The sequence below is a fragment of the Miniopterus natalensis genome, chromosome 2 (genome assembly GCF_054644295.1).
Source record: "Miniopterus natalensis isolate mMinNat1 chromosome 2, mMinNat1.hap1, whole genome shotgun sequence".
NCBI classification, from domain to species: domain Eukaryota; kingdom Metazoa; phylum Chordata; class Mammalia; order Chiroptera; family Miniopteridae; genus Miniopterus; species Miniopterus natalensis.
Genome location: NC_142082.1, coordinates 23001953 through 23062900, shown reverse-complemented (window position 1 = coordinate 23062900; position 60948 = coordinate 23001953). Strand labels below are relative to the sequence as shown.

At 45.3% G+C, this 60948-nt stretch overlaps 2 protein-coding genes and 1 pseudogene across 4 annotated transcripts; 2 read left to right on the top strand and 1 right to left on the bottom strand.

Annotated features, from left to right (window-relative positions):
* Window positions 1-1889: 1889 nt before the first annotated feature.
* Window positions 1890-5938, top strand: NKX6-3 (NK6 homeobox 3). Of its 2 annotated transcripts, XM_087813820.1 has the most exons (5): window positions 1890-2271; window positions 2646-2647; window positions 3498-3549; window positions 4140-4309; window positions 5693-5938. In XM_087813820.1, the coding sequence occupies exons 1-5, from the start codon at window positions 1890-1892 to the stop codon at window positions 5936-5938; spliced, it is 852 nt and encodes a 283-aa protein (XP_087669946.1). The 2 variants fall into 2 exon arrangements, with proteins under 2 accessions (XP_087669946.1, XP_016051120.2); XM_016195634.2 differs by lacking the exons at window positions 2646-2647; window positions 3498-3549.
* A 13472-nt stretch (window positions 5939-19410) lies between these two features.
* GPAT4 (glycerol-3-phosphate acyltransferase 4) lies at window positions 19411-46207 on the bottom strand. 2 transcript variants are annotated; one of them, XM_087814188.1, is made up of 14 exons: window positions 46083-46207; window positions 44346-44473; window positions 39829-40838; window positions 31669-31738; window positions 31203-31503; window positions 30346-30420; window positions 29462-29551; window positions 29206-29299; window positions 28488-28603; window positions 27586-27641; window positions 26960-27045; window positions 23004-23132; window positions 22844-22923; window positions 19411-21362 (listed from the first exon to the last, which is right to left on the bottom strand). In XM_087814188.1, the coding sequence occupies exons 3-14, from the start codon at window positions 40015-40017 to the stop codon at window positions 21254-21256; spliced, it is 1395 nt and encodes a 464-aa protein (XP_087670314.1). In that variant the 5' UTR covers window positions 40018-40838; window positions 44346-44473; window positions 46083-46207; the 3' UTR covers window positions 19411-21253. The 2 variants fall into 2 exon arrangements, with proteins under 2 accessions (XP_087670314.1, XP_016051110.1); XM_016195624.2 differs by lacking the exon at window positions 44346-44473 and having other exon boundaries at window positions 46083-46203.
* A 1735-nt stretch (window positions 46208-47942) lies between these two features.
* On the top strand, window positions 47943-48291 carry LOC148093652 (small ribosomal subunit protein eS27 pseudogene; annotated as a pseudogene).
* The last annotated feature ends 12657 nt before the right edge of the window (window positions 48292-60948 follow it).

Genomic DNA, 60948 nt, shown 5'->3' with positions numbered 1-60948 from the left:
AACCACATGGCCCAGAGGGTTTGCAAAAGCACAGGTTCAGTAGCCTGGGGGAGGGGGCCGATGCACTGGAATTCAGAATTAAGTTTCCCAAAATAGCAGCCAACTCGGATGGATAAGAACCTTTTTTCTAGCTTTTAATCCAAACTTCTAGAAAAACAATCTCCACACGCAGCCTTTGTGAGGTCTTTCTTGCATTAAACTAAATTTACACTACAGAGAGCATGGCTCGGAGACCAATTTCACCACGAGCAGACAGCCGTGGGGGGAGTCGGCTCCGAGTGAGAGGGAGCTAGCCCTGAGTCCTGGGCCCTCAGCCTCCAGCTGAGAAACCAAGCCAGCAAAAGGGCTCCTCAAAAGGGCACTACTTGTCTCCCACTTGCCAAAGCACACCGACGGGGTGGTGAGAGAGCCAAGGAGCTCACAGCTGCTCAGGAGAGGCGTTGGGACTGCCAGGCAGAGGAGGGGCAGAAGTCCACCTGTCTAGTAGTCACTCTTTTTCCTGTCATTTTTCCTGTTTAGACTAGTATCATGCTGATTTCCACTAAAAAACAAAAGCAAAAACTTCAAGAAAGGATGCTGCCCCATATAGAAATAATCCAAGGTTATTAACTGCTATCTCCCTGTTTGTAAAATGAGAGACCCCAGAAAAGCTTTGTGTGTTGTAAAAATTCATTAAGGGAAAAAAAAAGGCATGTGGGTGCTCTGTGATTTAATCTAGTTTCCTCCATCAAAATTCACTGAGCGCCAACCAAGTGCCCAGCGCAGGGAACCACTGCCGAATAAACAACCATCAAAGATTTCCAACCCAAGTGCCACGCCAGACAGAATATGGCAATTGCTCCAGCAGAGGCACAAATGATTCCTCGGTGGAGGAGGAAGACAGGACAGAGGGGATCAGGGAAGGCTGCCCAGAGGCAGAGGCAGGAAGCACACACCCCCAGAATATGCAGAGCTTCCCCAGTCTGCCTGGCAGGCCCCCACTCCCAGGCTCTCAGGACAGTCACAGGCATCTGCATTGCCCCTCCCCAAAGCCCAGGGTCCCCACTTACCCATCCCAGCATGGAGGAGCGAAGCAGGCATCCATGCTCAGACTGCACACTCCCACAGACGCTTGGGCATCTGCACACAGGGACCTCACCGAGCACCTCGGGACAGCGACCCCTGAGCGGGGCCACCTTGCCTTCAGTGGAGCAGCTGCAGGAACTGTGACTGACTGCCAGCAGCTGCCTCAGGAGCCTCCAGGACCCCCATGCACCTTTCCTAGATGCTCGACTTGGGGGAACAGGAGCAGGTGGACCCTCTGAGAATGAACAGAGCTTCCAGAGCGCTCTCTCTCTCCACACACACACACACATACACACACACACACACACACACACACCCTAGCTGATTTTACAGTCAATCTTTCAAAGTGCAATTTGTCTAGGAAAAGCCAATGTGAAGCCCATGTGGGTTTCAACCAATGGCAAGGCAGCTGGCGCGGCTCAGCCAGTCCCTGTTCTGTATTCTAATGGGCCATATCTTTATCAGGGAAATGTCGCTTCTCTGAACTTAGAACTTCTCATGAAGGGTCCCCAGACTCAGAGGCAGAGGAGGGGTCTGAGCTGAGGCGTGGGGAACCGCCTTTCCCCAGGCCGGGCCGGGAGAGAGGGAAGGGTTGTGGGCAAGGCCTCTCACCTGTCCCGGAGCACCTGACTTCCGAGCCTCTGACGTGGGTGCCAGTCCTGGGCAGGGGCTGGGCCAATGCTTTAGGTGGGAGGGCAGTTGGGGCTCGAGGCTGCTTCTGATCCTCCAAACCTGCCATGGGATTCTGGGCCAGAGCGCAGGGTCTCGGGGTTTAGGGGCCTGGATTCGGGCTTCCTGCCTTCCCTCACCCTAACCTGGGGAACATGGAGTCCAACCTGCAAGGGACGTTCCTGCTGAACAACACGCCGCTGGCTCAGTTCTCGGAGATGAAGGCCCCCGTGTGCCAGTACTCGGTGCAGAACTCCTTCTACAAGCTTAGCCCCCCAGGGCTGGGCCCCCAGCTGGCCGCCGGGACCCCCCACGGCATCACGGACATCCTGAGCAGGCCCGTGGCCACGCCGAACAGCAGCCTGCTCTCCGGCTACCCCCACGTGGCGGGCTTCGGCGGACTGGGCTCCCAGGGGGTCTACTATGGCCCCCAGGTGGGGAATTTTTCCAAGGCTGGGAACGAGTATCCCACCCGGACCCGGAACTGCTGGGCCGACACGGGCCAGGACTGGCGAGGCGGGCGGCAGTGCAGCAACAGTGAGTACAGGGAACCCCGCATCGGGGAGGAGGAGGTGTCCTAAGGGGACACTCAACCATGGGGCCCACACCCACCGCCCACCTCTCCTCAGTCGCCATCACAGCCCAACTCAGAAGCTCAGGAACCTGGACCTGTCTCTCAGCTGGGTGGGGGCACGATTCTCCCCTCCACATCCCACCCCATCTTGCTTGGACAGGGTGTCTGCACCCCCGCTCCCCACCCCTTACCAGCTGTCCCCCTAGGAACCTGGGTGTCTCAAGGTCCGGGGAAGACCACAGAGCCCTCACCCACCTGGTGCAGCTGGCAGCTCAGAAACCCAGAAACCATGTCACCACTTCTTCATCCACAGCAGGCAAATGCTGTCCCCAGTGAGAAGTTGCCACAGCATCAGCTTCCCAGAGAGCCCATGCATGCCCTGGCACCATGCAGGGACACAGGGTGCACACTGACCCCATTGCAGTCCCACCTGTGATCTAGGGGGCTTGTTTCCTACCATCCTCCTCAAGGCTTATGTTAATAGTAGCAGTGACAATGGCCCAGCCCTCAGGAGTAGCTGCTGAGCCAGCTCAGACTTGGCTGTAGCTGTGGTGGGGCTGTCCTCACCCTACCCACCCTCAAACCTGTTTTCAGAGAACTGGCACATGATGCTAGTCAGGGGCTGGAGGAGGGGGCAGGACATGCACAGACGGGTGAGGCTCCCCTGGGAGGCAGGGAGAGTGACAGTGGCTGCCAGAGCCATCCCTGTGCTACGAAGGCCCTGCCTACATCAGGCAGGGCCAGGGACAGAGGCAGCCTCCACTGCTGGCTGAACATGGGGCTTCCCACAGCAAGGTTTCCTAGGGCCAGCCGAGGAAACCCGAGGCACAGCTGCCTCCCCTCGGCTGCACTGCTCCAGATGGTCACAATGCCTGGCAGCCCACCCCTCACTCAACCTGAAACACAGCAAGTTCCCTGGGGTTGAAGACCCCAGCTCTTGGAACCTATTTTTATAACCTGGTTTGGGGGTGCTTTAGGCCTCAAGCAGTCTCTCCCTCTCACTTCCATCTTCCTTCCCATGCCAAACACATGCCTTTTCCACACTTCTGCTCTTCAACCCTGGAGCACATCCACACACAGGAAAACATCTAAGAAAGTCAGTGGTTGAATTAACAAAGAAAGAGTATTGAAGAGGACCTTTCTAGGGAGGTTTCTTCCCCTTTCTGTGCCTCAGTTTCCTCACCTGTAGCATGAGGAGGCAGGACACGGGCCATCACGCTGCACTGAACAAGGCCTGACAGGTGGGCATTCTGCTTACCCTGAGCCCCACAGCCCTCTGGCCCAGCTCCTTCCTAACAGGCTGCTTCTGTGTCCATACTCTTCAGTGTGGATGACTCCCAGGCCTGGGAACAGGGGACAGCAGTAACTTGGGGCTTAAAGCTCTGCATTCTGGGGACCTGGAAAATGGGATCCCTAAACAAGGAAGTTAGGAGGGGAGGAATTCTCAGTCCCCTTGGGCCCTGATTGTTGGTAGCACATGCCTAACCCATTTCTTGAAACTCCTCTTGCCCTGGTGGGGGAAGGCAGCACAGCTGAGTTAGAACATCACACAAAGAGGCAAGGTCCAGGCCGGGCCCTCAGTTCCCTCTGTCTCTAGATAGCTGTAACCTGAAGCAGGTGGCTTTTGAACAGGTGTCTGTCCACCCAGACATGGCAGAGGTCAAAGTCACTATTATCAGAATGTCAGGAATGCTGCTTATGTGAGAAGTGTTATGACCACCCCCCAACCTCAGTGGCTTCTCTGTAGGAGGGAGCTCAACCTGGGGGAGAGGCAGGGCAGGGCTGGCATCCCATTCATCCTGCTAACCACACTTGTCCTTTCTCCTGCCAGCCCCGGACCCCCTGAGCGACAGTCTCCACAAGAAAAAGCACACTCGGCCCACCTTCACGGGGCACCAGATCTTTGCCCTGGAGAAAACCTTCGAACAGACCAAGTACTTGGCAGGCCCTGAGAGGGCAAGGCTGGCTTACTCACTGGGAATGACAGAGTCTCAGGTCAAGGTGAGTGTGTTTGGAAGAAGGTGTCCGCCTGGCAGCGAGGAGCCTGAAGGACAGGATGCCACCACGTGGGGGAGAGGCAGCCTTTGCTCTCCCAGCAGCTCCCAGCTCTCAGTGAAAGGCCTCCTGCTATCTGGGCGCTGCTTGCCACCCAACCCTAGAGATTGTGATAATTCCCTTCGCCAAAAAATGGCTGTCGAGAATGAGCCCAATGTTGAAAGTCTCATTTGTAGCATCTCATTTAAGCCTCACAGCAACCTTGAGATGCGTGTCATTACCCCTTTTACAGACGAAAAATCCATCTCAGCTGAGCCTCACTCACGGTCACTGGGATGGTAAGTGCAGAGTTGGGAGTCGAACCCAGATCTGTGGGACTCCAGGCTCACGCTTTCTCCTCTGAACAGTCTAGGCCAGAAATTTCAAGAGCTGATGGCAGCCTCTGACCCAGATCAGGGGTCAGCCTCCAGGCCAGGGTAGGACTGGATTCAGGCTTGTCCTATTAGCTGGCCGAGGAAGACAGCCTTGGAATACCCAACTTTAAAGTTTGGTAAAGTTTGGATGGGATACCAGATGTAGGAAGCCTAGAAGACACATGCAGGGGTCACTGTCACGCCCCTACACACCACGGAGCCTGAAATCAGCAACCGGGCTTTTGCCTCCTCAGGCTCCTGGGGTCAACTTTGGCAACTTTGATGCTACATCTCTCTCGAGAGATTTTGGCTGTGGGGCACCAAAGAAGAAAGCTTTGAGCTATGCTGGAACTGCCCACCTCTGTGACATGGCAACAGGTTTAAGCCTAAAGGGAAGCACAGGGGGAGGTTGGGACTCGGGTCTGGGCTCTGTTCAGGGCCCTGCAGCCTCCTGGTCAGCCCACTATTAACTGCTGGAGAGAAGCTGCCAAATCTAAGTGGAAGGAAACCATATCGCTCTCTTACATATTTTTCTGCTTTAGGTACTTTTCTGTACTCTTCAACTATCCCAAGCATTTGAGAATATATTGTTTTTATAATTAAGGGGAAATTTTTATGAAGTTCAGTGAGGGACCGTGGGGCTAAAAGAAGAGGTGACTCTTGAGCACCTGCTGACGCGCCCTCACCCGGGCTGATGCCTCCCCACCCTGGGCATCCCAGCATCTCCCACGCAGGCGCCAAGGTGGCGAAGCAGAAGGAGCGCAGGCCCCGGGGAGGGCTCCGGCTCAGAAAGGGCTGCTGCACTCGCATTTATGTTTTCCTTGCCCCCCCTCCCTAAAAGCAGTGTGACTGTCACAGCCTCCTCTGTTACTGAGCCATTTATTTACTGTAGAAAAAGCACCTGGTGTACTTGCACCGAGGGAGCCCGCCTCGGAGCGCTGCGTGCCGCGCGCGTGACCCGTCTCCCTCACCCCAGGTGTGGTTCCAGAACCGGAGGACCAAGTGGCGGAAGAAGAGCGCGCTGGAGCCCTCGTCCTCCACGCCCCGGGCCCCGGGCGGCGCGGGCGCGGGCGCGGGCGGGGAGCGCGCCGCCTCGGAGAACGAGGACGACGAGTACAACAAGCCGCTGGACCCCGACTCGGACGACGAGAAGATCCGGCTGCTGCTGCGCAAGCACCGCGCCGCCTTCTCGGTGCTCAGCCTGGGCGCGCACAGCGTCTGACGGCCGCAGCTCCGCCCACCCGCCGCGCGGCTCCCTCCGGCCCGCAGGGGCCGCGGCGCCCGCCAACCCGCGGGACTGCGGGGAGGAGGAGGGGGAGGAGGGGGAGGTGGGGAGGGAGGAGGCGGAGGGGACGGAAATGGTGGTGGAGGAGACCTCGCGGCTAAGGCAGGAAGGAGCGAGGGAGCCACGAGCTAGTCCTGAGACTTGACACCCTCCCTGGCATCTTGCATCTCTGGGCGCCCGGGCCTCGCCCCGCCAGCTCTGCAGATTCCCAAGTGCACAGGAAGGTAATGACCAGGCTCTGCAACCAGGAAACTGGGGGGTCCCAGACATACCGCTGAGATCCAGCTGGGGGCTTCTCCCAGGGAGGCAGCTGGCCTGGGCAAGGGGCTCCCTTCTGCCCCGGGAGGTGGGAAACCAGGATCTGGGCCCACGGCTGACCGCGGAAGGAGCGACGGCGTGGCCAGGGTGGTACCTCCTCAGACCTTGGCATGGGAAGGATGGTACTGGGGGACCAGAGCCAAATACAAAACCCAGGCTGGAGGAAAGCCACCTCAGGGAGGGGAGGTGGTCCCAGCAAAGAAGAAATACCGGTGACACCCAAACTCCTGGAGGGAACAAGTCCTCGTGGCCTCTTCTCCTCTTTGCCCTCGATGGAGATTCCCCCAGACAGGAAGGGACAAGAAGCTCCCACTGCTGGGAAAGGCCGAGGTTGCAGGCAGAGGCAGAGAAAAGATGAGAGAATCCTAGCGGCCCACGCTGCACCCAGCCACTGACCTGGGCTTTCCTGGGTGTTGATTCGAGGACCCCCAGAGAGAGAGGGGCAGCAGGGCTGGAAGGAACCTCGGAATTCCCTGCTCCTCCAGCTGTGGCGCCCATGCAGGAAGGGAGGGGCCTCTGCAGGGAAGGGCTGCACCCCGGATGCATGGGACCACAGCCCCTCCTCTCCTTGGACGCCCTGCAGCCTGGCACTGGGGCTGATGCTGTGGGGGGCACCCGCCAGCAGGGTGATGTTTTTCATCCCAGGTGTTTGGAGGTACTGGCAGGTAGGAGGGCTGGGGAGGTGGGTGGGGCTGGCCAGATGAATGCAGCCGGAAAGGGACCGAGTGTTTGCCCAACTTTACTGGCTTTTAAAAAATAAAGAGTAAAGCCCTGGCCAGTGTGGCTCGGTTGGTTGGAGCGTTGTCCCTTATGCCAGAAGGTGGTGGGTTCAATTCGCAGTCAAGGTACATACCTAGGTTTTGGGTTCAATCCCCAGTCAGGGCACGTGCAGGAGGCAACTGACTGATGGATGTTTTTCTCTCTCTCTTCCTCTCTCTCTAAAATAAATAAATATATATATAAATAAAAAGTAAAAATAAAAGTCCCAGAAACCTCCCCATGGCTCTCGTGCTTCTGTGAACCTGGCTATGAAGTCCCAGGCATGCTAGCTGGGAGGGGCCCTCCCTGAGGACAGGCCTCCGCTCCCAGGGGGAATATCAGTGCTCTGGGAGTCCTGAAGCTTTACATGACATTGGTCAACTTAAATCTCATGGGAATATGCCAGGTACTGTCACAGGTGCTGAGAAACCTGAGAAGAGTTTATTGGGGTCCCTGACCTCCAGGAATTCATAGCCTAGTGGGGGAAATTATCTGTTTGGGGAACTAGGTACCCACGGAAAACAGAATGGGGGAGGAAATAAAAGTACTAACATTAATTGAACACCTACTAATTTCTCCCATGATTATCCCACTTGACCCCACAAGAAACCTAGGAAGTAGGAAAGAAATTACGTCCTGTGCTCCCAACAGCCATCGAGTCCTGCTCTGACAGGCAGCCTAGTAGGCTCCATCCAACAGACAGGCACGGCTCCTGCCACATCCCACCGCCCTCACATTTGTGCCTTCCAGTGTTAGGACCTGGCGCATGTCCCCAGCAGGATGGGGGGAGGTAGGAAATGGCAGCATCACACAGGTGCAGAATGGCTACATCCTGGTCCAGCAAGCCATCCCCAGCATTTCCCTGATACTTCCATGTGCCTGGATTCTGCACATTAAGTCACCCCCCTGGCCCCTAAAACCATTTGGGCGTGTATGTCCTGCTAAAGCCTTGGTATTCCACCACATGGACCAGCAGCTCCAGCAACAGTGGCCTCACCTGGGAACTTGTTAGAAATGCAGACACTCAGGCCCCATCTGAGACCCCTGGAATCAGAAGCTGCATTTTAGCAAGAGGCCCAGCAGGTTGTATGCACACAGCGGTGTGAGAAGATCGAGTGGGTATGACTGTGTGAATGTGTCCGGATAACACTCTCCTTCTCAGAGCACAGAGCCTGGCCCAAGTCAGGTGTTCAGTAAAATATTTCCAGACAGTTATAAATGAGTGTAAGTAGATTCCTTGCATTTGTGGGACCTGATGGTGAGGGCAAAAAAGTCTCTGAGGACAAGAAAATAGCTGCCACAGGGCACACACACACTGCTTTCCCAGGCAAAGCCGATGCTGCCTCAGGTACAAGACTAGATTCAGAGAGGCCCAGAGCCAAGGCACAGGGAAGCAACTGTTAACAGCACGCAGCAAGCAGCAAGAGGCACTTCAGAAGCACAGCTGTCTGTGGGCATTCGGTAGCAGGACTGAAAACCCAGCTTAGGTCAGAGATCTTCAAGGACAACACTGTGGTTCATGTTTATAACAATGCCCCAGAACCTTCAGAAATATTAAACTGTATCCTTTGCCTTCTGCGTAAGATGGCCAGAAGAGCATATTTCAGAAGGATTTTCACTGGGAAACTATTTTGCTTGGAACAATCCATGCCTGATGACACTCAGATAAACAGCATAGTGCTAAATCAAAAATCTGCTGCTCGGATTGGTGGACCACATCATTTCAGCTTGGTCAGGGACTGGGTTGGGAGTTTATGGAGAAACCTGCAGGGGAAAGGATTTCCATTGTTCGGGAGGCAGAGGTCATGGGAACGAGGCTAAGGTAGTTCCTATGGTCACCTTGTCCCCAGGGCCCAGAGCTCTAACAGGATCCACCTGGTTCAGGTTAGGATGCCAAGGAAGACTCTGGCACTTTCTTAAAAAGGGACTCCCAAATATTCTATGCTCACCCACTCATTTGTTTTCCAATAGCTATGTACAATTTAAGAGCCCCATTTTCCAGATGAAGAAGCTGAGGCAGAGAAATTAACAGATGTACCCCAGGTTCAGGGATAGTCATTAGTGATTCTGCTCAATTTCACAGTCCATGCTCTGTCCTCTCACCACACTGCTATGCAGTGACCATATCTACCATTGCTCCTGCTGTTACTTCCTGCTAATGTTCCAGGGACTTGACTTAGCTCATTTAATTTTCAAAAACCCCCCACACAAAATAAGCACTATTATTATACCCATATTATAGCCAAGGACAGTGTGACACAGAGAAGCTAAGTAACTTGCCTTAGGCCACACAGTTTAACCCCAGTCCAACTGACTGGAGCTTCCACTCTTTTTTTTTTTTAATTGATTTTAGAGAGAGGAAGAGAGAGAGAAACATCAATGTGGGAGATACACGTTGATTGGTTGCCCCCCACACGTGCCCTGACTGGGGCTGGGGATCGAGCCTGCAACTGAAGTGCGTGCCCTTGGCTGAAACTGAATCCAGGACCCTTCAGTCCTTGGGAGAACGCTCTAACTACTGAGCCACACCAGCCAGGGCTGGAGCTTCCACTCTTAACCACCATAAAAGAGGAAATAGAAAAGGGCCATATGAAGCATGTCTGGGGCCGTAGCTGGTTTGGCTCAGTGGTTAGAATGTCGGCCTGTGGACTGAAGGGTCCTGGGTTCAATTCCAGCCACGGGCATGTACCTCGGTTGCAGACTCAATCCCCGGCCCCAGTCAGGGAGCATGCGGGAGCAACCAATAGACGTGTCTCTCACATCAGTGTTTCTCTCCCTCTCTCTCTCTTCCACTCTCTCTGAAAAGCAATAGAAAAAATATCCTGGGGTGAGGATTAAAAAAATAAATAAAATAAAAATGAAGTAAGTCTGGGCTGTGAACTGTTTAAAAAGAAAATTAGGATTATATGTCCTATAAATTAAAATGCATGCAATCAAATGGGAGGTCTGCCTTTTGACTGGCACTGTGCTCGTTGCTGGGGATACAGACACAGAACAAGCTCCTTGGCCCCCTTGTGCTCAGAGTCTAGACGGAGACAGGCCAACAAGAAAGGAAGGGAACGCAGTGCTGTTAGTGCCATAAGGAAAGTCTTCACAGGGAGCAGAGAACCCACAGCAGGCAGCCGTTAAGGAGAGAGAATTTAATTAATGGCAATGTATCTTAACAAAAATGCAATTCACAAGTGACCCACGCAATACCACATCTCATCGAAAGCATGACATCCTTTAACATATAAGGAACGCTAGAATGAAGGCAACTTTCACCAGTAAGAATCACTGTCAACACCACCTGAAATTTAGAAATTATGGAGTTTGAGTGAAAAGCAGTGACCGAATCCCCATGTGAAACAATACTGTGCTCACTATGACATTCTGTCTACTTCCACGTACATTATTCCATTTGTTTCTCAGGCAGACTGGTCATCGGTTTTATCCCCAGTTTGCATAAGAGGAAATGGAAGCTTGGAGTGCCAAGGACACTTATCCAAGGTCAAACTCCTTGTCTTCCAACTCCAAGGCCAGGGCTGTGTCTACTCCCCAGGTGGATGAAGACCTGAAAACTACAGAGGGCACAAGAGGACCAGATGAAGTTCTCCAGTCAAAGACACACTGATCAATGAGTTGTAGTGCACAATTGCAGCAAACACCGTTTTCTCCCTGTGGTTTCTGCTGCTTTGTAATTGACTGTCAGTGTCCCTGGGTGGAGCAGACATGCCACAGCCAGAGACGCTCATTTAGGCAGTTCCCAAGCTTGCTTGAGGACAGGACTTAGACATGCAGATTCCCAGGGCCCCTCCCAACTATTCTGATTCCATTGGGCAAGGTGTGGCCCTGGAATGTGCCTAGTTAACCAGAGGCTTAGAGCTCTGGGAGTGGACAAATTTGCCAAACAGTGACTTTAGAAGCCCAATTCAATTTAAATCCTGGAGTTGTTCATAAAGACCTCCACTGAGTTCTATAGCTTTTCCTTCTTTACCAGGTGACAAAGATTCGAAAAGTCAGGGAAGGCAGGTGGCAGGGGTGGAATAAAGCTGCAAAGGGTCTTCTTGAAGTTTCCCATGCCACTTGGCATCGACCCCATGTACAGAACACTTGTGGGAAGGTCTAACATAATCACACCTCCTCAGGATCTTGGGAGAGATCCTGTTCTAAGGAATTTGCTAAAGCACTGCTGCTATGTCCTGGAAAAGAAAGCAACATTGGGCTTATAGCTCTGCTGTGGCTGGAACCATCACATGCCAAGTTGGGAAACTGCCAGGGCAGAGGACTCTGTACCCAAGCTGCAGGATAACTGTCCAGAGCAGTGCATGGCTCAGTGAATGGCAGCTTCTACCCTGAGAACAGTAAAAGGGTACAGCGTGCTTCTGTGGTCTGGGCTTGCCTGGCACTGATCCTTGCCTTCTTCTGGTAATGCCCCCTGGATTTTTCTAAGGAGAGACAACCCTCCTGCCATGTTTGATTGATCTAGTGTAGGCAGGCTGACCCCAGCCCCAAATCTAGGTTTAGATGAGTGACACAGTCCTAGGCCAACCGGTGAATGCCACCTCTCTGTTCATGTGATGGATTAGTTCAGGGATGGGCCCAGGCTCAATTCTAGCCAATGAGCCAAGGACCCAGGTTGTTCTCAGTAGCACCTCCCTTACCTTTCTACCTGGAGCTCTTTTTGGCTGCTGTAGCCGTCTTACCTCTGAGAGGGGCACCCTGCCAGAGAAGGAAGCCAGTGGGGAGAAAAATAGATCTGAGAGAGGGAGGGAGAGCAGGATTGAATTGGTATCACTGTTTCAGGCCCAAACTCAGCCAGGCCTCATCTACCCCAGCCTTTCCAGGAAACAGTATACCTTTTTGTCTTGAGTCTGATTGAGTTGGGTTTCTATACTTCATAACAAAAAGAACATGAATAAAGTAAAAAAAAATATATATATATATATACACACACACACACACATATATGCATATATATATATATATATATATTTTAACTAATAGTTAAAAACAAACACCCCTGTTGCTTGCTTATAGGCTGGTATTGCCAGGGAGCCCACAACATAGGGACATATGGGGAAGGGGGCTGCCCTGGGTTACAATTTCCCATTTCTTCCCTTGCAACCATGACCTGAGAGCTGGGTCCTACCCTTTCTCTCTCTTCACTCCCCAGCTCTTCACTCAGCTCAGATGGCCAGGTTATAGTGGCCCACCTTTGTGACAGAAAGGGACTGGATTAAACTATTCCTCCCGTCCTTAGTGTTTATTAGTTCTGAATCTTGGTCAAATTCTTGGTATGAGTATCACCCGGCTCTCCTGCAGAATAACCCTGCCGTTCCTTGGAGGGTTTGCGGACTCGGGCTGCCTTAGAGGAGATGGTCTGGACTGTCCATCTCAACCCCAGGGGTGAGGAAAGCCTCAGGAGACCATGACAGTCCAAGGCTTTGGAAGAGCCTTGGACGGGAGTGACTCCACTCCTGGCACCTCTACCACCTGCCTGTGCTGTTCTGAGAAGAGTCTGCAGTAGGAGTTGGCTCCTTCTTGCCATTTAAGCTGTGGTGAACATACAGAGTCACAAAGCAGGAGCTATTCAGAGCCAATCTTGTTACCACATCACTTACAGGCCCAGGAGTCTCCTACCCGAAAGTCTTGCCTGGGGCATCCTCACTTGCCCCAGTGCTCCTCTGCCAGTGTCCCATCTCAGAAGCCCTGGCTGCTCACCTTTAATACTTTTTGTCATTCTTTAGAACATTGAACCAAAGACTGACCTTTTCTTTGGCAACAACCTTGGGTGCAAATGGCACAAAGACCCCGACAGGCAGGAGCTCACCTCCAGACCCCAGTGTGCAGGTTTGCTGAGGTGTCCTTGTCAGTAATAGCTGGGACAAGACACAAATAGCTCACATTCTTTTAAATATTTGTTTCCTCCTGTTTGTTCCAGGGGGAAGGCGCCTGCACCTGAGTAGGGACAATGATGTTGGAAGTCGTTGGAGGAGGTCAGTCCTCCTGCATGTAGACCATTTGCTGCGCCTTTCCCCGAAGCCGACCCAGAGGGCATGCATTCAAAAGCCCCTCATTAGGCCTCTCTCTGCAGGCAAACAAATATCATTAATCTTGGTAAAGTGAGTGAAAGCACATTCACCTGTCCAAGCAAGAGAATTAATGTTGTGTCAATAGGAAATTAGTGTTTACCTCTGGCCTTTACATCTCCCCTTTGCTACAGAAAGCCTAGGGCAGACCAGCCCAAAGATAGAGCCACAGCCAGAGGAGAGAAAAGTACCACAGGTGCAGGTCTGGTGCTGTGCTGGGGATGGGGTGTCAGGTGACAGAGAGGCCCTGCTGAGAGGAGTTCCCTAGAGCAGGGAGAGGACAGGAGCAGTGCCTCAGGTCAGAGATTCTCACTGGACCCTGAGCCCCAGGGAGGCATGCTCCCCCACCCCACCAGGTCACACAAAGGTGATGGGAGACCCTTTCCGTTCCGGTGCACGTAGCTATGAGCCATGATCTCTCATACCAGGCAGGCAGTGCACGGAGCCGCACAGGCCAAAGGGGACAACGTTACTGACCAAAGAGCTGTTTACTGAGCACCTGCTAACTGCTGGGCATGGTGTGTGATGACTGCCAGACATTCTCTAAAAATCCTACAAAGCAAGCATTCTGCCTTTTTTCTCAGATGAAGAAGTCACTGCAATGCCAAAAAATTCAAGAGGCTAGCTTCAAGGTCAGAGGGAGGTGGAGGATTTGGACCCAGTCTGACTCCACAGCCACACACCAGGAGGGCAGCCACCGTACTTCGGTCAAGTGCAAAGACCGGAAGACTCTGAGAACGCCTTTCTGAGTCACGCTCCCCCCTCCACCCAGCAGAAATGCCTCCGGGCGGGAGGGTCGGGGAGAGGCAGGGCAGGGCTGGAGAACTCGGTGAGGGTGTGTGCGTGCCTGCGTGTCTCAGGAAAAGAAACCCAACGGGCCGATAAGATCTCCCGTTTCCAGAGCAAAGCACCAATTAAACACACGGCAGATGTGAGCAAATAAAGCTGTGGCGTCCAGAGAGAAAATCAATACCAGATTATACGTCCTAGCCCAATCAAATACCAATTAATACAGAGCGGGTGGGGCTGGGGGCGGGTGAGTCTGGCCTGAGTGCAGGGGCTGCCCCCCCCCCCCCCCCCCCCCCCCGCTTCCCACACTCCAGGCCCTGACTTTAGAGCCTGTGCCTGAGGCCTCTGGGGAAACCCGTGTGAACCCCGGTGGCGCTGGGGGAAGGCGAAAAGGCGCTTCCCCTCGGTCATGCTGGCGGCTGGGCGCTGAACCAAGAGGGGCAAGGTGGGCGGGAGATGTTTGAGGAGGTTGGTCCCCACTGGAAAGGAACAGACTACTCAGGCCAGGCAGACAGGCTACTTGATATTTAATTTGCTACAAAAAAAATAAGGGGCGTGCTTTTGGAAAGGGATAGAAAATTAGGCAAAAATGAGACAATTGGGAAACAAATTTCTGTCCCCGTGAAATGATATGGAAGCCCCCGGTTATTCTGTCCACATTTTAGTTCATTCAGAAAGTACAGCCAAGAAGTTAATAAATAATTTTCAAGAGTAGTGATAACAGCAGCACAGAACTGGGTGACTGTGGGGATGGCATGGCCCAGAACCTTCCATGGAAGGGCTTCGGGATCATCACTCAGGTGTCAGGGATGAGGCAGTATGGCACCCAGCCACCTGCCAGCAGCTACGAGGTTGAGCAGGCCGCTGACCCAGGGAGGTGGCTCTGCAGCGTCAGAAGGATAAGTCAAAGGTGCCAGGGTCCAGGGAGAGGAAATCTGGCTGTGGGCATGAGGGCAGTGACAGCCTGCGAAGTCCTGCCCTCGTGGGGGCAGGGCAAACATCCAGAGCAAGCACACCCTTCCTCCAAAATTCCCAACACTCCTGGGGAAAGGAGACCCAACGTTGTTCAGGATGCAGAGAACAGAAGTGGAAGGAAAGGTGGCAAATCAGGGACTAGAAGGGCACCTGCTCCCGTTTTCTCCCCACAGGTATCCCCTCTGGCCAGAGTCCTGCCTGTGCCCTGTCTCTTCCCAAACCCAAGCCCCAGACATAGAGGCCCTTTTCAGGTAGGAGTCCTGTGGGCCAAGGACTGTTGCATGCCAAAGAAAAACGAAATTTGCTAGCCGAATATTTTTTAGACATTTTGCAAGATGCACGGCCTCCCTGACAATTTTTAATGTACTAACTGCCTGGTCCAGTGAGCTGATTAATTGGTGCTGGAGAGATCAATAAAAAACAGAAAATTAAAACAATTTTAAAGTGATTAAGTAGTTTAACACCTGTCTCCCGTCACGTCAGCGCAGGAAGAAAAATAAAGCAGGTGTCGAAGGGGCCTCCTGAAGCAAGAGAAAACAGCGCCTGCCTTGGAGAAATGACAAATCACAGCTGGTGGATCAATCTGAGTGCAAGCAGCCCTTCCCCGAGCCCACTGCAGCTACAGCAGGAACCGGGGACCCCAAGACACTGGGCACCTCCCACAGCCACTCTGTAGAGTCCAATCCTCAAGTTAGGGAGGCAAGTGTCTGTCCAGACCCTGAAAACAGGATGGAGGGAGCAAGGTGAGCCAAGGAACATCTTGGCCTAGAATTCTGGATGGGATCAGATGTGAAGGCACTAGCTAACCTCCTGACCTCATTTCCAGCCATTTGGAGCAGAGTCTGCAATATGTGGAGGGGTTCAAATGCAATGAAAATGCATTTTGGGAGCCGTGTGGTCAATAGAAGGAAATAGCTATAGCTCTCTAGAATTTCCTCTTCTGGAAGCTTCAGGTCTCCATCCTTACTCCCAAGGGAGACAGAGCCTGTCAACCTCCACTTTCCCTCGGCCTCCTGCAGCCTGGTTATACCTACAGGTGATGCAAGTACCTGCTGGATGATGGTGGAAATGCCCCTTGTAACTCCTTCGTGCCAACTTCACTCTCCTCCCACCCCCAACTATCATGAAGGCTGCACCCCAAGTGCATATTTTCATGTACTTGGCTCAAAATCACCAGAAGCCAGCCCGTGGAGTGCAAGAAACCAAAATGATTCCAAGTTCCCCCCCAAAGTCCTAACAACAAAGCAGAAAAAACATGAGCAAGGAAGTCACGTGAGAGAATTAACAAAGGCTAGCCTTGAAAGTTGGCTTGGATTTTGCATGTGTAAAGCGCAGATCTGCTTAATGTGACTCATGTTTTACAAAGCTGTGCTGGCCTATGACTTCCCTGCCTGAGCACACCGCTGCACCACCCTGAGTGGGGTGGGGTTCAAGCCTGAGACACAAGCCTCAGAGCTCCATGGAAAAGAAGCTGGTCCTTGCCCAGCTCCCTGCACACTGGGCCAGAATGGGCCACTCTGGGGAAAGCCCGCCCCCCCCCCCCCCCCCCCCGTAATACTCACCTGCTGGGCAGTCACACTTTGTTTTCTGTTCTCCAGCTTCCTGTTCCCCTTCGAGGTCCCCTGATGCAGCAGCTTTCGCCCCCAAGACCAGGACAGGAAAGGGACTCCAAGCAACAGCACATACACTTTGCAGCAGGTCTAAAACATTAAATTTTAAAAACATTTAGAATGTGATTTAAACATTTAATAACATGAAATGTTGGACATCAAAGCCCCTCAGCTGAATTTACTAGCAGTCTCCCCTTCAAAAGCCCTTCTGTTAACACCTGTCACACTAAATATGAAAGTCGTCAGCAGTGGCCTGAACAAGGGCAGGGACAAGAAGAAGGAGTGCCAACTAGTGTGTTTTAATAAAAACCTTTTAAGAGCCAAGTTTTTTTTCCCTTTCTCAGATTTCCCTCTGGAGTTCTGCTTCTGTATTCACTGGTTGGACCACTCTATACTCATGTTTGGGGCCATATTGGTCTCAATGAAAAGGTGCCAAAACCTTTACAGCCAATTTTATGCCAATGACCACCTCACAAAAAAGATTTCCAATCTTCAGCTATTGGCTCACTTCTCAAAATAATCCATACAGCCAAATTTCCACACAACAAAACATAGTCCATCCCTTGGCATTTCCTGCTACAGGATGTGACTTTGGTCAGGATGCTAACAGGTCCTGCAGTCCCACTTGTCTCATGGATCTCAAGTCTATTTGCCAAAGGTGCCATCACCAGGGTGGGCTGACCGGTGGACCTGTTCGCTGCAGAGAGGGTCTGTGCTACCCAGAAGGCAACTGAGGAGGGGCCAAGCCCAGGGACCTCACCACTCTCAGAAGCAAACACAAAGTTCTTGACACGGAGCCCTCAGGCCTGCTACTGCTCCCTGTAGAGTGAGCCTCAGACTGACGGAGATAAAGTTTCCCTGGGTCCAAGTTCCAAACTCGGCTGTTTTGTTTCTGTTAAAATGCAATTGTTTTTCTCTGGAGTGTGCGGTGACTGCTTGGCGTCAGGAAGATGTATGAAAACCTCCACTTCAATTCAGCATCCCTTTTCTCCCAGACAAACACGGTCGGATTTTAATAAATCAAAGAGCCACACTGTTTAATAAAAATTTATTGACTTACAAGTGATTATTTATCAAAAGACCATTAATAGCCGGTACTGAAATGATGTGTTACTGGGTGGTGCTGGGAGACTAATAGGAAATCAATGCAGCTGGCCGGCCAGAATGCATATGAGAAGCCCACCCCCCGACAGCCAGCGCAATTCCACCAGCAAAATACACCAGACGCTACTCCTGGTGCAATGAAAAGTTCCCCTTTTTTATTTATCGTTTACAAATGAAATGATCAATACTTTTAATCTAGAGCAAAATTTATTAACTTTCCCATCGGAGAGAGACATATTGACTGGGGGGAGTGGGGGTGTTAGTGCAACGAAAGATGGATGGCTGGATGGTCGTCTCTTAACCTGTCCAAGAGTCAGTGTGCATGCAGCTGCCCTCCCAGCCCCAGTGGCCCGGGCTATACGGGGCAAGTGTGGCTGGAGAAACCGAGTCTCGTCACCCTAGATGCACAACAGGCAGATGGGACCTAAGACACGGGGGACTCTCATGCATTGGGGACTGTGGGAAGCACTGTGCCTGACCACTGAGGTTTTGGTGAATTCCAAGAAGCAAATGGCTGGATTTATAGTCCCACCACTGGTAGGGTGCTGCTGCGAGGGGCTGACATAGGACGGTGCCTGAGGACTTGTCACTGGTCTGGTCTGGGTACTCAGGGTTCTGTGGAGCACTTCCCACCACCACACATCAAACCTTCTTTAATCTCTGAAGGGTAGCAACAGGGAATGGGGTCTGACACAGTAAAGAACCAAGTTTCAAAGTTGGTTCTACAATGTCACAAGGATGTCATCTCAAACTGCTCCATCAAGCTTAGCTTGCTGAGCTCTGGCCTGGCTGACAGCCTTGTATTGAGCTTCCTCTGGCAGGGGAATTTTACTAGGCTTTTTAGAAAGTTCCTTCTCTAACTGCTGGGGGTGGAAATCTGAGTGAAAAAAGTCTTTCCGAGATCCACAAACCCACCTAGGCCCACAGTCACCTATAGCACTGGGGACTCTCCTTCCCACGTGGGACACCCTATAGTGGAATGGAGTTTCACTGGCCCCATTGTTTTGGAGGAGACAAATGGTTTTAAACTGACTTCTCTTATTCCTGAACCTAGATGACTTTAGGCTTAAAGCCAAAGTTTGAACTATGGATGTGAGAATTACAGAAACTGCATAGGTACAAAGGGCTTTAGAGGTCATCCAGGCCAAGTCCTTCGTTATGGGTGAATTGTCACAGGAAAACCAAATCGAACAGCCAAGGAGATGCTGCAGGTTTGGAAGTGGGATCAGAAGCTGACCAGTGCTCATGCCACTGATTAATGCCACTTGGTTTTACTCTAAGAGCACCCTCATCACTTCTGGGATCACAACAGCAAGTGTATTTTGCATTTTACATGCTTCTCTGTTGTTATTCCTAAGAGCAATGACCAATTCTGTTATCCCAAACCAAATATTTTGACTTACAGATAATTTGGGGCCTGCAGGGTCCCCAATTAAGACAATGGAGCAGTCTGATGCATCTGCATGCTTGTAACAAGCACTAAATTAAAACTTTAGATTTTTTTTTTTGGGGGGGGGAGTGTAATTCATATTCCCTCTCCTCACTTAGTAAGAGGAAAATCATTATTACTTAGTCTCCACAAGTATTTCTTCACATAGCAGTGATTCTAAACCAGGTTCTTGCAATACTTTATGTCACTGGCAGACAGGTTTGTTGAAAAGAATGTGAGAAACATAAAAATAAAATATTAAATACCTATGAAAATCATAAAATAAATGTACTAATCAGCAGAAGTCTTTTTTTTAAAGGGAGTTTAAAAAGGGACCTTAGTCTTCAAGATCAATTTTTAAAGATCATTCCAGACAGTTTTAACACTGTAAATATCACTTCTTATAAAGGCTGATATCACTGTTTACTCCTGAATACTTTGTAAAACAGTTCATAACAGGCTGTTCTTGCAGACATAATAGTGTTTTTATTTGAGAGGAAAATTTTTCACCAGGTAGCAGGTCAGAGGGAATGGAGGCAGAGCAGCAGGAAAGCGGTCAGTGAGTTACACTCAGGTCAGGCAAGACAAAGTACTACCTCAGCAGCCTCAGGAGCGGGGCTTCATTCCCACATCCCCAAATCCAGGCTGGAGGGGGCCTCGGAGAGGTGACTCCATGGCTGGTGCAAAATCCTGAGAGGTGTGGTGACTGCCATGCGTAGTAGGGGCAGGGAGGGGGGAGGAGATGGATAAATGCTAGAGGTGAGACAACTCTTTTCTGAGGGATTTGAAATTGGTGGACACTGGAAGCAGGAAGCTGCAAGGGTGGCTTGGTTTCGGATCTGCCCTCAGTGACTGCAGGTGGGTGCAGGAGGCCATGGAGCCTGCTGCTTCCCTCTAGTTATGTGGAAGCCCACAGTGCACCAAATACCCACGACCACTCCTGCTCCTCACTGACCCTTGTGGGGCCTCGGCTCCAGCCAGTCTCCTGTATTTCCTCGTGGTTTCCACTCTTACAGACTGACCCTGACACCTTGCACTCTCTCTCCCACCTCAACAAATTGTGCCCCCATCACACACCTCTAATCCCACAGCACCATCTGTGCAGAAATCCACACCTCCGTCTCTGCTGGGAATTCTGAGATACGTAAGCAAACATTTGATAGGAGTAGTTTACCTTCTGAACAATACTCCTCTTCATACCAGAAGCCCAGCAGGCATCCTTCAGCCCCAGGGTTATGTTCTGTAACTCTGATAAGAAACACGTTGCTTAGAGTTACATCCAGGGTAGAAAGAGTGAAGGGAAAAACCCCTCTATTCATTCACTGTCAAAGACAATTTTATTTACTCACAAAACAACTTGGAAGCCTGGGTAGCAGCTCCAAGCTCTGACCTCGTCCTGCCACATCTCAGGGACCTGTACTTGTAACACTGAGCTCCCCTGTCCACGTACTATAGCACTTCAATCCCCACAACAACCCTGTGAGGTAGGTATCACCACCCTTCCCCTCCTGATCCAGGTTACAGATGGGGAAACTGAGGCACGTGTTAACGAAGAGCAAGTCACATGGGAGTTTGGGGTGAGCACTGGAGTTTGAACATGAAATGACTCTTGGTTCCCACCACACACCAGTCACTGGTCCATCTTGCCTCTTCCCATCCCCTTTGGTGACTGCATGAGAATTTAAAACTTCATTTTGCTGAAAGCCCCTGCAGATAAGTTTTCTTTTTATCAAATCTGTGAAGCTACAAGGCTTGGGGCAATGTTTTGGCTGGCAGGCCACACTGCTTTGCAGCACCTCTCATGAGTGGGTGGCCCTTCCCCAGCCAAAGCCCTGGCATGTGGGCATCTTTAAGAGACTAGCGTCCTACGGGCACAGGAATGTGGCCGACTCTTCCCCACCACTCAGCCCCGCGTGTGCACAGGTGGAGAGCTGACTTTAATGGCATTCATTCCTCCAACGGACTTATTGTAAAAGAAACAAGAAGGCATCCTGTCCTGGGCAGAGACACCCAGCAGCACTCGCTTCAGACGGCGAGCCCAGAGATCCAGGTGGCTCTGAAGAAGCTGGCGTCCGGACTCAGAGCAGCCTGAGGACTGGAGTCTGGAGGAATGCAGCAGTAGGGGCGGCGGCTACGACTCCAGCTGGCCTGTGTAAGGATTCAGGCTCAGTGGCTCCAGCCAGCATGGGGCTCGGGCTCAGGACCGGCTCCTGTCCTCATGGTTGCCAACAATCATCTTGCTGTACAGCTTCTGCTGCTCCTCTTTGAAAGCATCCTTCACCTTCTCCCTCTTCAGACCGCCATCCCTGGGGAGAGAAAGACTGCAGGTAACAACAAAGAAACTTCCTGCCCACCTTCCACCACAGCCAGTGCACTATGCTGCTCAAAACCAAGAAACACCTGCAGAAGCAAAGGTCCTTCGCGGCTCTCTCATCAGGGTGAGCTCAGAAACCGGCCCTGGACTCCCAAATCCACCCTTTCCACCTCAGAACTCATTCCTGCCTGGGGTTAGAATTCACTGCTCATATTCGAGGTGCTCTGTCACTGCTGAGACCTACCAAGCAGTTTAAAATTCTTTCTACTCCAACATTCATCCTCGCCTTACAAAGACAAAGGAGGTATTCTGGCGTTATGGAAAGTAAGCCAAGCTTTAAGAGACATTGAGACTTACAATAAATCTGTAAAATGGGTCTGTGAAATAAAATCTGTAAAACTCAGACACAAGGATTCTCCAAATTCACACAAACAATCAACAAAAGGGGAAATGCATGTTTTTACTTCCTGTGTGCTCAGGGCTGGCGCTGCGGGGAATCCCAGCACCTCCCTCATATCTCCAAATAGATCCTATCAAATTGGACTTGATTCTTTCAAGTCCCACTCCCGCCTACCTGTCACCAAAACTCTGCCTACATACTATAATTATCATCTTCAATGACCAGTGAAAATCCAGGCTGAAAGTTCAGTCTTTCAGCCCCACCCCTTTTCTGGAGTTATGGAGGTGGTAGTGGTGGGAGTCTCTGATGAAGCCCCATCATTGGGCAGACCTCACACCAGAAGACCTGACATCTGCTATCCTTTCACATCCACAGTAAAGGCATCCTTTCAAAAGTAGCCACCTCGTCTTTACCAGGCCTCAGGGGAGGGAACGTGGAGCCGTGGATGAACATCCCAGCTCTAGAAACCTGTCAGAATGAGTTCAAAATCTGGCTCAGTGTTTATTCTGTGACTTTAAAAAATGGTTACTTAACTTCTCTGAGTTTCAGGCTGTCATCTGAAAATGGGAATAACAATTTCCCTACTTCATGGAATTACTCTGAGGGTGAAATAAAATCACACAGAGCACCAGCTGTAGTGTCTATGTGCCTGAGAGCCAAGCTATTACCTAAGAACCCACAGATCAGGTTAAAATTTGAATTTCTACACTTGTCCCACAGTGCCCACTCCAGTCAAATGCCCTGCAGAACTGACCCTTGCGCTTAACCCTGTCCCCTACCTGAAGAGACAGGATGCTTGTGCCCTGGTAGACTGCTACAAACCCCAGAGAGCTACAGACTCACTGCTTTAGTCCAAGCATCCTGGGCTCCATGTCCCTGAGATCAGGGTAACAGAGGGCACTTCTGAGTTGGAACTAGGAGAAAGCAATCAAACTGCTCACTCCCCAGGGCTGGTGAGCTTCATTCTCCTCACCAGGGAGAGAAGTCTTTGTAAATGGGGTCAACAGTTTAGTATTTTCTTCAGAAATTCACGTTCTCCTAGACGCAGCTGATAAAACCTGGCTCTGACTCACCATAGCAGGTCCACAAGTCCTCCCTGCCTGGCAATGGCGGATTTCACCCTATTTGCAAACTGGACGGCATCTTCATCTGTCTGCAAGAAAATGAATGAGAAAGCTCAACACAGGTTCAGACAGAGCTAGCTGAAGATCTCTGCATGCGGGGGTTACCTACCTCTCTGGTCATGGGAGGCAGGTACCAAACACTGCAGACAATGGCCCAGCTGGTCATCATTCTCAGCAGGTACGTCACCATCCCATACTTGCTGCTGTTCCAGAAGGCATCACCAAACTGAGGGTCATACTGAAAAACAGTGGAAAGCTAGATGGTAAGAAGCCAGCAGTTCTAACAGTGAATGCATCACTGGGGCAGTGTCAGCATTAGAAAGCTGTTTCTGACCCTCTCCATGAACACCTCTGAGTAATGCTACACCAGGGCAGTTCTGATCTCTAGAAACATTAACCTCCCTGACTGACCCAAAATACTGCTGTAGAACCCTGGGAGGACACCCCCAACAGCCTTCCTCAGACAAATATCCTCCCTCTTTGATTAGTTTCACATCTTACTCACTTATCAGTGCATATATTCTATTACTTAAGTTTTCAAGCATATCTAAAAACAGAGACTAGGATAATACACTCCATATACCTATTCTCCAGATTCAGTCATTACCAGAATGGCACCACACCTGCCTCACCTGTGCCCTTCCCTTCTTATAAACCCTCTATCCTCATGCTATTCACTCATAAAAACATATGCCTCCCCCAAATATATTTTGCTACATAACTACCAAGTCTTAAATATCATTTCTAGTGTCTCAGACTGAAGAGAAAACAATTAGAAAGCTTATGATATGCTTCTGTAATTACACTTTTTTTTTTTTGTAATGTACCTTTATTGATTTCAGAGGGAGGAAAGGAGAGGGAGCGAGACAGAGAGAAACATCAATGATGAGTCATTGACCGAGCCCACAACCTGGGCATGTGCCCTGACCGAGAATCGAACCCCGATCGCCTGGATCCTAGGTCAACGTTCAACCACTGAGCCACGCCTGGCCAGGCTGTAATTACACTTCTAACAAAGCTAGTTACCTCTTTAAGCAGGAGGCTCTGATTTGATTGACCATCACTGTTCGTTAGTGAGTGGATGCATAGCAACAGTACAAGCCTCCACCACAGAGGTGCTGCACGTCCCACCAGGAAGCAGGCTTATCAGATACTCTCATTTGTCAACAACTCTAGAGGAGGCAAAGGCTGTGATTCAACAGTATTTTATGGGAAATGTGGCCAAAGCTGTGACCCTCATTCTCACCAAACAGAATAATAATTTAAGTGGCAGGTAAGCCTGATGGGAGGAGTCCTGGAGGAAGTTAGATAAGAAGCACCCTGGCCTGTGTGGCTCAGTGGTTAGAGTGTCGGCCTGCACACTGAAGAAGGGTCACAGGTTCGATTCCTGGTCATGGGCACATACCCGGGTTGCAAGTTTCATTCCCCAGTCCCACATGGGGCACACGTAGAAGGCAACCAATTGATGTCTCTTTCACATCAATGTTTCTCTCTCTCTCCCTCCCCTTCCACACTCGCTCTAAAAATAAAAAATAAAAAGAAGCAACTGAATCCTTGAAGAGAATGCCTGAACAAAGCATCATGGGACTGTTATCAAATGTTTGAAAGGCTATCACAGAGCCCAGCCAGGCGTGGCTCAGTGGCTGAGCATTGACCTATGATCCAGGAGCCCCCTTTCGATTCCCAGTCAGGGCACATGCCCAGGTTGCAGGCCTGATCCCCACTCGGGGCAGTGCAGGAGGCAGCCGATCAATGATGACTCTCTTCATCGTTGATGTTTCTATCTCTCTCTCCCTCTCCCTTCCTCTCTCTCTGAAATCAGTGGAAACATGTTTAAAAAAAAAGAGAGAGAGAGAAAGGCTATCACAGATAAGACATTAGACTGACTTTCATAAAGCAGACCTAGAACCAGAGAGTGGAGACAAAAGGAGATGGAATTTCAACAGTGAAGCCACAGAACTAAGTTGCCACCAGTGTAGAAAATGCCCCAGGCCTGGAAGAACTGCGGAAGGAACACAGGCAGGGAGGCTGTGGTGGGGACACTTGCACTCAGGGAGTGGGCTGAGTCTAACCTGTATGATCTTTTAGGCCTTTCAAGCTTAAATTTTATGATTCTCGGAATAGAAATTGGATAATTATGTCTAGCTGAGAACCTGACTAGTGAAATGAAGATACTTAGATTTAATTACAGAAACTAAGAAATTTATATATTACAGAAGGTTTAATGACTTCACGTTATAATACTAAAAGGAAATAAGGGAGAAGAATGAGTTTTAAACAGAAGCTAATGTGTATGGTTTGAAGAAAGTTTTTTTCCAGCTTGTAAAGCATTATATATATAAAAAAAATGTGATATGTGTAAGTGTATGTCAGTCCTTGTTTAGGGTCGACACTCTGTTCCATGCTGGGCAGACCCTATAGAGAGAAAAACCAGGCAAAAAGCTCAAAACAGCAATAAATTGCTCAAAATCAGATAATGACAATTTTGGTGGAAATGTAGTAAGAGTGTTGAAATTGCTAATGTTATCCAAGTTTGGTTACCAAAAACTTCATAAAAACTAGAAAACTATCTGTGGAACAGAAGTTCTTAATCTTATGTGGGCTTTAGTTTGTAAATGGAATGAAATTAATGTAACATTTACATGCCTTTTCCTTTGGAGAGGAGTCAGAACCACCCCAAGGGTTTATGTTCCAAAACTGGTTAAAAACCATCGCTCCAGAGCAGGCTTCATACAGGTTGGCTACTAAACAGCAGCATCAGCAACAACCAGGAACGAGACAGAAATGCAAGCCTGGCCATCTGCATTTTCACAGTCCCTCCAGGTGATGCTGATGCAGCTATGATCCAGGAACCAATGTTGTCGAGTGAGCAATGAGGGCTTCTACCCAGTAGTTTGTTTTTAATAAACATGTACGGGGAAGCACTGGACTCTCAGGACTTGAAAATGCAGGATGGCATGCATGTGGTGGGAACGCCACTCCCCATTCCTGCATCCACAGCAGACACTGCATCCCCCACAAATCTCTCAAGCAGCGCTGACCTATGGATCAGTTACCCTGCAGCCACTATTCATCGGCCATCCCTGCCCTGGTGCTGTGCCAACCTGGTAAAAAGGGAGAGGCTGGTAAGCGTCTAGAAGAGAAGAGCCTCTTCCCCCACTATACCAGCAGTACTGGCAAGATGAAAATAAAAAATACTATTTTCACAGAATGCTCTGCAGATGATAAACAGACCCTTGCAAAAGTATGGAGACTAAATTCTAAGCACAGCTCAAATTTCCTCACTGTCTTACCCTGATTTCAATGAAATACTTCAAATATATTGACAATAGCCTATGTTTTTTAGTTGTAACATAACAGCAACCTTTTGGAAATAATACTATGTATTTATAAGATCAGATGACTGTGAAGGGGGGAGATGGAAGAAGGAGAAAAAAGGGGAACTGGTTGGCTGGCTGAATCCCATCTCTCTAGGTGAGTGTGAACAGTGAGGCCATATTCCTAAAAGGTGGGAGGGTAGAACAGACAAGCTCTTAAGAGCCATTTCACTTTTATAAGCTGTCCTTGGTTCACAGGTGAGAACATGACCCAAATCAGTGGAGTGGTTTCTTCCTTCAGCACAGAGGCCACACCTCACCCATTCATCTCCGCCTCTCCACCAAATACAAATCCCAGTGGGCAGCCAACCCCGCACCCCTGCAGTAAGCCACCTCTTCAGATGGAACTTCTTACACTCCAGCCAGCTTTACGGAGACAGAGATAATAAGTGAGGGAAATACACGAAGCTTATAAAGTGTTCCCCATTTCCTGCCTCTGGTGGGTTTGGGGAGGCGTGGGCTGGAGTCTGGCTATTCCACATTCCAATACTCCCAGCTCCTTCTAACAGGCTGTGAACAGTGTTGCATTCTCCTAAGCACTTGGCCCACACCGGCCCAGCCCCAGGCTGCTCCACCCGAGAGGATCAACCCACTGATGGTGGCACCAGCGCCTTCCCCCATCTTCTTTTGCTGCATCCTGTTGTGGCAGCGGCCATAAGGGCCGCATGCACCCTCAGAGCTCTTGTACCTTGATAGCAACAGGGTAAACCGTGGCTCCAATTTCAAAACTTCCCTTTTTGAACATCATCACCGATGTATTATTGATGCAGGTTCCTAAAATGCAGGAGAGAATAAAATGCTATTTCTTTTGGTTCTTCACCCCAGAGATTAGGAGTTTAAGAATGAAATATAATAACAATAATTCTAATGACTCTTCAAACGAGATAATCTGCCATCTCCCTAGCTTATAAATGAACACTTAAGAGGGTTAAGCAAAATACTCATCTGCTTCCTATTCTCCTACTACAGGACCATAGTCCTTGATGAGCACACACAGCCTAGATAAAAGGCCAGAGATGCTCAGCAGACTTGGCAGGTCTCAGTAAGGAACCTACAAGGAGCTGAAAGACCCTGTCGACAATACTATAGAATGGATTTCTGCACTGGGGAAGTTCACACTATGGCATTTAGTCCAAATTCTAAATTTCTATGAGTTTCTAGTCCCACAACCAATCTAAAGGGACCTAACATTATTCACTGAAAACAGATGACCCCAACAAAGGTCGAGGAACTTGGTTCTGAGGCAACACCAGAGTCCCCATCCTGCACGGCCTCCCCCAACAGAGCTCTCTGTGGTGATCGACCCCTTCTTACCCTCTGGGAAAATGAGGATAGGTAGCTTGCTTTTATCCTGCACGTGCTCAGTCAGTCTTTAGAAGAGAAAAATAAAACCAAGGGTCAGGCAGCCTTACGTCCATTATCACCAAAATGCATTTATAAATAACCTACACAGATGTGACACCAGATGCTGTATAAAAACAAGTGAACAAATACGACCCTATCTTTCAAAAACCCCAAATCTAAATCTCACAAAGATAAAACTTATGACAGGGAAAATCATCTGACTACAATTTAATTCATATAATTATTCAATTAAGCAGTAAAGTGTGTATACAGAGGACATTGCTCAGACTTGGGACTACCTGCTACAGGGGCCCTGCACAGAGAACCCTTAATAAATGCTTGCTACCAAACTCCTAACAGCCTTGCTGGGCTGGACCTAAAGCACCTCTTTACACTCTGTCCCTCAGAGAGGCAGCAAAGGAATTTTAGTGGCAAGTTCATTTGTCCCTATGGAAGATGGTCTCAGCTGGGTCTGGATTCCTCTCAATTTACGGCAAAGCTCTTGCCACTACTTGTACCAGATTAATCCTTTTTTCAAGCTTGAAAACAGGGAAGTACTTTGTTCCATTGCCTTAAGTTTGTTTTTACTTGCGCTAATAAATTCATTTTGAGATTTCAAACAGCATTAAAATGCATATGTTGTTTGTTACTATGGGTGCAAGAAATAAGAAAGCTTTAGAAACATTACTAATTTGGTAACTAATATTAGGGTTTCTTTACTTTTTATATTCCATGTTTTAGGAAAAAGTATTTCTATTATGAACGCAGTGTAGCTTAGTGTGAAAGACTATAATACCACTGTGGAGGGATAATTTTGTAAAATGCATACTCTGTAACAGGTAATACAGAACAAAGGAATTTTGTTGATTTACCTTTTAGCCACCAGGTGGCGATCTTTCACTTCAGAGCGCTCAAACCAGACATGAGGGCAGGCTTTCACCATGGCTCTCTGAATCACACCCATGAGTCCCCCGTGCACTTGACCCACCTAATCTCAGACAAAGGAATAACTAGTGGTGAAGCCATCTTCACTCAAATCCCCCACTCTGTGGAGAAAGCCTTAGATCCCACAAGATAACCACCCCAACCCCTCACATTCTAACATTTTAATAACCACAGGTTTCTGACTATTAAGAAACCACTATTAGACTCCATGACTCTTAAATTTCTCTTTTTAATCAGTGATATCAGAGATGTGTAATTAAAAACATAGATGAAAATCCTAACATGAAGCTGAACAATACCTTGTGTAAAAATGCCCCCCTGCACAGATTCTCCAATGCCCTTAAACCCAGTCCTTCAAAACCTTTCTCCCTATCTTCACCCCTTTTCATGCCTCCTAAACATCCAAAGTCTAATCTCCTACCACACTTGCAGTTACTCTGCTCAGAATATCTGGTATCAAAGTCCCAAGGAGTTCTCAGAAGCAACAGAAACAAAGGCAAAACTCTAGGTTGGGGCCCATACATAAAAACATGTTTACCTGTTTTTATTCTTAAGAAAGAACTCGGTGAAGGGTCCAGAAGCCTCCCTGACCAGTCTCTAAAGTAAGAAATTTTACCCCAAGAAAGCATAAGAAAGAAGTCTTACCATGGCATAATAGCCATCACTGGCCAAAATGATGACGTCAATAGGAGAGGTATGATTGGCCACACAGATGCCACCGTTTCTAGGCCTGTTTTCCCTGTTTAGAATGTATGCAAGGCAACAAAAATTCTTGTGAAACAATTCATTTGGAACTCATCCCTCACCTCAGCTTCATCAATTCTTTTAACTGAAAGCTCGGAAGAGCCCTAGTTGGGTCATGTTTTGCCAGCACCACTTCCCTCTGTATCATACTGCTCACCTGTCGTGGTAGGTAATGATGGCTGTCAGGGCTCGCACACATATCCGGTAACACATTAAGTGAACATGTTTACTCAGGAACTCCTTAAACCTGCAATAACAGGACAAAGACTTTTGCTTTTATTTTACATATAGGAAGACAGGAAAAGTTACTGACTCCAACAATTTAACTATCACAGCCTACAGTCCTTTATGACTGCAAAGTATTTTTATAAAATATTAGTGTATATAGCAAAACCCTACAATTTATTAGCATCTTTATGCCCATATACAAGGAAACAAAGCAATGATGAGAATTGTTTAAACTCACCTAAGTAAAAAGGTTTAGAATCATAGCCCTAAAATTTCCTGCACAGGTGAGTCTACTTGATTCCTTTCCTTCCCAGTGAACATCTAGAGGTAAGGCAAAGGCCAGAGTCCAGCCTCCTAACCAGCCCAGGCAGAAGAGAGGTTTGTTTGCTCCAGAATTTCCCAGAAAAAGCAAATTTCTCCTTCAAAGAACAAAACAAACAAAGAAGCCCTATCCACATTTCTTATCCTCTTACCAATTTATCAACACAGTAGAATGCTCAAAGCTAAACAGCATGCTGTGAAACCTGCTAGACCTGGACTCCAAAGTTTGTGGTTTTCCCTTTTGTCTTTAAAACAGGAAGAGTGTGAGGGCTGGACGGCAGAAAGAACACAGATCAAGATCGGTAAAAAAAAAAAAAAAAAAAAGACCAGTGCTAATGCCACTGGTCATTAGGTAGGTGGTCATTAGGTTATTTCATCCACCTAAGATTCTGTGGCTTGGCTGTACCCAGAGAAATAGCTTGGCCTTCAACATCGGAGCCACCATTCCAGACCCAAGTACCCTTCAGACACGGATACTCCCACTCTACTCACCTCCCGTTTGGCAAGTATCCCACCACGGTTGTGCCCACCACCAGGAGGCTAATCCCTGTGAAAGCGAGAGCAATCCTGAAATGAGAAGACAAATTAAAACACAGCAAACAAATCCTTGCACCATGTACAGAACTGAATATGGAAAATGAAAGTGGCATCATGAAATCACCCCCAAGACCTGATCACCTAGGACCTAGGTTAGAGTTCCACTAGAAATGCAAACAGGCCTATCAGAACCAGAGTTTATTTTTATTCAAAACTGACAGCGATTATGGATTTGGTTCTCAGCTGACACTATCTCCTCTGGCATCAGGCAGCCAGAATGATGGAAAATCCTAAAGTTGGTTGGCTGTTGTGCCCTTAGGCATCTGCTGTCCTGTGGTCTTACCCTTCCCTTTGGCTTTAAGGTGGCAAAAGCACAGCTTCTTTGTGAAGCAACAGGAAGTAGAGCCTGCAGGTACCAGCACCTGGCAAGGCACACTAAGAAAACACACGGTACAGAAAAACTAAAGATCAATATTGCCTCTGTACTAAAACAGGAAAGAATAAGCCCTGCCCAGGGAGGAGTGGCCAGAAAGCACATCATGTTCCCTGTCCCTGTGTTTTGTCCATCTAGATAAGCAACTTGTCTTCAGAAATCTAACTATTTCTGTCTGATATGCAGAGAATCCAGGGTCTTTAAAGAATAATCACCAGTGTACCCTTCCAAGGGCCAGAGGGACTGGCCAATGAAAGAATCCTACTATCCTTTTTAAAATGGGAAAACAAAGCAAGCAGACACAGGTAAGCAGATCATGCATGGGGCTTAGGCAGCAGCAGCTCAGGTCCTTAGTCCCCTCTTTGGGCCCTGCCCTCACCTGAGAGGCAGGAGGAAGCAATACCGAATCAGCACTCCTAAGCCCCACAGGATAGTGAGCCGGAGGCTGATGTACTGGAAGTTGTAATTGGTTCTGCTCAGCAGGTTCCAGGACTCCAATTCCTCAGCTGAGAATCTCTTTGTCACCTCATCATCCATAATGGTCTCCATTCCTTTCCGGCAGAAGTAGAAAATGTCAGAGAGCTCAAACTCTGGAGTATTATCCAGAGCCTTACTGCTACCACTTCGACGAATTTCTTTGATCTCCTCTTCTAGTGAAGTGGGATCTTTTGCAATAATTCCTGCAAAAGAGAACCCCCATTGAGCAGCATGCTGGGAGAACGCCTGTTAAAAATACTCTGTATACAGCCCACCTTTCACGCAGTGAAGCGTCTGTGGGGAACTAAAGCATTCAGGAACACACTTCAGAGGGAGCTTCTAGGGTAAGGCCCAAGACCCAGTCTTACCATTGGTGTAGGGTTTGTAGAGTTGGTGGTTCTTCTCTTTGGCTCCTCTCTCCATTCTCAGGGTCGCCCACTGCAGGGGGAAAAACGGTAACAATTAAGAATGAAATCCTTTTTTTTTCAGGGAGCACCTCCATTCCATTCTGTGAAAGCCTCAACCCATCACCCAAGATTAGATTGTAGCCAAAAAAGCACCCATTGTGAAAGTAAGTTCAAAGCTCTCTCGTACTAGAGCAGTTGCCCCCCTTGATAACTAAGACCAAGAGTTAAGCCACCTACAGGAAAGAGCTGGAATCTCAGGGGTGTGGGTAAGTTTATAGCTTCTCCCTGCCTAACCCTCTGTCCCAGGTTCCTTAAGGAACTCCCCAGCAGGCAGTACGTGGACCTCACATACTCCTTCTTCACTACCAAACAGCAGCTATTCACAAACAGCAAAATCAAGCACCCTTTAAGCTACTGCCTGCCACCTGATGCTGCATACCTCCCAAATTATTCCAAGAAAGTGACAATTTTAGTTTTCAAGTAGGTAAAAGGATTTAAATAATAGACATGTCTGGACTGTCCATTCACCCTCTAAGTAACCTTTTAACAGAAGAACCCCACTTGATATAGAAAGGCTTGAGAGTGGCTCAGTGTTAAAAAAAAAAAAAAAAGTGTTAGGAAAGTATTTGGAGATTTAACCAAAAAAAAATCTAGGTTCAAATCCCAAGTGTGACACTTTTATCCCTTAAGTAACTCATCCCAACACTCTGACTATTGGTCCTTTCTATCTACAAAAGAGAATGATAGTACGTTAACCTCCTACATCACGAGATCACTTAGAATCAAATGAAAGGGCAACTGCCTAATACCCTAATTGTCCTCATTATTACTGAAATAATAATCAACTCTGGAAGAGATCTAGAAAAAAGAGGCTCTTCCTGAACCTCCCTTCCTTCATTAAAATCCTTTTAACTAAAGAGAGTCAGAGGCTGGGTCTCTCCCACTATCAAATAGTGAGAGGTGAAAACATGAGCTCACTTATTACCTACAGGAATATGTTGTCACTGAATAGAAAGTTATATCCATGGTGATCAAAGAAATAAAACAGATATCTTAAAAAGTGTCTTTTCAAACTGTTTCCAGTTACGCAAGGTGGGAAAGAACTCTTTCATTCTATGACACAGCAAAATCCACATGGCCCAAAGCACTTGGTGTGGATTTTTCTGGCAGAGCCTGAAGTATTAGCAAAAGCCAAAAGCAAAGCCAAAAACAGGACATGAGTTTAATCAGTGATCTGATCTCATCTGGAAATTTCTTCAAACTCCACTGTCTAAAAAAACAGATGGCTTACAGAGTCACCCACTAAAGCAAGGTCTGAGGCAAAAAAACTCACATAACGCAGTTTCTGTATTTCAGATATTTAGCCAGTGATATCTTTTGGCTCTATGCACGGACGATATTTTCTAGAAGAAAATGACCCTAACGTGGAGGAAGATGAACTGCATGTAGGGAAGAGGTGAATGAGGGGCAAGAAGTTCACAACCAGCCTGGCACACAGACAAGTCACTCAACCAGAGTTTAAAGGGCTTTCCATTTTGGCCAAGACTCTGTATTTGTACCGTAAGCATAGTCAGAATCAGAAAAACAGAACACAATCAGAACTGGCTCTGTACTGACAATTCTGATACTTAGATTAGGATGCAACAGGCACGTAACATATGACGTCAGACCTCCTGAACACTAGAATTATGTCTGTGAAGACTGCTTCACTATGCAAAATTTAAGATGGCTGTGGTTTTTTATTTTCATTGGAAAGGTACTGCTTAAATGAGATTCTATGTCTTCTAGCTCTATGACAAAGCTCTGTCATAAACATCCCTTTGCCCTCCTCCTTTGTACATTAGAAAATGCTTCTGTGTTTAGGAAAGACCTGTCCAGCCACAAGAGTAAGAAAAAGGAGGCAGGGTTGGAGGAACCCAGTCATTAGCTGGGAATAGCCCGTGAAGGAATGGCTGGCTTACTTCACCCTGATGCAGAGGACTGAATGAAAGGGGCGCTGCACATTAGCAACGTCTGATAACTACACAACTGGCTTCTCTGCGCTGTCACTTTAAGAAGTACAGTGCTTAGATATCCAGAATAAAACTGAAAATCCTAGGTTCACAGTTCATTTCCTTATAAACCTCTCCCTTCCCCTGTGAGATGCCATTTACTACCCTGTCAGTATCAGATTACTAAATTATTCCCTTTTCAGCTTCTAGCGGACAGAGAAGAGACCATTTAAGGGCATTAACAATGCTGCACTCCTAGGTAACACTAAACCCAAGGCAGACCTTGGAAGGTGAAATGCAGATGGTTCGATGGTGCACTTTATCACTAGTTATTCATTCCACTGGACCTACAATTTAGGAACTAATCACATGATAAGGTCTAACAGTTTTAGCAACAGTAATCTCAGCAGAAACCTTCCCCTCCAAATGCAGCTTCCATTGCATTTTCCTATGAACTAGCTAGACATACCCAAAGAATCAGACCCTTAAAATCCGGCTCCCGTCATCCATTACCTTCTAAGTCCCAAGCAAAGGCTACATCTTTTAACAACCCTTCTTCTTTCCCTGCTTCAGCTATAACCTCTAAGTAGCTGCTGCCAAATCTACAAATTTTGACTTGACAAAAGTGCCAACCTCACATTTCCAACCACCTGCTGGTCATCTCCACACCAAGTCCCACCAGCCCTCACCATCCAGCAGGTTGAGAATGAAAGGCAGCCTACCTCCTTCCAACCCCCGGTGTGTATCCATCCAGCCCTCCTCCTCTAGTGCTGAGATCACTATCCCTCTGTCACCCAAGCTTTCAGGCTTCCCATCTGTCACCAGCTCCTATCAATCCTCCCCTGAGGCTGTCTTTCACAGCTGCCTCTGTGTCATGCCACTCCCTTTGTTCACTGGCTTCTTCTCCAGCCTACACTACTAATTCAACAACTCTTTAATTGCTCTTTCCTTCCTCCTACCCATCCGAATGCATGCTGCCAGACTGACCATATCACTTCTTTGCTAAGAAACCTTCAATGGCTTCTCAACGCCTAATGAAAATACTCGGCTTTATGGTCTACCTTATTCCCTCCATGCACCCAACATTTTTACTCTATACAACTACGTACTGTCTCTAAATAAGACTGTATTTCTCATCGGCACTTCTAGAATGATTTTGCTTTTTAAGATCCAGTTCAAACGCCAACATCTTATATAAAATGTTATCTACCCAGTTCCTGCAGTCAGAATTTTACTTGGTTTGTGTATTTTAACTGTCATTGCAGTATGAACCAGTTGTGTGTGCATCTACTTGTCCTTCCGACTGGACTATAATAAATACAGTGAGGAGCAGGAGCCAGAACCTACCCGTTTGGAATTCCAGCATAATCTGATAGAGTGCTTTGCACTTAGTACGCATTCTTTAAAGGCTGCATTTAATTAACCAACTCCCAATATTTCTTTTCATCAAGGTCCATATGTAAAGATAAACCTGAAATGACAAAACCTAAAACTACTTTGCATCACCTACCCCATCATATCACACTCTCCTCTTCTTGATTTCGTCATTTAAGCTACTCAAGGCTGTGTTAAAATTGCCCTTCTCACGGGGCAGGGAGGACATACCTGATTAAAATGACCTCTTTCACTCATAATCATGGGGGGTATGTATTACTACTCCCATTCTCTGAGGAAGCAGACTGGAACGTCTGATGACTTAGGTCAAGTTTAAGAGCTGGTAGGAAAAGCCCTGGATTTAGAAACTCATGTTCATGCTACCCCATTACCACTACCTGCACAGTCTATTCAATTTCCTCATGGTTTCTATGACTCTCCATCAATCAATTCTGTCTTGGAGTTTAATGTTTATCAGATTACAACTCTCCCACCCTCTCTAACCTGACCCGATCAACCCTTCCCATGTCAGCAAGATAACTCACAACGTTTATATTCATCTTTCTCCTTTACAGCCAGGCTTTCTTCTCTCCTTCCCAAAACATTCTCAACTCAGCTGAAAGTCCACTCCTAGGAATTCTACCCCAAACAATACCCTGACCACTGTCTTGAGGGTAAATCTGGAGCACAAACATTATAAGAAAACTAAAACACTTTAAATAATATGCTGCCCTCTGTACATGGAGATTTTCCATGACTCAGCATTAAAAGGACCTGCACTGGCTTAAGTATTCCAGGAGAGGTAACAGAAAAGACACTGACCCACCCATATTCTCTCTATATTCCCTCCCTGGCAGGTATCATACCAAGGTTCTTTTACATAGAAAAAAGAACTCATAATGGGAAACTAGTTGTTAAGCCAGGGTTTACTTGGGTCCGTCAAGTGCACAGGTGTATTAGATATCCAGTTTTAATACTTCACATTATCTAGTACAATGCAAAAATGGCTGATAAAACACAGATACTAAATTTTATGTACATGCTATCAACACAACCATAAAACAGTGTATTGCCAAAGACTGAAAGGTAATGCAAAAAGATTTTAAGGTGCTGTAAGCTGTAGATCATGAATGAATGTTTAAAATTCTTTAATATTATATTATGTTTGGTTATCTATTGCTACATAACAAACCCCCCTATAACTCAGTGGCTTAAAACACTACCATCATTCATTTTGCTCAGGAATCTTCGAATTACAGAGTGTGGAATCAGCAGTGTGGCTCAAAGGCTGGGGGCTGGACCTCTCCGAAGGCTTGCTCACTCCTGTGTGAGGCACTGATGCTGGTTGTCAGAGCCCCCTGGGGCTGTGAGCTGGAACACTTATGTGTGGCCTGGAATCAGACAGCAGTTACATTGCCCTTTCTAACCTAATCTCACATGTCACACACAACACTTTCTATTTGTGAGAAACAAGTTATAAGAAGGTCCCCACTCAAGAGGAAGTCAGACTCCATCTTTCGATGGCAGACATCAGAATCACTTGGAAAGTTTTAAAAGATGCCCACCCAGACCAATTAAATCAGAATCTCTGGGGAGATTCTAGTGTTCCCAAATAAGTACTTTTAAAATGGCTTTCTCAGGTGATTCAAATGTGCAGTTGGAAGAGATAGACCCTCAGGGTTAACACAATCACTGAGCTTTATTCCAGCTGCAAAATTTTATTTATATATATATATATATACACACACACACACACACACACACACACACACACACACACACACACAATCAACCCAATTTAGAAGGGAATGAAGAGGCTAAATAAAGGCAAAATAAAAATATCTCCTCTATTAAAAACCACCCACAAGTATAGGTGTATTTTAGATGTATACATGGATATACAGATGTATGCTTTCCAAGATCTAAAACCAGTTTGGCCAAATCTAACATATTACTACTGCTGATTAAAAAAATAGCATTCAGTTCTTACTATCCATTAAGATCAATTCAGAGCAGTAACCCTTATTAGAGAGTGAGCCACCCTATGCCCTTGCTGGTATGTATCAGTTCTTTCTAGCCCACCCCTTACTCTAGTTTGTCACCAAGTAGTAATTACCCACGATACTCAATAGGACGGAGAAATAGGGCCCGTTGAATGCCTGATCCACATCTCTAGGAAATAAGAGGTGCAAATCTAGTTCTTGAAATTCTAAATCTTGAGGCGAAAAAAGGGGAACACATACGTACACACACATATATACACGTTACTTCCATTATCACTTCTAAATCAGTGTGCCCCAAACCAGTGATTTTCAAGATGTGGTCAGCAGAGTCACTGATGGCATAAGATTACCTGTCTATGGATTGGCCAAACAATATATATTTAATGAATTTTCCATCTGCCCTAAAAGTCACAAGAATGTACATTTAAAAATACAGTCATAATATGGAAGATTTACCTGGCTATGAACTTAAAAATATTGATTTGGGGGGGTATTTTCAAATGGAGTAGGGAGTATACCTGGATTCTAGGCCTTTGTCCCACCCAAAGTGATCCAAGTTAAAAAATCTTAGCTACTACAGAAGACCCCTAGAGGCTGATAACTCCTATTTCTATGTTTAAAAACTAAGGATCTCCACAGGTCTATGAATTAATCACTTGCTTATAAACTTGAATAAAAGCTAGACATCACTTGTTATCTCCTAAAAGCTTATGAGCTGTTCTACTGTTTCTATACCGTTATACGTTTTTGTCACAGTGACAAAAGGGCATGGGTAGTAAGTTATATGGTCCACAGGTACCCTGGCTCTACTGAAGATTTTCTTGGACTGAAACTTAAGAAAATTAGATTCCCTGGTTAGTTAAAATAAACGCAATACATTAGTAACTAGTCCAAAGACTGACTCAAGTACCACTTCTCAAACTTCAATGTACATATGAATCACCTGAATCTTGTTGAAATGCAAATTATAATTCAGTAGGTCTGGAGTGGGCCTGAGACCTCCATTTCTAACCAGCTCTTAGGTGATCCTCATGCTGCTGGTCTCCAGACCTCTCCCTGAGTAGCGAAGAACTAGATAACCCGAGACCATAAGCAGTGCTCAAAAATCCTATTACTGAAAACAGGTACTCAACAAGTACATATATACATAGCAGTACTATTGAAAATAGCCAGAAGGTGGAAACAGCCCATCAATCATTAAGCAAATTATGGTAAAGACACACAATAAAATATTATTCAGCCACTAAAAGAGTACTGAAACATGTTACCAAGTGGATGATTCTTGAAAACTTTATGCTAAATGAATGAAGCCCATTAGACACAAAAGAGCACATTTAATATGATTCTATTTACATGAAATATCCAGAATAGGTAAATCCAGAAACAGACTCCTTCCTGGTTACCAGGAGCTGGGGGAGGGGAAAGCGGGGGTAACTGCTTAATAAGTATGGGGTTCCCTTTTGGAGTAAAGAAAATGCTGTGGAACTAGGTAGAGCTGGTGGTTGTGTAGCATTGTGAATACAGTTAATGCCACTAAATTGTTCACCTTAAAATGATTCATTTTATGTCAATTTCACCTCAATTTTCAAAATATAAAAAAATCATACTTTTATAGGAATATTAAATACCAAAAGACAGCACCCAATATTCAATGATATACATTTAAAAATATCCCACTGTAATAAAACATTTCATATAGTTCACCATTTTTCTGAGTCTCTATTTCTTCACTAATAAAATGTAGGTAACCTATCCACTGCAGAATTATAAGAAACCAAAGAAAAATGAAATTATTCTGTAAACTGTTATTAGATCTATATGAACAAATAATACTATATTTACTATTTTAAGTGCATACTTAAATACTGTTTTTACTATTTTAAGTGCATTTCTCAAATTACAAGTGGTCTCAAGTTGTAGAAAAGAATACGTAAAGATTTGGTGATGAGTGAAAACAGATATTGCTAAAAATTACCAAATCTTTGGATATTAAAAGTCTTGGTTGTGAGTTCGATCCCCAGTCAGAACACATACAAGAACCAACCAATGAATGTATAAATAAGTGGAACAGCAAATCAAAGTTTCTCTCTTTCCCTTCTCTCTAAAAATCAATCAATTAAAAAATAAAATAAAATAAAAATAAAAGTCTTGGGGCACAGAACAGCTTAGAGGAAATACACTTCTCATGCATTTCTTTTACATTATGACCAGTTTTTGTTTATCAGTATGATTAATTAGGTTCTGACATATGTTAAGGAATTTATTATCCATCTCCTCTACCTTCAAGAAAATAAAACTTCATCAAATGCCCTTTTTTTAAACTAATTATTTTGGTCTGAAATGCAAGAACCTATTTAAAATAAAAATTTGAAGGAGAGGAAAAAAACTCTCCCATACTTATCAACAAGGGAATATTTCAGCAGCAGCTTTGTCTCAGTATCTGTTACATAAGTGGGGTCTGGCAGTGTTTTTTTTCCCTTCAATTTTAAGGCCCCCTCTTTGAAATAAACACGGAACATGTAGAGTCATGGAATAGGTTCCTTTGCTGAGATGAATCAAATACACAAGTACCTTTGCTCAAAAGAAAGGCTGCTAAAGCCTTTTACAAGCACACATTTAGTTACTCTTTTTACTCAAAATGCCACTTCCCACTCTCCCAACTTTCTCTATATCCAATAAAGAGAGAACCACCAACCAGAGAAGAACTCTCTTCCTCCTCTGTGAAGCAACCATTTGTAAACAGCACAACTCACCGCAAAGATTTTTAACAACGTTTTCATGTAGAGCTTTCGAATACCAAAGGATACTCCAAAAATAGCGGGGACTATGATGAAAACAAGGAGGAGGGTGAAGAGGACAGTCAGGGAGATGCCCAGAAGGTTGACAATCAGGCTATCAAAAGGCAGCAACAGGAACATGGTGGAGGGTCCAGGCATGGCCATGCCCTCCTCCCTAAGAACAAAACACAGCCTTCAGATGGTCCTCTCAGACAGCACCAGCCCAGGAAAGGAAGCAAGTTCCCAACAGAAAACAAACTCCATTCCAAAGTTCACATCATTCAACGGCCTGGAGAGAAAGCTTGGGAGTAGAACGATAGTAAAAAGGGCCACAGGAAGCAGCCTGAAAACACCAGATCTCCCTGGAACAGGTGGGCTCTGGAGGTGAATGAGGCAGGATGAATCTTCATTCGAGTCCAGGCTGATTTTCTGTGACAGTGAGCAGCGAGGGAGGGATCTCTGCTCTGCTACCCTTATACTGCTTCCAGAGTTTTACTTTTTTTCCTGCCCAAGAGCATTTAGCAGATAAATCTGTCCTGAAGATCTGTCATTGCCAGAAGTACCAAGAAGAGTTCAACTTGGTGCCAGAAATATCCTGATAACTCCTGTGGGGGGGGGGGGGGGTGACTGCTGGCACGCCACACAGAAGGCTACGGAACTTGAATATGTGGAAATTAAATAACTGTTTTACTTAAAATTCCTTCATAAGCTGAAAATTTTGTTCACTGTAGAGAGTTCATATCTGGCCCCATTCTTCCTCTAGAGAGGCTCCTGGTGCGCGCCGCTTCCAGGACCCTCCTACCTGGACAGCTACAGTCTTTGCCAGGAGGACACAGATGCTGGCACAGAATGTCTCATGCTGCCTGCGGTGAGTGTAATTCCAGACGCTCCTGGCATTGGTTTCCTCTGGATATTCTTCTCCCTAAGGCCCCCTTCTCAGCGGTGACCTGGGTTCTTGGCGAGAAGCTGCTTACATGCTGCCAAAGCTGGGGGTGAAAACAGAAAGCACCGTCAGTCACACAAATTGGGAGGACAAACGTCAACATGCTTTGGGGGTGGGGGACTGTTTTAGGGTAAGCCTAGAGTCACTGTCAGCTTCTCAAGTCATCAAGGTCAAAGGGACTGCACAGAGTAATAGGTGGCAGACACAAATGTGGGAGGAAAACACACACCAATGTTTCATAGTTTTCAACTCCAATGATATAATCTATGGCTGCTCAACTTTCTGAATACAAAATCTAGGGAGTAAGACACATTTGAAAAGATAAAGAAAGTACAGTGTGAAAAGTAAATCCCCCTCCTACCTGTACCCCAGTACCCAGAGAGCATGTCCAGATGCAGCCACATTACGAGCTTTGTATTCTTCCCGCTGTTCTATACTTATACAAGTAAATCATAACTGATCTTTTCTATCCCCCATCTGGCAACAATAATGATGGCATACAACGAACACTATTCTTCACCTTGCTGTTTGTTTTGTTTTGTTTTTAGGTTAACATCATGGAAGAGTGTTCAATCAGCACATACATAGCTCCCTCACTTTTTACAGGTACATAGTTTTTGACTAAGAATTAGTTAATTGATTTAGTTAACTAGTTTTCTGCAGTTGGACACCAATGTTTCCACTTTTGTGGTGTTATAAATAATGTAATGAATAACCACGTACGTGCATACATGACTCAGCACACAAAATATAAAGCAAATATACTTTCAGGATAAATTCCTAGAAAGGGAACTGCAGGGGAAAAGGAAATATATAGTTTTAATTTTACAAGATACTGTCACATTTTCTAGATAGAGATTAAACTCCTCCAGCCTATCTCCCCACACTGGCCATTCCCTTTTTTAAAAAAACCTATTTTTTAGAGCAGTTTTTGGTTTACAACAAAATTAAGAGGGAGATACAGAGATTTCTCTTATGGCCCCGCCCCCACATATGTAACAAGGCCTCCTCCATTATCAACATCCCCCACCAGACAGCTACATTTGTTACAATTGATGAACCTACATTAACACATCATAATCACTCAAAATCCATCGTTTACATTACGATTCACTCTTGCTGTACATCCTATGGGTTTGGACAAACGTATGACAACATTTGTATCCATCATTACAGTATCACACAGAATATTTTCACTGCTCTAAAAATCCTGTGCTCTAATCCTTCCCTGCCCCTAACCCCCAGCAATCAACACTCTTTTTACTGTCTCCATAGTTTTGCCTTTTCCAGAATATAATTGGAATCATACTGTATGTAGCCTTTTTAGATTGGTTCCTTTCCCTTAATATAAACACTCCTTTTTAAAATTCCACTATTTCAAGTATCTCACAAAAATATTCCAGTTTTATACTACTCACGCTAACTACAATTTACCAATGTAAGTCTTGAACTTGGGAGCATCTTATCAAGCCCCTCTACAAACATTCTGGCTTCACACCAATCACCTTCAGGCTCTATTCCAATTCGTTAAGAAGTTCAAGAATGAACAAACAGGCTACTGACTTTACCTTAAATTTTGTCCATTGCTTTATAGAACTCAGCTCTTTCATATGTGATGTTACAATCTGTCAACACATATTATTTCAATTTTTACCAATTAGGACACCAAGCAAGGTAGACACAGATCCAATTCTTCTAACTCCTAACCCATTACTGCTCCCATTATAGTCCCACACATCTAGTGGTTAAAAGACATGACAGTTCAGTGGCACCAAGTCACAAATACTAGTTCCTGTATCTGGTCCTCGACATCTTCCACTTCCACATTACAGTTATTATTGCTAACACTTATCGAGTACTAACAGGACAGACACTGAGCTAATATAATACACATATTATATATACGCTCCTCACTTCATTCTCACAACAACCCTATGGTGGAGTTATTATCGTCATTACTATTTACAGGTGAGGAGACTGAGGCTTCGAGGATAAAGTAAGTTACCCTGATCACACATCTAGTGAGTGGTAGAGTAGAAATCTGGATACGTATATCTGTCTCAGAGCCCATGCTCTTTACCCATTATGCTCTCCTACCTGCCAGGCTACCTTGAAATAAGTGAATACTTCCTTCATGCCAGGCCTACTCTACAGAACTTCTTGTGATCAGAGAAAAACCACAAGGCAAATCTGGACTCAAGAATCAGAATTTGGTGCTCTTCTCAGAATCCAAGGTACAAACCTGCTCTTTCATTTTTATAAACTAGCCAAACTGATTATACATGCCAGATTTGTAACTACATCCCAACAGAGGTCCAGGAAATTAGATGTATTTCTAAGACTAAATCAACTTAATTTGCTGTCTGAAACACTGTATTCCTTAAACCTGTCTAATTCCAGCCTAATTCAAGGGTCGCACTTCTATTCCACTCTTCCATCCTGGTCACCCTTGCCCACTACTCCCATGGGAAAGAGGCAGCAAGAACTCTGTCCCACTGGACAGCTGCTGTCACTGTGGCCAAGGTTACCTTGAGTTCCACAGACCCAGGGTGACTGAAAGTAGGGTCACTTTGACTTCCCATGCCAGAGTTTCTTTGGATCACAATCAACTAAGAGTTTCAAAGGTTATACAGGGTTCATGTCCCCAAAACATTAAATGCTTTTAAGCAATCAACTAATTTCTTCACCTAGTCCAGGGGTTGGCAAATCATCATGACGCTATGGACCAAATCTGGCTATGGACTGTTTTTATAAGGCTCATGACCTAGGAATGGTTTTTACATCTTTAAAGGTTGTAAAAACAAAAAATAATATGTGACAGAGACCAGGGTTGGAAAAGCCTAAACTATCTACCATCTGCTCCTTTACAAAAGAAAGTTTACTGACCCGTGATGCAGCTGCTCTTCCTCTTGAGAGGTAGTGAACTTCCCCTTACTGTCCGCCCCACCTGAGTTCTTGTTTACCAGTAGCAGACTCCAGGACAGAGAACAGTAAAACTAGCCAAACAAGTTATCTGGCCAACACTAAACAATTCTCATATAAATTCTTAGAAGTAGAGAAAAAGCAAGTAAGCTACGGTTATCAAACAGGGTTCTAAACATCTTGCTGGATAAGCAAAGCAGTCATGAAAGCCAGAGGTAACTGTGCCATACTGGAAATATCAGAGAACTGCTCACATCAGAACTCAATCACACTACAATTTCCAGGTAACTGCTCACTTAGAAGAGGATATCACTTTCTCTCAGGTAAATAGAACATGACTCCTTAAGCATGAGGCAGGGAAGCCATGAACTCTAAGAAGCATCTACTCATTCTCTAAAATGCCAGCTTTCAGCCAAACTCACTGAGTCATCTGGACCAAAGTTGCCCCAACAACCCAAATGATCCAGAGAAAAACATAAAGACCAACTAGTTCTGACTTTTTTAGGAGGGAAGATGACTTTGTTCTAGGAATGTGACAGAGCCCACTGCTAAGCTGACTAAACTCTTCACCCCTCTGAATGGCAAATCTGGGCTTTTAGGCTCCCCAATAACCCAATTTCCAGTGTACCTCAGTTCTCATGCATTCGACAAATCTTCACTGTTAGGTGTTAGATACTCATTAGAGACAAGTATTAACCAAATAAGCATACACGAAGCCATCATTTCACACAATGATGATTTACAAGGAAGAGTGTCCTGGAAGAGAAAAATAACAGAGGGAACTTACAAACTTAAACTGGGGCATCTAAACCAATTCTGACCAAATCACAAGGCCAGAACTGTCATGATTCCTAACTGCAGAATCAAATGCTTCTTTTCAGCTAGCTCTCTGTGGCACATCCTACTTCAGGAGATCGTGACCACCAGACTGTGTCCAGAGAGATGCTACACACCAACTCAAAAGGAAAAAGATACGCATTTTATTACAAATAAATGCTTAGGTTACACAGCAATAATGCATTTTTAAAGCACACCAAGCACAATGTCTATCTCAATAAATGGTATGCATTATCATTTCATCATGATCAGAAGAAACCGAGAGTATTTTCAGTTCTTGGTACCAAACTTTAAGAGGGCTAGACAGAGGAAGGCATTTCAAAGTATGTCACAAAACCCACAAGCCAAAAAATACTACATGCCTAGCAAGCACTAGTGCTCAATAATAACACTAGCTGAATTATGAATTAAAATACAGTAAGACAGCAGAAAAATTTTTCTATAAACCAAAGTATTAGTAAAAATGAGAAAATACCCTCAATTACTGCTGGTTAGTGTAAAATGGTACAGTCTCTATGGAGAACAATTTAGTGATCACCGTCACAATTTTAAATGTATATAACCTTAGTTCCAGCAATTCTACTTCTAAAAATTTATCCTAAAGACAAATTAGAACAGTGGTTCTTAACCACGGGCAATTTTTTACTCCCTCGTGGAACGTTTGGTAATGTCTGCAGACATTTTTGGTTGTCACAGCTTGGGACGGGGTGCTACTGGCATGCAGTGCACAGAGGGCAGGAATGTGCTAAACACCCTATAACGCACAGGCCAGCTCCTACACAAAGAATTACCCAGCCCAAATGTCAACAGTGCTGAGGATGAGAAACCCTGTGCTGAAGCATGTGCAAGATGCTATATGTGCAAGGTTACTGAATGAAGCACTGTTTGTAATATCAAAAGAAACATCAATGTTCACTAATAGAGGATACAACTGAATACTATTCATGGATTAAAAAAGAGACACACATATACATAAGCACTAAGAAACAATCTCCCAGTTAGATACAGAGCAATGTCCACAATAAATATCGACTGTGAGGGAGGGAGGAAAAGGAAAAATATATACAATTCATGTGTACTCACAGAGATACACATCTGGAAAGATACACAAATGACTGGCCATAGCAGCTGCCTCTAGGGGTGGCTGTTTATCTTGTTGGTATCTTTAAAATTATATTTCTCATTTTGAATAGGTAATAGCCTCATGGTTCAAAAATCAAAAGAAACACACCAGTGTCTGAATCCTGACTTTACCACTTAACCAGCAGTGTGAATGACTTCAGGTAAATTACCTAATCTCTTTAAGCTTCTATTCAACAATACCTATTAGAAGTAATGTTCAAAATTACAAGATAACAAAAATAAAACACTTTCATAATACCTAGAGCAAGGCAAATGCTCAAAATATATTAACTATTATTATTACTATTCTAAGCTCCTGTTACCAGGAAGGAGGATGTGACATTTGAAGGTATTTCCCAAGAAGTCATGACATTACACTAATGAGAGATCCGGTTTCAACTATTACCTGCCTAAGGTGCTTGAAATCCCCTAAAACGGCTGGATCATGCTGATTCCATTCAGAAACTGCAGGGGGCCTGCCTGACAGGAGGCAAAACAGCCAGAGCCAGTACTGCCAAATCACACTGAGAGGAAACAAGACCTGTAGAAATCAGGAAAAATGTTTCATGCTTAAAGATGGCACCCTGTGTGAGTGCTCCAGCAAAGACAAAGACTGTCACAGTAATTCTGAGTCAATAAAATAGATATCCATGCCCAGCTGGCTGGGATGTGAGCAGTGTGAGCCCTCAGAAGACCCAGCCAGAACCGTTCCCATGGCCACTACTGGTTACACTGATTCTCTACCCAGGATGTACATTTGGCTCACCTAGGCCACAACCCAGATGAAATAAATCAGAATCTCTGGGACCCAATTTGCTTTTAAGAGACTTGGGTGATTATAATGTGTAGCCAAGAGTTGCAAACTACTGGGTTAAGGGTTTTTACCAGTTAACTCAACAAAAAACAACTAGAAACTGAGAAGACAACCCACTATCTATCTTTGATTACAATTACCTATAAGTAAAGTGTATCTAGTTCTCTAACTTAAAAAGAAAACACAGACAAAGTACACATGTAAGAGAGTTGGTGAGATCTAACTACATCGTTGACCCTGAAATCTGGTAGAAGCCATTCAGCATTAGAAAGCACTGTCATCCAGAAACGGCAGATTTGCTCTGGCCACCGAGACAAGAGAATTGCTATTTCAGTTGGCAGTTACAGGGGTACACACCCTCACACTACTGGTGGCAATGTACGATGGTACAGCCACCTTGGAAAACAGTCTGGTAGTCCCTCAAATGGTTAAACATAGTTACCATATGACCCAGCAGTTCCCTTCCTAGGTATACAGTCAAGAGAACTAAAAAAAAACTCTCCACACACAAAAATTGTTCCAATGTTTATAGCAGTATTATTCAGAATAGCCAAAAGGTAGAAATAACCTAAATGTCCATCAACTGAAGCAATAAACAAAATGTGTTTATCCATACAAGGTGTGGATGAAAAAAGGGGTTCTATAGAAAGTTACCTCACAAGGTGATCTGATCATAAATTCCTCACTGGGCATGTCATGGTGAGTAGTCATGCCCCAGGCATATAACTTTAGTAAAATGCTTCTTATCTTTGCCTTAAGCAAACCCTATTATTTCTGTGCATCTAGGCTGACACACCTTTGAAACACGCCCCCTTTCAGATCCCTCTTTTTAAAGTGTGACCACCTGCAACAGAACACATAAACTATCCCATATTCTGATCTCTGCCTTGCTTTCTTCCACCTCGTGTAATCTATTTACGTACCCTCCTTAATCTCAAATGCATAAAAGAAACTGCAAACTCCTATTTTCCGAAGCATTTTTCTCAGTCTATTGAGATCTTGCTTCCAAAAGTATCCTCTGTTTGACTGAAATTAAGTTTTTATAAAAATTTAGGGGAGTAGTGGAGTATAAGAAATTTGCTTGAATAGGTTTGTATGTTCTTACATTGACAAATGGAATATTATTCAGCCATAAAAAGGAATGAAGTATTGATAGTTGCTACAATATGGATGAACCTTGAAAACATCATGCTGAGTGAAAAGAAGCCAGTCACATTCATATTATGTGATTCCATAATATGAATTTAAATCTTTAGAAAGTAAGTAGATTAGTGGTTACTTAGGGTGGGGAGAACACAAAGACAGAGGAGTAATAACTAAAAAAGATGAGGTTTCTTTTTGAGTTAATAAAAATGTTCTAAAATTGACTGTGGTGATAGTTACATATTATCTGTGAATATACTAAAAACCTGAATTGTACCTTTTTGGCAGTGACAACCTCCCCACTGCAACATGCCTCTCGCTAAGGATCTCCTTCATCCCTCTCCAGAAGAGGAGAGGGAACACAAGCAGCACCTGGTGCAGAGCCCCAATTCCTACTTCATGGATGTGAAATGCCCATGATGCTATAAAATCACCACCGTCTTTAGCCCTGCAAAAATGGTAGTTTTGTGTGCTGGTTGCTCCACTGTCCTATCAGCTAACAGGAGGAAAAGCAAGGCTTGCAGAGTATGCTCCTTCAGAAGTAAGCAGCACGAAAAGCAACTCAAATCAAGATGAGTGGGGAACCATCCCAATAAACACATTTTGGATTAAAAAACAAAAAAATCAAACACCTGAATTAAACACTTTGAATGGGTGAATTATATTGTATGTGAATTGTATCTCAATAAAGCTGTTAAAAAAAAAAGAATCTCAAATGAGTTGTTGGAGAAGAACAGTGTTTAGCCCTGGCAGGTGTGGCTCATTTGGTTGGGTGTCGTCCTGTTCGACACAAAGAGGTCCCTGTTCAATTCCAGATTAGGGCACATGCCTGGGGTGCAGGCCTGGTCCCCGGTAGGGGGCATGCAGCAGGCAGTAGATAGATGTTACACTCTCACATCAAAGTTTCTCTCTCCCTCCCTCCCACTCCCTCTAAAAATCAATTAAAATACCTTTTTTAAAAAAGGAGAATAGACTGTTTAGGAAGATATTGACCCATAACTAGATTCTACGGGGTGGTAGACACATTATGGTGGTTAGACCAGATGTTTTAAAACTCCTTTCCAATGCAAGATTTTTGGCTATGTGTCTTTACGCAAAATAGTACAATGTCAGAGAAGCAGTAAAGCATGACGGTTCAACATAGGAAATCAGACATGCTGCATTCTAAACTGGTCTCCATTACTTTCTAGTTACATGACCTCAGGAAAATAAACCAACTTTCCATGCTTCAGTTTTTTCATCTATAAAATGAGAGTAATATGTATCTTGTGGTACTGCTGTGAAGACTGAATAGAATGCATTATCAAGTGATCAGTATAGTGCCTGACACAAAGTACTCAATAAACGGAAGTTACTACTAAGTAATTGTTACTACAAAGCTGGAAGCAATAATAATAAAATGATAAACTGCAACTTTATTAGTCAACCATTGAGAATTCTAGTCCAACCTCTTTTTTTTATGGCTCAAATAACTGAACCTTGGAAGGGTTAAATAACTGGAACAATTTTAAAAATTGGCCAGTAACAGAGGCAGAACTAGAACTCAGATCTGCTCCCCAGGCTGACTTCTCATTTGCTTTGCAGTGTCACCCATTTTTCCTAGTGTACTTTCAAGACACAGACCCATCGAATGTGCCAATTCTGATGTGATGATAAACAAATGTGTGCACAAGCATAACAGAAATATGTGCAGAGGTCAATTTAACATCAAGTGTATCAGAGCAGCAGAGTACTGTATAAATTTGCTTGAAGCCCTGGCCAGTTTGCTCAGTGGTTAGAGGGTCGGCCAGAGGACTGAAGAGTCTGGGGTTCAATTCCGGTCAAGGGCACACACCTGGGTTGCAGGCTCAATCCCCGCCCGGGTCAGGGAGGGTGCGGGAGGCAACCAATTGATGTGTCTTTCTCATGTCAATGTTTCTCTCCCTCTCTCTCTCTCTCCCCCCCTTCCACTCTCTCTGAAAAGCAATGGAAAAAATACCCTCGGGTGAGGATTAAAAAAATAAAAATAAATAAATAAACAAAATTTGCTTGAATAGGATGCTATAGCTTAGGAGGAATGTGTATAAATGTTTCCAAAGAAACAGGGCAGCACTTGGAGCTACTAGGTTAGAGAGAAGCTGAAGTGCTGAAAAACCAAGCACATACATAGAGCCAGCATCAATACTGGATAAAATAAATGGTCCAAGGCAAAGCCAGGATAAGATAGGCTGAAGGATAACTCAATTCACCACGAAGAACACAAGAATAAAGTCAGTTTCAGGGTCTTGGTCTTAACTAAGGTCACTCTGACCTTAGTATTTTCCCCTTGCCTAGAGTTTGGACTGGGTAATAAGTAATATGGTTCAACTTCGCCCGAAAGCAACCTATCTTCAAAGCTGGGGAAAGGACGAAGGATGCAGACTATTTTGATAGTCTGGCCATCGCTTTAAGAAAAACAAATTGATTTGCTGGAGCTGTAAGACCCAAGGCATTTCATTATCAGACCTGAACACTGCTCTGACAGCTCAATTTCAAAACTGGTGCTTTTACACTTGAGTATTGTATATGTCACTGGAAACAACTTCCTGGCCTTTTTTTCTTTTCTTTAAAAATCTTTTTTTCTGGTTTATTTCACTCAGCATAATTATTCTGAGAATCTTTCAAGTTGCTGCACGTGTTAACAGTTCATTCCTTTTAACTGCTGAGCTGTACCTATTCTATTGCATGGCTATACCACCATGCTTATCCATGCACCTAGTGACTGCTACAAATAAAGCTGCTATCTACAAGGATCTGTATGCACATATGCTTTCACTTCTCTTGGGTAAATACCAAGGAGTGGAATGATTGAGGCTAAGGTAGGTGTATGTTTAGCTTTTTATAAAACTGCCAAACTGCTTTCTAAACTGGTTGTACCATTTTGCATTCTCACCAGCAGTGTATTAAAGTTCTGCATCTTCAACACTTGACATGATCTGTATTTTAATTTTAGACATACTAATGGATATGAGGTGGTATCTCAAAGTTTCAATTTGCATTTCTCTAATGATCAATGATATAAGCATCTTTTCATGTGCTACTTTGCCATCTGTATATCTTCTGTTCAAGTCTTTGGCCCATTTTTTATTAGGTTATTTTATTACTGAATTTTGTTACTGGCCATTTTTTAAAAGTCAAGTGTCTTCTCCCCAGTGACTATGCAGTCTTACTTAAAATGCCGGCCAGCATGGCTCAGCGGTTGAGCATCGACCTATGATCCAGGAGATCGTGGTTCAATTCCTGGTCAGGGCACGTTCCTGGGTTGCAGGCTTGATCCCCAGACGAGGGTGTGCAGGAGGCAGCCAGTCAATGACTCATCATTGATGTTTCTAACTTTCTCCCTCTCCCTTCCTCTCTCTGAAATCAATAGAGAGTTAAAAAAAAAAAAAAGAAAAAAAAGAGGAAATTAATCCCACAGACTAAAAAAAAAGGGAAAGCATTTTGTCACAAAGGTACAAAATTTATGAAACAGATTTCTTCCATCAATTCACCACAAATTCAAAACAATCCTAATTGTGCAAAGAAAAATCACCAGAACATGAAAGAAAAAAACCACTGACCACAACCAGAAACTCCACTTTAACCTCAGAATGGAATGTTACTGAGCAACATAAGACACTCCCATCTTTATTTACGTTCAGCTGACAGTGATTCTGTGCGGTCCAACACAGCAGCCACTAAACCACATGTGACTCCTGAGCATTTGAAATGTGGCTAGTCCAAACTGAAATGTGTTGTAAAGTACATGCTGGATTTCAATGACTTAGGATGAAAAAAATGAATGTAAAGGTCTCATTAATAATGTATAATGTATATATTGACTACACGTTGAAGTGATATTCTGGATAATTTGGGTTAAATAAAATATATTCTTAAAATTATTTTCACCTGTTTCTTTTTACCTTTTTTAAAAGTGGCTATCATTGGCTTATATTTCTACTGGTTAGCATTGATGAAATACTTTTTTTTTTTTTTTAATGTATCTTTATTGATTTCAGAGAGAGGAAGGGAGAGGGAGAGAGTTGAAACATCAATGATGAGTGAGTCATTGATCAGCTGCCTCCTGCACACCCCCAACTGGGAATCAAGCCCGCAACCCAGGCATATGCCCTGACGGGGACATTGAACCACGATCTCCTAGATCCTAGGTTGATGCTCAACCACTGAGCCATGCCCAGCCGGGCAGATCAAATACTTTTAAAGCAGAACCTGAAAGTAATATATCTCCAAGTGGTAAAAAAAATATATATATACACACATACACATACACACACACACACATAATACTTTTTCCCTTCCCTACTCCTCCAAGGTGTGAATAAAATGCTACAATGGAAGGTGTTAACACCTAAAACTCAGGAGCTATCTTAGGTTTGAGCCACAGCTTGGTTACTACCTGATCTATTAGTCACTTAGCTTCCCTGGATTTAAGTTTCCCCACCAGTTTCTGTTTTTTAATTCAAAAAGTCAACAAAAATGTATTATGCTCCTACTTTTTACAAAGCACTATTCTAGTATTGCAGATCTTGAGCTTATAGTTTAATAGGAGGTACAATCCAAACACACAAAGAACTATCATATAAGACAAAATTTAAAAAGAGCCCAAAAAAGGAGACAAGCTCCTGTGATTATGTGGCATGTGCATATGATCTGTATATATGTGTTTTAAAGGAGAAAGAGTACCTTAAAGGAATTTGGAAAAACTCCAAGAACTTGTAATTTTCCTAACTCTAAAGTTCTGTACTCTTACAAAGCATTCATCATGCTACAGTAAGCATTATTATGTAGCTTAGTGATACATGGAATTGATGCTATTTGGTCAAGTCCTCCCCATAAGCATAATGATACAGTAAGATGTAAATGACATACCACAATGAGGCTCTTTTACTTGAAGAAACAATTCTGCAGTAAGTTCAAGCTTAGATCTATTGCTTCTTATCTCCAGAAAAAGATTTTTTCAAATAAAAGGTAACCTTTTGTAACGTGCATACAGATGAGAGAAGTGGTTTATTGTTTAGCAGAAAACAGCAAAGACTAACCACAGCAAAGACTAACCACTCTTTGTAACACCATAAATACAAACAACCACACAAAACACACAATTCCCCCCTCCATGTCTTCAGGGGTAATGATTTACCCAGACACCCAAATGCTGTTATTTTGGTGGTATATCCACAAACTGGATGTGCACGATAACTACTGTTATTTAGGTCACAAACTCACAAAAGTCTTCCCTGAAAGAAAATTTATAAACAATTATGTCACATTATATAAAATGAACTCAAGGAACTCTGTATACAAAGATACCCTTGATCACAGAATTCCTTGGAGGGAGAATATTCCCATATTAAGGGTAAGAAAACTGAGGCACAAGTACAAGTACTGAACTTATCTGTCATTCTTGAGATATGGAAATTTAATAGCATAAAGTATGCTAGAAAATGCACACCGTGGTTTTGTAGAAGAAAAAAAGAGCCTAACCCCACAATTCATCCAGCCCAGGCCTTTTATCTGTTAATGGCAAAAAAGAATGTTTTATGGGAGTACTATTGTTCTCTCTGCTATCAAGAGCAAAACCTCTGGGGTATACTCCAAATACTATTAAATAGCTGTGAATGTTATCTAAATCTTTTAAAAGCTTGTTCTTATTATATCAGTCTGCTATTCTAGCTCTAGGGTCACAATTTTCCCATGTTTCTGAAAAGCTATAACTAGACATTTGCCCCAAATGTAGTTTAAGAAATAATTTAAGGCATATATATATATATCCCCGAGAGCTTGGTGGAAAAGTCTTTCACATTTACCAGTACAAACCCTTCATTGTAAGAGCTTTCAATCACAACCCTTCCACACACTTCTTTCCTGAAGATGACCTAAAGGCAAGCAGTATGGCAAAGTGGAAAGAGTGAACTAACTGGGAGCTGGGAGATGTCTCCTCAGCCTCAGTTCAGCCTCTTAATTCCCTGTAGACCTGGACAAGTCACTGAACTTCTCTGGGCCTCGAGGGCTCATCGAAAATGGAAAGTTAGCCACAATGACCTGGAAGTTCTCATGCACACCTGAAAGGCTTCCTTTTACCCTGCCCTCCAGCAGCTTGATCATTTTGGACACCTTTTTCTAGTCCTCCTCCAAAGCTGTATGTTGTTTCTTAGCTGAAGGACTTAGAATAGTAGACTGTCCCAATAAAAGTACATGACTGTTTGACAGCACTTTTTATTTTGAATCTCAAGCTACTTTTGCCACCAAGGATTTATCCCAGGGATACAAGGGAGGGGGAAGCGGAGGGACATGGATGGGGCAGGCTTAGCTACACGGTGAGCTGTTGGGGCTGGATGACGGGGACCTGCTGGTTCACTACCCTATCGACTGTTGTATGTCTGCAATTCTCCATAATATAAAGTTGAAAAAAAACGACATCACTGTCAAAGTGGGAAAAGAATACCGAACTGGCATTATTACAGGGCTCTCCTCTACACGGTGTCTGGCATAAGGATAAGTGCTTTTCACACTCTCTCCCTTGGGTTCAGATAGAATCTACAAGACATGAAACTAAGCAGAGCTACTCAAAGTCCGGCCAAAATTAAGGAAAATGAACCAGACAGGAAATTCTTCAACGGCTCTCACGGTTATCTGTCAATGAGAAGCTCCGTGGCACGGGGGGCATGGGCAGCGAGAGGCACTAATCCACACAACAGTGTGGAACTTCCTTCCACGGCGCCGAGCTATGATGGTTCCTGTGGTACATCTTCCCTAAGTTTCCAACTGCAAAAGTTAAAGCCCTACGTGAAGCGGAAAGTGAGGAAATAAACAAGACCCTCTGGTGGGAGGATGATCACAGGGCGTGAAATCAAAACGGAAAGGCAAGGGATTTCGGGGCAAAGACAGAAAACATGGGGCTCCCTGGGAGAACCAGAGAAGCGAACATACATCCCCGGAAAGCCGAAGGACACGGAAAAGAAATTACAGGCGAGGCGCTTCCCCGCGATGGCTAACACCCCCGTCCGCCTCACCAGCGGCGCTCCTGCGCTAGGGGCGGGCGCGCCGCCGGCCCCGGGATTCGAGAGGACCGACGAGTCCGCGGCCGGGCCGGGCCGGAGCCCCGAGGGCCGGGGAGGAGGGCCGCGGAGGAGGGCGCGGCGGGCGCGGGGTCCCGGCTCCCGGCGCCGAGGCGGCGGAAGGGGCGCGGACTGTTCCATTGCGGCCGAGGGGCGGAACCCTCCCACCAGCCGGGTTAACCCCAGGAAGCGGCGATGGTGCCTCCTGACGCTGGCGCAGCGTAGGCAGGGCGTTCCCGGACCGCAGGCCCCTCGCCCCGAACCCCACGCTCCGCGGTCGGCTCCCCGGAGGCCGGTGACCTTCAGGAGGGAGCCGGCCGCTCCTACTCACCGACCGCGAGGCTCCCAGGCTCCAAATCCCTCTGGTGCCGGCCCCTCCCCCTGGCCCGCCGCCGCCGGCCGGGCGTGCGTAGGGACGTGCGCGCGCTCGCCCTTTGTCTACGCCGCTTTGACGTGACCCCTCGCGTCCCACTCCACCCCGCCCGCCGCCTAATCTCGCGCCCCCACCCTCGCCCGGGCGCGCGCGGGCCGCGTCGGGCGGGGACTCCGAGGCGAGGGGCGGGGCGGGGAGGCGGCGCCGCGTCCTCCGCCCCGGTGGGCGCGCGGGGGAACCGCCGAGCCGCAGTCCGGCGCGCGGGGAGCAGCAGCCCGGGGCGGGCCAGGTGCTGCAGCGGCTGGGACGGTGCCCCCTAGGCCCTGGTCGCCTGCACCTCGCGTGGCGCGTGGCGCCGGGATTCCTGCTCTGATAGGAGGTGCGCTTCCTAAATAGGGCCCCAATGCCGGCTACTTCCCCAAGCTTTCCTGGCATGAGCTCTGGCGAGGGTGGTATCAGCCCTGACTAGCCAGAGGAGGCTTGAGTGGCTAACTTACGTCGCATTTCGGGGCTGTGGTGAGTATGGATGAGGGACATACAGCTCTGTATGTAAAGAACTTAGCTCACGGTCTGGTATTCGAGAAGTGTTAGCTGCCGTCACCACCACCACCACCACCATCACCACCCCCCCCACCCCCCGCCCCACCCCCCGTCCCACCTGCCTCACTAGTGAAGCCAACACGCTCCCTCCCTGCTGCAGCCTTCCCAGGTCTGCCTGCACTTGGAGCTCCTCTCTCTACTGAAGTCCAGCTGGTGCCTGCAGGAGTTTGCACGTGAATTTCTCACTATCTCTTCAGACTTCAAACTGCCTAACCCAAGCTTATCTCCCGTAAAATTGGTTCTCCTTAAAAAGAAAATTAGCCCTTCTTTTTCCTGTTCTTAAAAGACCTGTTTTGGTAGGGGTTTTTTGCCTCCAGTACCAAGCCCTCCCCCCTCCTCGTTTATTCTACATACTGTTGTCGTATTGTTATTCCATGTTAAATAATCTGATAATAAAGCTTGGGGGTGAAGTCCACATTCTTAGACCTCAAAATCTGACTCTAAGAATGATGACTCTGTACCAAAACACTGGACCGCTCATCCCCACACTAAATGTGACCAGGCCTATTTGGGACTTACCACACATATTTATGAACTCAGTCATTTATCCATCCATTCAATACACCTTCACTGAGCCCTCACTCACCATATGGCCAGTTTTTGCCAGGGTCTCAATGATCCAAAGTTGAAGAATGAACTCATGGCTGTGTCTAATCTTCAACTAGATTAAGAAGAAACTGGACATCATACATTTTTGTGTCCTCCCCAGTGCTAGGGAGAGGGTTTTAAAGTGGCCGCCCCATCTTAAATGCTCTTTAGGTTCTTATATCTGGTCTTCTTTCCTGCCCCAGAACCAGTCAGAACTTACAAGTAGTCCATCACCTGCTCTGCCCTCCTGTGTGTTCATGTTTACATTTTTTCACAATCTTTGCCATTGAGAGTATAATTCTTTGTATATAATAATTTTGAAATTTAAAAATGCTTCTCACATGTAAGAGACTCAACGAAAATAGTGTTGATTGATTCTTTGCCCAACCAAATAGTGGACTCAGTTATTGGGTACACACACACACATACACACACACGAGAGTACACAAGCATTTGCTGGCACATTCTCTAAACTTCGTTAGCACAGCAAGGAATCAAACTTCCCTCTGAAGACAAAACCAACTAGAACTGGCTTAATATAGTTCCATTAGGCTTCAAAGTTTTGTTTGCAAAGGTCAATGATCTGGGCAAATCTCTGTTATATTCATTTTTAGGAATGAGTAATAAAAAATGTGAAAGATAAAACGAGCAAGTAATGCTTAAAAAGTTAGACTCAAAGCAGGTTTATCTCTAGAGAAGGCCTACTACCTACAGCATGACCAGGCTTATGTCCTACACTAAATTCCATGTCACTGTGAATTTGGACTGTCTTTAGATTATTTTTGAAGGTATTTTCATATTCTAGAATGAAAATACTCTTGTACTACAAAAACTATGTGAATAAAATTTTTAAAAACCTGTTGTAAGATAGTCCATTCAAAGAAGGGGATCAGCCCTGGCCCATGTAGCTCAGTGGGTTAGAGTGCTGTCCTGTGCACCAAAGCGTCACCTATTCTCAGGGCACATACCCAGGTTTTGGGTTCGCTCTAAGGAAGGATGTTGTTTTCTCTCTCCCTCTCCCTTTCTCTCTCTCTAGAATCAATGAAAAATATGTCCTCTGGTGAAGATTTAAAAAATAATTTTAAAAATTCCTATAAAAGGAAGTGTTTAAGGTCTCAGTGAGAGGTTTAACAACCCCCTCGCATCTTAACTTTGAGCTTATTTCCCAAAGTGTGCCTCTACAATCATTGTGTTTGCTGTGTTTATAGCCTGGGAAGACACTCCTTCCCCCAGTAGAGTATTACCATAAGTGTGCTGTATAACTTCTTTCCCATCTATAGTCACCTTTTACATGTGCAAAGCCTTTGAAATTCATTAAGAGGCAAATCCACAATTGTTTACTACACAACCAGCAGTGCCAATGCTCATTTCCAAGCATGCACGCACACACACAAAAGCCAAAGTAACCAAAGGTGTGTTATTTAAAAACTTTTAAAAATTGTGGCAAAGTACACATAAAATTTACCGTCTTAACCATTTCTATATGTACAATTCAGTAGTGTTAAGTATATTCACGTTGTGCAACCAATCTCTAGATATTTCTCATCTTGAAAAGTGAAAACTATACCCATTGAGGCAAAACTCTCCATTCCCCATCCCCGCAGCCCCAGGAAACCACCATTCTGCTTTCTCTTTCTATGAATTTGACTACTATAGCCTCATACTCATAGTCATATAAGTGAAATAATACAATATTTGTCTTTTTGTGACTGGCTTATTTTACTTAGCATAATGTCCTCCAGGTCCATCCCATGTTGTAGCATGTGTCAAAATTTCCTTCCTTTTTAAGGCTGAATAATATTCCATCATATGCATACACCACATTTTCTTTACCCATCCACCCTTGATAGGCATGTGAGTTGCTTCTGCCTTTTGACCATCATAATGCTGCTATGGACATGAATGTACAAATATCTGTGATCCTGCCTTCAACTCTTTTGCATGTATACCCCAAAGTGGAATTGCTGGGCCATGTGGTAATTCTCTTTTCAGTATTTTGGGGAACTCTATTTGAGACGCTGTTCTTTGATGTGTGAGTCTGGGATTGGGAGGAGAGAATCGGGCTAGTGACATAAATTTGAGAGTCATTAGAATACGGATGATACAGATGTTGAATCCGATTCCTATATGCATGCTCAGACTTAGGAAGTAGAGACTTCGCAGGTAAGAGCAAAATGAAGACAGTTTATAGTCCATTCCCACACTGTTGTCCTCAGTTTGAAAATACACAGACTCAATTTTGCCAATTCACAGCAGAGTGATCTGGTTCTTAGGACTGATTTGTAGTAGTCAGACCTACAAGAGACACCAATAAAAAGACAGGGTTCAGTTATTAATTCAGGTGGATAATGAAAAATGAAAAATTAACTGGAATATTTAGAATCCATAGTCCATCTTACACCCTTAGCAGTAGGAAAGTCTACTTAGAAAACCAAATCAACATCAACATGTTGTTTGTTGACTATAAAGGTTTTTTTAAAAAGAAAAAAGGAAATGTATGACCCTAAGGGCTCTGGCAATTTGATATAACCCCCAAACTTCTACCTGTATAGGATTCTACTTGCTCAGCAGCAAAAAATTAAAAAACAAAAACAAAAAAAACCTTGGCTCCCCAGGCCTAAAACAAAACAAAAACCAAACCAAACAAAACAAAAACAAAAACCTTGGCTCAGCAGAACATCCTCTTGGGTAAATATGGTAAACTGCTTCTTTTTGCCCATTTCTAAAATTCACTTCCACCTGCCATTATCACCTAATGGCCACCTTCCTGGGATTCTCAAGGAAAGAAAAGGGGAACTTCCAATTACTTTAATAGTAATTCAGAATTTCTAGTGGAAATCACATACTGTATGTAAAAAAGGCTACTTAAGCTAACTAAAATATATCTTTTTTTTTAATTGAGGTAACATTGGTTTATCACATTATGTAAGTTTCAGGTGTACAACATTGGAATTCAACATCTGTATACACTACAGTTTCCATCCGTCACCATAAAATTGACCCCCTTTACCCAGTTTGTGGTTCCCCCCATCCACTTCTCCTCTGGTGCCCACCAATCTGTCTGTATCTATGAGTTTTTGTTTTGTTTGTTCTTTTAAAAATATATATATATTCCACATTTGAGTAAGATCATGTGGTATTTGTCTTTATCCATCTGACTTGTAAACTATAATATTTGGCAAACATTCACTCATCTTTTAGAAACTCATTTCAGGGCTTAACTCCACCCCAAAGTTTTCTCTGATTCCCTGCTAGGGGCTTATTCTCTCTGTTTCCCTAACACTCTCTGTGTCTCTCTAACATTATTTATTTTTAGAGATTACCTATTTGTATACTTGGCTCCCCTCACTGGGCTGAGTCTTGTTTTCAACATCTTTGTATTCCCGATAGTTAACATAATGTCTGGCACATAGCAATGGCTTAATAAATGTTTGTTGAATGAGTGAGAACTCATGATGACTACCAGACACTTGACAAATTACGTATGTATTTAATAAAATCATGAACTAGTGCATAGAATTTGATAGACAATACATGGGATGTGTGGGGGGAAATAGTAAAAGGGGTTCTTAAGAGCCAAAACTGAGATTTACCAGAGCTCACTGAATGGAAACATTACATAGATAGGAAAGAATGTCATAAATGTGACCAGTTTATCTTAGTCTGGATGTTCCAGAGGTCAAGGGAGTCCTGGGCCACTTTTGTCATTTTGAGATTATCACGATAAAAGAAAAAGAATTACAAGATCACAGTTGTAGAATATAGTGCACACACGTATTTCCAAAATTAACAATTTTCACAGAAAAGGGGGCAATAAACACAGTGTGCTATTTACAGAATAAGGCTTTATAAAAATATTAAATATTGCTTCAAGGTGCACTGTAGGCAATGAGACAAAAATGTGAAGTTCAAGGATGGCTAAATGAGCAGGTCTTTTTTCAATCCTGTCGGCTATCTCTGTGGTTGCACATGTAGCTGCATCCCTGGAGGTAATGTCAAAAGTCTAGATTCCAGGTCCCCTGTAACTGTGAGACCTGACCCACCAGGTCTTCCAAGTGGCAGGCCTTGACCTGAGTTGCATTTTTTTCAGAGGCTCATCGATGAGATTTCAGAAGCCCTAGTTTCATTGGAACTACATTACAACACATTCCAGGGGTAAGTTACCTTTATAGCTGGTGACTCATGTTTTCTGTTGATTTTTACCAGCTTTAATTTCAGAGATGGGCCCCCAATCCTGGCAGCGTACCTTGTAGGGATTGCCCACCCTCTTCATGATCGTCCCTTAATGGAGTCAGGACTAAAAGACTAGACTGGGAGTGGGAGGAAACAGGCGCAGTTTCAATAACATCCCTTGAAGCTGCCCTGTGTTCATAGTGTCCCTGGAAGCAGGCCTATTTGGCTTTGTCTGTCTTTACTCTGTTAACCATCTGGCAACACACAGGGAGTGTCTGGGGCAGGGAGAAAAAGAAATAAAGCAATGCTGTTTGCTTAACCACTATGACTACATTTATTTAGGCTGCCACTGGCACATACAAATGTAGCCTAAGAAGTCAAGGATCAGAAGAGATAAAAAAAAAAAAAATTCTTAAAACAACACTTTTATTTAAAATTTGTCATCTATGAATAATAATCTGAGAGAATGAACAATCTTTGATAAGAAGTTAAAATCTTTCAAAGACTA

Bases quoted from the DNA above. Each gene is read 5' to 3' on its own strand.
- NKX6-3 (XM_087813820.1), top strand. From the start codon at position 1,890: ATGGAGTCCAACCTGCAAGGGACGTTCCTGCTGAACAACACGCCGCTG. The intron at 3,550-4,139 runs GTGGGCATTCTG...TTCTCCTGCCAG, and splicing joins CACTGAACAAGGCCTGACAG to CCCCGGACCCCCTGAGCGAC. The intron at 4,310-5,692 runs GTGAGTGTGTTT...CCCTCACCCCAG, and splicing joins TGACAGAGTCTCAGGTCAAG to GTGTGGTTCCAGAACCGGAG.
- GPAT4 (XM_087814188.1), bottom strand. From the start codon at position 40,017: ATGGCCATGCCTGGACCCTCCACCATGTTCCTGTTGCTGCCTTTTGAT. The intron at 27,046-27,585 runs GTAAGAAGGGGT...CCTGCATTTTAG, and splicing joins TATCCTCATTTTCCCAGAGG to GAACCTGCATCAATAATACA. The intron at 22,924-23,003 runs GTAGGTAACCCC...ATTTTCTTGCAG, and splicing joins TGCCTCCCATGACCAGAGAG to ACAGATGAAGATGCCGTCCA.